Source organism: Lycium ferocissimum, chromosome 7, assembly GCF_029784015.1.
Source record: "Lycium ferocissimum isolate CSIRO_LF1 chromosome 7, AGI_CSIRO_Lferr_CH_V1, whole genome shotgun sequence".
Classification (NCBI taxonomy): Eukaryota; Viridiplantae; Streptophyta; class Magnoliopsida; order Solanales; family Solanaceae; genus Lycium; species Lycium ferocissimum.
The window spans coordinates 48452767-48523587 of NC_081348.1; the positions used below are offsets into that span (position 1 = coordinate 48452767).

Below are 70821 nucleotides of genomic sequence, written 5' to 3' on the forward strand. Positions count from 1 at the left end.
ATTTGTGGAATGCTTTTGAATTTTATTTTGGTTGTAGATTTTTACTATATTTAAATCATCGTGTTGATATTATATCAATAGTTAATTTTTTTATTTATATATGTATTATATTAATTGAAAATTTTAATATGTACTTTTAAATTTTAATTAAACAAAAGCAAAAACTTAATTAAAATCTTTCATAATAGATATTTAAAATAATTTCTCCCCGTAAAATAATATTTATAGTAAATGTTCAATATAATTTAATACTCAAAGACACTTTTCTGAGAAAATTAGTCAAGCATAATCTACTTATTAAAGTGATTAAAAGTATTTTTCAAATGAATTAGCCAACCACTAACGACTTCTCAACAAAAATGCTATTAAGAAAAATACTTCATTAAGCAATTTTGTGCCTCTAGGCCAAACAAGCTCCAACAGATAATGAACTCAATTAGAGACACATCCCAAGTTTTTCTGCTACACAACCACAAATCAGGGAACATAAATGTAATCTTCACATTCCCTTTCTCCTCCACATATTCTCCTTACCAGAATCAGAATCAGAATTTAAAATCTTCAGACCAATGAGCTGGATTTTTATCGGGGCGGCTACCGCTGCGGCAGTGGTGGCAGCACTGGCTGCCAGGCCACGGGACCCGCAATTCCATGTCATCTCCATGGAATTCACTTCCTTCAAGCTTAATTTCCCTTTGCTAGACGCTGAGCTCATACTTACTATTAAAGTCACAAATCCTAATGTAACTTCCATTAGCTACTCCTCGACGGAAATGTCGATATTCTATGACGGAGACCTCCTTGGCACTGCAACTGTAGAAGCCGGCTCACAACCCTCGCGTTCCTCCCAGGTGTTCCATAATTTGTAGTCAGTGTTCTGTGATATACTCTGTCTCAATTTATACTACATTTTTTTTTCTTTTTTGTTAGTTTAAAAGAGTAATACCTTTTTATATTTAATAAAAATACAACTTTAAAGTTATTTTTTCAACTTTAATAAAATAATTTTTAGCCCCATAAAGTTTTATATATTATTTTAGATCACAAGTATCAAAATGCTTTATTTTTTAAACTTCATAATAAGTCAAAACACCTTCATCTAAAATAGAAGAACAGAGGGAGTAGTTTTACTAGACATAAAATTTACAAAAAAAGAGTAAACTTTTGAAACTTGTGATCTATTTTCTTCATTCTATAATAAGTGATTTTTTAAGTTCATACACATTCCTTAAGAAATTTATTTTGAAAAAAATTAAAAAGTTTTACTACTTTCTAGAAAATAAAAGGTAGTTAATGAATCTTGACTATTTAAATAAGAGTAATCTTGAAAAAATCTACTCAACTTGAAATACTAAAGTACTAGTTATTTTGAAAAAATTAAAAAGCCTAAAAAATCACTATAAAGAGAAGTTTTAAGTTAAATTATTTTAAATATAAAATGCATTCTTTTTCTGGGACAGACTAAAAAAAATATATTACATAAATTGGAACAGAGCAAATAACATAAATGAAGTGAAATTGATCCACAATTGTGGGCAAAATGAGTTTGAAGTCTTAAATATTGGTAAAATCCTTTGTATTTTCAGATTTTACTTAAAATTTGAATTTAAATGGATGTCTGTTCACGAAATAAGATGACCATTCAGACTAAAGTCTTGCTTCATGAAGTGCCTACAAAAAATATAAACATGGGCTTTGAGCTTTGTTGTGTATTTTTGTATACCAGCAATATCACTTTAAGAAAAACCAATCTATTCACGCCTCAAAGCTATTATCTTCTTCAATTATATTTTCTTATTTTTCTAAAAACAGGTCCTCCGTGTTCCTGCGAGGCTAAGCGGGGTACAATTGGCTCATCACGGCAAGGAATTTGTTGCCAATATATTGAAACGAGAGATGGTTCTTGATGCTACAGTGGATATAGAAGGATTTGCTAAGGTGATGTGGTGGGACCATAAGTTCCGTGTGCACGTGGATAGTCGCGTGACTGTCGACCCAGTTTTTCTTGACGTTATTGACCAGGAAAATAAGTCAGCTTTGGATCTCTTCGTTAGTTGACAACCAGCGGTTCTTCTGGTCAGTGTATTGTATTTGTTTAATTTGTACTATTATGACTAATGTTTTTTATATCACGTGGTTAATTATATTATTTAAGCTCTATCGTTGCAATTCATTTTGATTATGAATTCTGCTTCTCTTTGTTCTCAGTGGTATAGTGGTATGGATGACTCAAGGGGGGAAAATGGTTTGCCTTTTTGAAAAATTTAACTTCTCATTTTTCGCTTAAAGTAAATGAATTATGTTTCATCAAGTCTTAGTGAACATACTGATTCAGTAATGTTGGTGGGAAATGGTCCATACTTTATAAGATTAGTCGAGGTACGGCCAAACTGATTCGAACCTCACAATTATAAAAGAAATTACATTCAATATGATTGTCCACTCCTATGTTCGAAGTTGAGAACAAAATGATGGGCCACATAGGTATATAGCACCAAAATTGTCACCAACGAATGGAAAGTTTTACGCTGTTTCATTTTAATTATACGACACATTTTTCTTTTTTTGTTGTTGTTGACACATTTTTCTTTTCTAGTTAGTTAGGAAAAGAATGACGTTTTTATTTTTAGAAATAATTTAATTTTTTTATTTTATTTTATTCTTAATAACATGATTTTGTAGTCATGAAAATATTCTAGCATGTCTAAGATCACAAGTTTCAAAAGTGTCTTACTTTTTCATTTAGGCATTTTTTATTTGAGCAAGATTTTTCCGATTTTATCCCTCATATTTTTTGTAATATCCGAAATACTCCTCCTAAAACATAACTTTTAATTATCTCTCTATCTTATTTTCGTCATTCATTCTTTTTTATGTAAAAACATTTTTACATTAGTATTTCTTTTTTGTAAATAACTTTAATGATATTTCAGTTATTTTAAAGAAAAAGTGCTTATGAGCACCTTTTTACCAAACACACTAACTACTTATTAAGTCGATGGTATCAGAAACAACCTCTGTAGCCACAAAGGCAGGGGTAAGGTCTGCATACGTCTTGAGGGACTACAGTGAGTATGTTGTTGTTGTTTACACTAACTACTTATTATTAGCTTCAGCATATCAATGCAAACACGTAACTGCTTATTTATAAAATTAGTTTCAACACCTAAAAGTATATTTTGAAAGGACCCACACGTTTGTCATTTTCCAAAGTGGGGCTTGCCTGACTGGGTTTTCCACATTAGTAATATCAATGGCTGTGTCTGTTGCAATTTGCAGTCTTGGAATTGAAATCATGCAATTACTGGGACATGGCCAACTTGGAGTACTAAGTCAAATGGGAAATGTTGAATATGAGACTCTATGGAGGACTTTCCCATTTATCAAATGTTGAATATATTTGAAACTTTTTCCATTTTGTCATCATTTTAAACAGATCTCTATTGTTATCTAAGGTAAGAGAGCTATGGCTTATGCTGCTGTGACCTATCTTATGTCTACTCTAGGATTGCTAATGCAGTCCAATTCATGTGTAAACCTTCCCCAAGAAGAGCAAACTGAATCTCTTCACAAAAAAATAAGAGAACGGATTCAATCCCTTCGCGAAAAACTTTGTTTGCTACAAAATTGTCTAGAAAACTTGGAGAAGAACATCGATGATCATAAAGCAGTCGAACGATGTGAAGGAAAGATCAAACTTGCAGCACGTGATGCAGAATATGGAACTGAATCAGTATTGGAAAATATATATAAGGCTGAAAATGAAAAGGTTCGGAGAGAAGCTTATGAGGAGCTTTACAAGAGGTTGCAACAAGCATCTAAGTTCATTAATTCCAACTGCAGAAAGTTGACTCAAAGTATGAAGAGTACCGGTTTGCAGGCAGCAAGTACTTCTCTGGTCCATAGTTTTGATCTACCAGAACATTCTCTGCAGTTTGACAACTGTATGATCGGACATGTAAATGAGTTCGAGGATATGAAGAGTAAACTCATGGAAACCTTGTCCAATGAAAGTGAAATTGTGGCAATCGTAGGTATGGGGGGCATCAGGAAAACAACATTTGCTGGAAGAGTTTATGATGATCCAACAATAAAATCACATTTTGACATTCTAGCATGGGCTACTATGTCAAAGCAATACTGTGTTAGAAGAATGTTGTTGCAGCTTCTTCATTGTATTCCATCAACCAAGGATGTAATCCGCGAGGAAATGGATGATGGTGATCTAGTTGGCAAATTGAAACAGAGGTTGTGGAAGCGCAGGTACCTAATCGTCATTGATGATATATGGAGCACCGATGCTTGGGATGATATAAGTCAATGATTTCCAGATTGCAGAGGAAGTTACATCATACTTACAACAAGGTGCGGTAATGTGGCCAATTATGCTGCTCCCGGTAAGCTTCCTCAACACATGTTGTTTCTAAGCGCAAAAGAAAGCTGGGAACTATTGCAATCAAAAGTACAACTTTCCCTAGAATTATTGGAAGTTGGAAAGAAAATTGCAGATAATTGTCACGGAGTGCCTTTGATGATTACAGTAGTTGCTGGGCTTTTATCTAAATGCACACTGCACTAGATGGATGGAAGCAAGTTGCACAAGATGTAAAATCAGCAATATTTGAAGATCCTAGTCGACAATGTGAAAAGATCCTTGCTTTAAGTTACTATTATCTACCTCAACAGCTGAAAGCATGCTTTCTATATTTTGGGATTTTTCCTGAAGATGATGAGGTTAATGTGACAAGACTAATCAACCTATGGGTTGCAGAGGGACTTTTGAAGGAAGGTGATGATACTAAAAGTTTGGAGGATGTAGCTGAAGAATGTTTACAAGAACTTATAGATAGAAATTTGGTTCTCGTAGGCCAGCAGAATTTTTGTGGGGAGGTGGAAACATGTAAGATCCATGATCTCTTACATGAGTTATGTTTGAGAAAAGCTCGAAGTGAGAACTTCCTACCTGTTATTAGTAACGAATCATGGAACCGATCAGCCCCACGTGTCTCCCGATCATTCACACAGGTCTGTCTAATGAAAGTTCGATCAATTAGTGGTTTTCATCGATTAAACTCTCATGATCGGTATAATCAAAATAAAATTCACACTATTCTCTATCGAGGTGAACATGTATACGTTGTAGATCAACGGGGAAATATTGTAGTTGATACTGAAAGAAAGAAGACCGAAATATTAGAATTCAAGAATTTCAAAATGATCAGAGTGTTGGACTTGAGAATGTTATACCCTCATGATGGTGTTCCAACCTCCTTATTTGATCTGGTGCATCTAAGGTATCTACATTTGTCCATTAATAGTCATAAATGTCTCCCTCGTTTCAAATTTCAAAATTTGCAAGTTTTGATTGTTGAAAGAGAAAACCCTGGGAGCATTATGATGCATATAGAAATTTGGAGGATGCCACAGTTAAGGTATGTTCAGTTTATGAATACAGCATGGCGATGTCCTCCGAATATTCCCAACGATGAAGGGGGGGCATAATGCAATATTGGAACACCTACACACCATACCCGGAGTTGGTCCATCATGGTGTAAAGAAGAAATATTTGCACTAATGCCTAACTTGAAGAAATTGGAGGTTGTGTTAGACCGCAATGCTGAGGAACCCCTCGATGATTTCTGGTCGTCTGATGATTGGGATTACTTGTGGCCGAAAAATCCCGCACATGATGCCTTCTTTGAAAATCTGAGTGCTTTTCCGCTAAACCTTAGAAGGCTGACATTATGCGGGTTATGTCTTAATTGGGCAGCTATGGACATTGTAGGCATGTTGCCTAACCTCGAGGCACTCGAATTGAAAGACAACGCATGCGGACGTTCTTCTCTAACCATGTGGAAACCCCGTAAAGGTATGTTTTCTCGATTAAAGTTCTTGTCAATACGTAATATGGGATTTTTCACCAAGTGGAAAGCTGTCGACGATCATTTTCCTGTCCTGGAGAAACTTTTTATATCTCATTGCAAATGGCTAAAAGAGATTCCACAAGAATTTGCAAATATTCCAACAGTGCAAGTGATCGAGTTACGTGAGTGTAGTGTTCACCTAGCAAAATCAGCAAAGCAGCTTCAACAAGAGCAAGAAGCCATCTTTGGATGCCAAGTGACTAATATCCATGAATCCAATTGTAAATACGGTTAAATCATCCATATTTCATGCTTTGTCAAATATATAAATAAAATATAGCATACTATGTTTTTTTTTATTGTGAGTCTTAACATTTCTTTCTTCTAGAGGCTTTATTGGCTCAATCTCATGACGATCTGTTAGGGTCTCGTTTTTTGCGCTTGATCCCTAACATAGCTCCAACCTGAATCCTGAACTATTGGTTAAAAGTTGAGGGTTAAATGTGGACCTTTTCCTCAAAGAACTTGGAGACATGGAGTTCACTCATGTCACGTTGGAGCTTCGTTGATGGCAAGAGTAAATACGAAATAATTTACTAATGACAAAAGTATGAATGGACCAAAAGCGTAATGGCGAAATTGATGAGGAATTTCGCATAGTACAGGGGCTTCTTTTGACATTTTCACTTTTGTTTTTATTCCTTCTTGAAAGACGTGCGACACTTCTTCTTTTTTTAAAAAAAAAAAAAATGTTTTTCACTTGGTGTCCGGTACTCTCTTTGTGGCCTACTAATTTGGATTCTCGACGCATAAGACCCGTGTATAAGGGAAACTGGGAAAGCACTTCCTACAAGGATTTTTTTTCCATTTCCAAAACAGGTGGAGGGTCTTTGTCCATCCCTCCCCGGCTCTCAGTGTAGATGTGCAACATTGTACTAGTTGATATTGGATTTGAAAGAGTTCACTACTTGATTTTATTAAGACGGAGATTTATAATTATCCTAATATATGAGTGAAGATTGTATGTGACTATAATTTGATGGTTGAGAGGCCAGTCGTACTTCTTTTTTTTTTTTTTTTTATTGACTTGCAGCCAATCTGGCAAATTTCTGAATGAAGAAGGTAGTTATATATAAATACCTCCTACCACAGGACCAACTCCAGTTATGGTGTGTCTGATCTGCTTTTGGGGATACAACTCCTACCACAGGCGATCTGATAAGAAGCTTGTTCCTATTAACAAAACAGCTCCTTCTTCGCTCTTTCTGAACTGGTAAAGAAATAGGTGCTTTTAACTGCTACCATATTTGTCAAACTTTGCTTAGAACATTCTTTTTCGCTTGAGTTGGTGTACATAGATTAAGATCCTCGAGCAATTGTTTGAGATACACCTGACGAAATTTTTAGTCCATCATTATTGCGGCTTATATCAAATGATTCCATTGAGACTTGCTCCAAAGAAAGTCCTTGCAACATGTTTAAAAAAAAAAAAAAAAAAAAAAAAAAGCAGGTGCTTAAAAATTTCTAATGCGTAGTAAAGGGTCAGGAAAAATTGGACTGCCAAGGGTTTATTGCAAGTTTGCAACATGTAAAGATCAAAATATTCTGAAAAAGAAAAAGAAGCCTTATAAAGTTGGTCTATCTGAGATTTTTCTTTTCTACGTGAAGAATGAGACTTAGAATTCTTTTTACATATTATATGCCAAATAGGCTAAAGTGGATAAAAAACTAAAACTAAATTAAAATCTGACCTACGTACATCCAGCTGTACTTGGTCATAATAATTCCTATTTATCTTTGAAAATTCTGGCTCCACTATTGCTCTCAACGGCAATAATTAGCATGCATCAAAGTTACTTAGGTAAGGTTTTAGGCCCGATGGTGACAATTTCGGTGCAATAAAACATCCATATAGAACACAAACACAATTCATTTACTCAGGTGAAAAAATAGAAGTTAATTTTTCAAAATGGTAAACTGTTGGAAATTATTTTGAAGTGATTCAAAATTTAAATATACCTCTTTTGAATAGGGCACAATATTTCATGAAAATGTGCTTCTAATACATATGTGCGACAAGGTGTCTTCCCATTTTTAAAATAGTAGTACAATCTTTTTAACGTATGTTGGTTACAGCGTTGAATCTCTATAATATCATTATATGCAAAAAATTATCATTGGAATTTCTTCATTCTTTGACTCTTCTCATTATTTTACTTCCAACTAAAATATCGTCCGGTACTTTCTTAACTCCTAAAAGATCCAATCGATAGGGTTCTCCGAGAAAAGCGCCATAAATAGTCGCGAGCTATGGGAGCGAGTGCCTAAAATGCCTCTAACTATCTGTTTTCTACCGGATTTAGTCGGCTTTTAACTATCTAAAACTTATCAAATTCCATTTCTATTTTTTTATACAAACAACGTCAAAGTCGTAAACCATCGTGAGATTAATCGTTAAACCATTTCTCGACACATATTTCTCTCTCCTCGCTTTCTTTTCCTCAAGTTCGTTATCTAACCTCAACTTTTTCTCGAAGATCTCTCTCGCGTTTCGTAGCAACGATTGATCGCGTCGGTTAAAATCGACGAAAAACCGACCCGAGAGATCGGTTTTGTTAAAAAAAAAAAAAAAATTTAAAAACCAGATGGTGTCATTTTAAAAAGCGAACGGTCTCATAAACTCATGAAGGTTTATGAGTTTGTCGTCGTTTGTATAAAAAAATAGACGGAGATCAAATTTGATAAGTTTTAAATAGTTAAGGGTAAATCCTAGGTAAGTGTATAGTTCGGGGACGCGTTTTAGGCATCTACTCCCATGGATTCGACTATTTATGGCCTTTTCTCGAGTTCTCCCGAGACTTCTATGTGCACATCGGAAGATTCCCAAGCGATTTTTTGTATTTTGTGAATAGAAAGATACTTTACTATTTATGTTAAATCAGCGCTTTCCGTAGCATGCCTTGGACCGATTTATTTTATCCAAAACTCTATTACTTATTTATTGTTGACTATTGTGTACTTGATTAGTAACTAAATATTACTTTCTTCATTTTAATTTAAATGTCCTATTTCTCTTTTTAGTCTGTTTCAAAAAAAATATTTTTGTATTTAATAAATTGATGTACAAACATATTTTCTGACAAATTTAAAATCACAAAATTTAAAGGACATTTACTAAATACAAACATCTTTAGTTTAGGACTATAAGATTAAAAAATCTCAGAGTAAAGATTAAAAAATCTCTTTTAAAAATTACCTGAACTTTGTGGCCAACTAAACTAACACACTTAAATTTAAATTGGGACGGAAGAAATATCTATCTTAAGTTACCATCTCTAATATTTTCATAACACAACTTTTTTCCCCTTGAATTATCCATAGCAGTGAAAAAAGCGAGAAGCAGAATTTATAATCAAGTGAATTGCACTGATAAACCTTAAACAATTTATTAACCACGTGATATGAAATACATTAGTAATAATATATAGTTACTACAAATTAAACAGATACAATACACTAACCGGAAAAACCACGTCAGCTCAACCGGACCGGATCGGACCGTCATCTAACAAACACCTCCAAAGCCGATTTATTTTCCTGATCAATAACATCAAGAAAAACCGGATCAACAGTCACGTGACTATCCACGTGCACACGAAACTTATGGTCCCACCACATCACTTTAGCAAATCCTTCAATATCCACAGTGGAATCCAGCACCATCTCTCTCTTCGCCACGTCAGCAACAAATTTCTTCCCGTGATGTGCCAGCTGTCCTCCACTAAGCCTCGCCGGTAGCCGTAACACTTGACATGACCTCGGCGGCTGTGATCCGGCTTTGACCCGAGCCGAGCCGAGGTGTTCGCCGGAGTAGAAAATGGACATTTCAGTTGAGGAGTAGGTAATTGAGGTTACGTTAGGGTTAGTGACGTGGACTGTTAGTATGAGCTCGGCGTCTAAGACGGGGAAATTGAGCTTGAAGGAAGTTAAGTCGATGGATATGAGGTGGAAATCTGGGTCACGTGGTTTTGAGGAGAGTGCGGCTACTGCGGCGGCGGCGGTAGCGGCGCCGACGAAGGCGGAGGTCCAGCTCCATGAAGGCCCGTTTCGTCTTCTTCTTCCTTCTTTGCTCATTGGTAGTGTAAAAGATACACTGAATTTTGATTGGGAGAATAATGGAGGAGAAAAGCAGTTGAAATTGACTGGGGGAGTGTGAAGTTACGTTTTTGTCCCTACGCGGGGTCCTAGTGGAACAGAAAAATTAGGTAGGTATGTCTGAATTTTGGTAAATTCAAAATTCCCCATACTTTCTGCGTGTTTTAAACGTAAAATGGCCAAATATACCTTCCGTTTGAGTAATATATCTCTTTCGTTATACTTTCGATCCAAATATATCTCTTTCATTATATTTTGAAACAAATTTATTCTTAATTTTGACGGAGCGATAGGTGACGAACTCAGAATCAAATAACTCATCCGATTTTAAATATTGGATTTATTCTTTGCTCATTGGTGTGAAAAGTTACTGAATTTTGATTGGGACAAAAGTGGAGAAGAAAAGCAGTTGAAATTGACTGGGGGGAATCAGAAGTTACATTTTTGTCCCTGGTTGTGGTACATTTTTGTCCCTGGTTGTGGTCCTGTCGGAGCAAAAAAGTTAGGTAAGTAATGTCTGAATTTTGGTAAATTCGAATTTTCCCATACTTTCTTTGTGTTTTAAACGTTGAGGAGTCATTTGGTGTGCGGGATAAGATGGGGATATCCTAACATTAAGTTTGAGAATAATTTTATATTCTGTTTGAAAGAAGGTATAATTTTATACGTTCTACCAAATTGAGTACAAAATTAATCTCAATGCTTGGATATTCCTTCCCATTAACTTAGGGAGCATTTTATTCCACCTCTCAGATGGAATAAATTAGTCCCATGGTTATATTCCCGGGATAATTTAGTCCACATACAAACTACCTCTAAAGGGCCAAATATACTTATGTACTATAAAAAATAGTTTTAAAATACATTTCATTTGAGTTTCAATCCAAATATATTCCTCCCGTTATATTTTCGGTCCAAATATGTGCTTCCTATTATACTTCGACACGAATTTATCCTTAATTTTGATGGCGAGAAATGTGAAAAGTTCATAATCAAATGACTCACCCCAATTTTAAATACTCGATTTTTCTAGATACCCACCCGTTTAACTCATTCCCTTCGCTTTGTGTTCTTATCTTTTTCTTTTCTGATTGGACAAAAATGGAGGAGAAAAGCAGTGGAAATTGAGTGGGGATGTGAATTACAGTTATGTCCCTGGTTGTGTTCCTAGTGGAGCAGAAAGTTAGGAATAATGTCTGAGTTTTGATAAATTCAGAATTTCCCCATACTTTCTGCGTGTTTTAAATGATTGTAGTAGTGGGTGAAAAGTTTGTTCATCTTCATTATCACTTCATAGGATGTGAACGGCTACTTATAGACCCTCGTAGTTTTCTGTAATTACCCAAAAAAAATGAAATGAACCAAAATACCCTAAGAAAAAAAAAGTGATACCAAAGTACATTTAACACTGTAAATTACTGCATTAAAGGACTTAACCGTAACGACACGGTTAAGTCCAACAGCGCAGTAATTTACTGCCTTAAGGAAGTCCGTCAAAGGTTTAATAACGCAGGAAATTCCTGCGTTAAACAACTCCATAAAACTAGGGCAGAACCTCCATTTTCCTAACACTTCTCCATTCTCCTCCATTTTCATTCTTTTGCCATACTTTGCCCCCTCATAAATCATGTCTCAAAACTCCGAATCATCATTTTATGCTATAGAACCCGGCGTATGTTATTGCGGTGTATACTGCCGGCTCAAAATTTCAAGGACTCCAGAAAATCCAGGCTGTCGTTTTTGGCGTTGTAAAGTGCTCGAAGTAAGTTTATTTTGCAACTTTTTATAGAGTTTTTCTCACATTGTCTACATTTTCTACCTTACAAAACTAATGTTATTTGTTATTTTATTAGGCAGATGGTGAGTGCACATATTTTCGGTGCGAAGATAAAGTTCACGTGGATAAAACGGTGGCGGCGAAGTATAAAAAGCCTCCGGTTGATACATATACCGTGACTTCGCGAAGCAATGTAGATACCGTGAAGTTTGATTTGCAGTGTCAATTTAGGGAAACTCTACAAAAAATTGAACTTCTGGAGTTGTTGCTAAAAGAATCGGAAGAAAAGAATAGTATTTATAAGGATAATCTTAAAGACTCTCAACGCGAGACAAATGCTTTGAAAGAGAAAGTGAAGAGGATGATTTGTGGTCTCTTGTTGTTTTTGGTAATTTTGAAGTGTTGCATTGTTGGCTAGGTTTGTGGTCATAGTAGTTTAACTTTTTATGTATTATGTATTTTCTATGGTTTTTCTAATGTATTTTGTAATCGTCACATTTTATGTAGTGGTTTATTTGTGTTTTCTATAAAAATTTGAATCATTTCACTTTGTATTTATGTATATAATGTTTGTCAATTCTAACACGCTTAAGTAAGTAAATAATAAAATATAAGAATAAATGCAAAACTAAACATACAAATATTCTTCAAATTAATGACATCATCATAAATTAAAAATATAATTAAAATCATAATATTCTTAATCATCAGAATTGAAGTTATCAATATCGTCCTCAGATAAAAATCTTGGGTTTTTTAGGACAAATCTTCTTTATGTAGATGTTAGTTCCCTACCGGTTGATAATGCTTGTTCTTCAGCCAAGTTGAGCATGTAAAATCTAATGTCGTGCTACCATTCGGCCGTTCTCTTTCATAATCCTTTGTACCACAACCTTGCAAGAATCTTGATCAGTTCGAGGCATGCTCAATGAAAATCTTGTTGGGATTGGAGAGTTGAGGTTGTCTAAGTCACGAACAAGATGTTGTGATTCGGCGTACTGATATGCCCATTCGCGACGTAAACCACAATAATATTCATGTGGATCTGAATATTTCAGCTCGTGAAAATCGTCATTACCCTCTATTAAAAGGTGGGGCTTCAAATCATCTAGCACGAATTCACTATTATCGGTTGTGGAATCACCGAAATAGTTGTTATGATTTGAGATATCATCACCACTGCTATTCGGATCCTTTGGAAAGAATACCGACCAATCTACATTTCTACTATTGAACATTGAATTTTTAGTAGTTTACTATGTTGCGAAAGGCTACTTATATAGGTAGGGGTGTTCATGGTCCGATTTGGCTCGGATTTTGGTTAAAACCAAATCAAACCAATTAAGTCGGGTTTTTTTTAATATTCAAACTAAACCAAACCATTATAGTATAAATTCTATCGATTTCGGGTTTTTCGGCTTTATCGGTTTGGTTTGATTTTTGCGGTTTTTTCGGGTTTTAAGAACGTATTTTATAATGCATTAAAAATTGATACAAGTGAGGTAACATAACCCAAAATGCAAGCAAATACTACATAAATTTGCCTCATTATCTTTATTAAAAAAAAAAAACTCTTAGCTTCATTCCCCTAAGAAAATGGGGGAAACAAAACAAAAACACCACTCAAGAGTTATTTTTTTTTATTTTTTTTTTTTTCAAGAATCCAAAAGGAAGTCAACAGAAAGGAAGTTGGTAAATCAATTCCTAAAAAATAATCAAGTCCACTCATCGCTTGAAATTTCCCAAATTCTTCTTCCTTTCTCCACCTAATAAGATAGCATCAGTAGATTAATCAAGAAGCGTGCCAATATGTAAAGAAATTGGGTCATTAACAAAAAATTCAGTTTCAATCACATAATCAAATTCACCTATATAAAGCTCATCTTTCTGGGAATTTTGAGCAAGATCTTTTCTAACACAAACATTGTATAATAAACAAATTAAAAGAGAGGGGGTATTCATTGACCAAAAGGGTTCGCGATAGAGTCCATTTCTGAACTAGACTTTTCTTGCTAGTTAGTATTTAAATTAGTATTGGACTTGGAAGGACCAAAATTATGAAGAAGATACATAAATTTTAATTAGTGTGATATATATATATATATATATATATATATATATATATATATATATATATATATATAGATATATATATATAGGTTTGGTTCGATTTTTTTTTCGTTCAACACCAAACCAAACCAATTGTTATCGGCTTCTTAAAATTTTAAACTAAATCAAATCGAACCGAGCTAGTTTTTGATTTATTAAATCGGTTTGACTCGATTTACCGGTTCAGATCGATTTTTCGGTCTCATTTGAACACCCTACATATAGGTATCAAACTCAATAGGTTGTGGGATCATGTCTATGACACCGCCTACTTTATTTAAAACAAAAATTAATAAGATCATGGGAATCATCGTCATCAGACATCTTACAGTCCGAGTCCCACTTGGATGTGACGTAACCATTTCGACTATATCCCGCTCTAATGCAAGGTGTTTGCATTTGGTTGTTCTCTTCGCGAAAATGATTAAGGGCAAAATTCAACTCTTGTGGAGTGCCACGAGGCATTGACGTAGTATGACCTTTTGGGCGTTTAAGTCCAATTGCCCTCAAGTTTTATTCCAGTGTTACAGCCTCCCTAACACGTCAATTCCACTCATCTGTCATTGTATTGTTGTAACGTTGATTGTATCTCTCATAGGTTATTCGAGTATTCAAAATCTTCACCCAATTCCCATGTCCTACTCATTGCTTCGAATATGTCTCCTGGAGAGAACGATGTAAGATGACTAATATTTTCAAATTGGTTAAACAATGACATAATACCCTATTTTGTGTGGTTACTAGTTATTCGTCAATTACGTTATATAACACTCGCTAGCAATCATATTGATGTATAGTGCTAATTGTAGATGCGTTATGCATGGTGAATTTATGACATTTCTGAATGACAACGTTGAATGACAACATAATGCACGTGTTTGGCCACTTTATATACCTTTAGCGCATGGTTGATTTCTGACATTTTTGAATGACAACACATATTGATGTATAACGCTAATTTTAAATGCGTTATGCATGGTGGATTTACGACGTTTCTGAATGACAACACTGATTGACAAAACAATGCATGTGTTTGACCACTTTATACACCTTTAGCACATGGTTGATTTCTGACGTTTCTGAATGACAACAATGATTGACAACACAGTGCATGCGTTTGACCACTTTATACACCTTTAGCGTAGTAAATTACTGTGTTATGTATAACGCAACAATTTCCTGCGTCATAAAAGCCAATAATTCAACTGGTTTTTCAGTAAAGCCACTGACACCTTTAAACTCATTATATAAAGCGATTTGGATGAAAGGAAAACACAAAATTTTATCTAACTTCGAAATTTCATCCAACTTCTTCATTTTGTACTTCTAAATTAGTAAAAAATGGAGGATGTTCCAACTGTTAGGGTTTCTTTATTTTGGGACGGAGAAATTATTTATGAGTCTAATAGTTTGCGTTATGACTCTCCCCCAAAATACCATGTTAAGTTTCCACTTAACTTAAAATACTCAAAACTACTCCAAGCTTTGTATAGTAGACTAAATGTTAGTAGGAGAGAATTTTATTTAACTATAATTGGGAGATATCCATTTTCTTTTAAACCACAAGGTTTAGTTAGTTATGGACAGTGGCATATCGTAGACGATGACTCTTTGACTGATTATTTGAAGGCGCCTTATGATTATAGGGAATGTATTATCTTGAACGTCCTTGAGATGTATGTAGAGAAGGTCCCCATAAATCGTCTTGAATTCCCGGCTAGAGCTCCTCGGGAAGCCCGAAATAGACCTCATCGGGAAGCCGCATCTAAAATTCGCCGGGAAATTCAGTCTAAAGTCACTGATGCGGAGGCTATGCATGAAAACATTTATCCTGAGATGACTACTTATGAAGGCATTTTGAGGAGTCAAATGTCTCTGGAAAGTTTAAGCCAACAATTTGATAGACAGTGGTAAATATTTATTATTATTATTATGATTATTATTATCATTATCATCATTATTATTATTATTATTATTATTATTATTATTATTATTATTATTATCATTATCATGATTATTATTATTATTATTATTATTATTATTATTATTATTATTATTATTATTATTATTATTATTATTATTATCATTATCATCATTATGATTATTATTATCATTATCATCATTATGATTATTATTATCATTATCATCATTATGATCATGATCATGATCATCATCATCATCATTATTATGCATTATCATAAATATATATTATCATTATTATTATTATTATTATTATTATTATTATTATTATTATGATTATAATTTTATTATTATGGGTTATACACTGATATGAAGAATATCTGATATGAATAATAAAATTCAACTATTCAAAACGATGCTCCTTCTTTAAGTTTCGTTTGCAGTTGATTACTATCGGTATGTCTACTTTTAGCCATGTCAATAGTATTATATTTGATGTTTAGTAGTTAAAATACTCTAGTTTCTTGTGTAGGGAAAATTTTACACAAAATGAGTTGCACTAAATGTGGATCATTCCTCAAACTCATGCAATGTTAATTCTTATTGGTAGGTCCATCATTTTTATATTTAATAATAGATATATTTTGATGTTTGGTAGTTAATATATTTTACTTATTTTCTATAGGAAAAGACCTGCTCTGGATGGTGTTGATTATCCGAATCATACAAATACCATCAAGTGATAGTGACGACCTACTTAATGCAGAGGAAAGTGAGGATGAGGACGGGGATGAAAGTGAGGAAGAGAATATTATCATCAAAATCATGTACACATGTTAGAAGAGATAATGAATAGTTTGTCACACCATGAAGAACTGAATTCGCAGCACCCATTTCACCAGCAAGAGTTGATGCCGCAAAGCCAATTTTAGTAGCAAGAATCAATACCGAAAGCGACCTCGGTCCAGTGGAATTCCAATGAGATTCCCTATCTTGATTATCTTCAAGATCGCCCTGATGCCTTTATCTTTATTAGGGATGTTGATCATATTCGTCAAAAATTGTGGAAAGAGCCAAACGATCTTGTAAAAGAGGATGCTCATATTGAAAAAGGCATGATTTTCAACTCGAAAAAGTCATTGCAAAGGGCGGTTAAGATTTATGGCATCCAGGGGATGAGGGAGTTCAAAGTTGCTGATTCCATTCGAACATATTGGCAATTGGATTGCAGGCGAAAAAATCAAGGTTGTCAATGGATACTCCATGGTAAGGAGACTGTTGATAGATATGGAATATTTCAAAGTTCTACACAAAGCACACTTGTGATATGGGTGACCTCCCAGATGTTCATTTAAATCTAGATACCAATATGATTACTGTTGTGTTAGTTGACGACATTGCAAAAAGCCCAAGGTACCCTTCTCCTAAGTTTATTTTAATTTTGATGCTAATATGAGGTTCCTCGTTGCTATATGCTGATATTTCAACTTCTTTAGGTTCAAAGTTAAAGAATGCATTACAGCTGTTCTGAAAGTATATCGCAAAATCATAAGTAGGCGAAAGGCATATCTTGGGCATAGGTGTGCACATGAGATTGTTTATGGCAATTGGGATAGCTTTTTCAAGACATTGCTAAGATACACGGCAGCTCTACAATAGTTCAATGCTGGTACTGTTGTTGAATGGAAGCTCAAGTCGAAACCTGGTGTGGCCGGTAATATTTTTCAGTTTGTGTTTTGGGCATTCAAACCATGCATTGATGGTTTTGCTCATTGTCGGCCAGTAATATCAATAGATGGCACATATGTGTAAGGAAAATATGACATCAAGCTACTAATTATAGTTGGAATGGATCCAAATAGATCTATATTCCCTCTGGCTTTTGCAATTGCAGCTAATGAGAGCAAAAAGACATGGGGTATGTTTTTGACCTACTTGAGGCAAGATGTTATCAAGGATAGAATGAGTATATGTGTTCTATCAAACAATCATGCTGGCATATTGAGCAATATGTGGGATTTGCATGGGTTACAGCCGCCCTTTGCCTACCATCGTTATTGTTTAAGGCATTTGAATGCAAATTTTCAGCAGAAATATCGAAGCCCAGAACTAAACAATTGGATGCGGGCAGCTGCAACATAGCATTAGGAGAAGAAGTTTCATAAACGGATGGAGTTGATTAGGTAGGCAGATGAGGAGGCCTACCACTGGTTGAATAAATTAGAAAAAGACAAATGGACAGGATGAAGGTAGGAGATGGGGATGCTAATAACAAACAGCGCTGAGTAATTCAATGGCTTATTGAAATCTGCACGGGGACTACCCGTTACCGCAATAGTTAGAATGACTTTTATGCAGGTTGTGGAGCGGTTCGTGATTCAATCAAAGGCAGTCAAAGGAATTGATGCAGACGGTCTAAAATGGATGCCAAAACCAACACAATTGTTCGAGTATCACAAATTTAAGTGTCAGCAACACGACAGGATAGTGCCATGCAAAGCGTATATTTGAACTCACAACAAGTTTGTGCACCAAGGTGGTGGAGGTAACGTTCACACAATTTGTGAGATACCAAGAACATGCACATCTGGCAAGTGGCAATCATACCACATGCCATGTTCTCATGCCTTCAATTGTTTTATCACAATGAGAAAGAACGCCTCGCAATACGTGGCTAAGAAATTTACAGTGGAAAATTATGCAAAAACGTATGCCGAAAGGTTCTACCCACTTGGTAATGAGAGTTATTGGCCACCGAAGCCATTTTCGATGGTTCCTAATAAAGCATTTATTCGTAAATTGAAACAGCGAGCATACTCCCGTATTATAATGAAATGGATGTTCCACCAGGAGATACACTCGAAAATGCTCATTTTGCAATAATGTTGGTCATGATAAGCGTAAGTGTCCCTTACGACATGGTGGTCAAAGTACATCTCGTGGTGGAAGTACCTCTCGTGGCGGAAGAAACTTTCGTGGTGGCGGCAGATCTCACGTGGTGGCACATCTCGCGGTGGCGAAACATCTAGTCAAGGGCATGAATTGATGAATCTATTTTAATTTTTTTATTGATGAATCTATTTTAATTTTTTTATTGATGAATCTATTTTAATTTTTTTCTTTCTTTGATGAATCTATTTTAACTAGTTTCGGTTTGTTATTAATGAACTAGTTTAAGTATTTTCATATTATTATGAATGATGCAATTTAATTATTTTGAGATTGGTATGAATGATGCAATTTTGACTAAAAAATAACATGCTTAAATCTAAACTCTAAAAAATAAATAACTTAAAGCTAATGACAACAAGTTTTCAAACAAAAACTTACTTCGAGCACTTTTCAACCACTAAACGGCAATCCGAAGTTTTGTGTATCCTTAATGTATTGAGCCTACCTTATTAATTGCACAAAAATAAGTCAGATTCTATATAAATTATTGAAGTTACGGAGTCTCGAAGCATGATTAATCTAAGGCTAAAGTACGTAAAAAGTGTGAAAAATGTAGAAGAAATAGAGTAATTAACCAAAAAAAAAAAGCAAAAAAAAAAAGAAAAAAAAAGAGGAAGCAGAATAGCGTAGTAAATTACTGCGCTATTGGACTTAACCGTGCCATTACAGTTAAGTCCTTTAACACAGTAATTTACTTCATTAAAGATACTTTGGTACCAGTTTTTGTGGTTGGGGTATTTTGATTTATTTGCTCTCTTTTTTTGGGTCATTTTGGTTCCAAACTCGTTAGAATTGTTTGTATTGGAAAAATACTCCAGGCCAAAGTATTTGATGTTTTAGGTTTGGAAACATGAATTAAAAGATTTACTTATTTCTAAAAATTAAAAGGGATTTTAATAAAAATACTCTTAATTATGAATTTCTTTTCTTTTTTAGGTTGACATAATTATCATAGAGATTAGGAATGTATTAAAGGAAAAATTGAAAAAAAAAAGTTAAATACTTTCTTGGCCTTATGAGATACTCCCTCCGGTCTAAAATAAATGAATTTTTGGAGCTTTTTCTATGGATCAAAATAAATAAATTGTTTAAAGTTGAAGGAGGTAGTAATCTTTTTTTTCCAGAATTACTCTTCTCTCAAATGATTTTTTCAATTATTTTTAAATTTTCTAGGAATATAGTACTCCCTCCGGATAAAAAAGAATATCCACTTAGGCATTTACACACCCCTTAAGAAAATATTAAGTTCTAGATAAAAATAGATAATTTGACTAAACTACTCTTAATTAATTAGGTATTAGGATTTGATCACTTAATACTTAAAAGGGGCAATTTTGGAAGAATAAGGTTAATTGTTTCTTGATTTGGTAAGTGAACACTATTTTTGAACAAAATAAAAAATGGTAAATGGACACTCTTTTTGATCCAGAGGGAGTACTAAATAGAGAGTATTTTTCAATTGCATGAATTGCACTAATTGTCAAAGAGTAAGATTGTAAAATGACCCTTTGATTACTGTATTGAATTAATTTTCTTAAAGGGTGTGTCAAATTCCAAAAAATTATTTATTTCGAAATGAGAGTATCCATTATTTTGAATCAACTTTTAGAGGCTAAAACATCCTATTTTCTTTTGAAATGGAGGGATTACTTGTTAATTTGTTATAAAGACTAGTAAGAAGAAAATAGAGGAGAGAAAAAATGGCTCCTCTGCTTGTTGCTTGAGATGAATCTAGCTTAATTTGGTGGTTTAATGAAAAACTACTGTTATTAGGAAAGTGAACTAATATAGTTACTAAATTAAAATACTACTCCCTCCATCTCAATTAAGTGTCATAATTTTCTTTTTGATCTGTTTAAAAATGAGTGTCTCTTTCTGTATTTAGTAAGTTAACAAACCAAACATCCTACCTGACAAGTTTATAACTATAAGATTCAAAGAACATTTTAGTACATTATATACATTTTTAATTTAGGATCATAAGATTCAAAAGTCTCTTTTTATTTCTTAAACTTTTTGCCTAATGTAACTAAGACACTTAAATTTAAATTTAAATTTAAATGGAGGGAGTATTATCATTATGAAAATTTAACTTGTGATAACAACAAAATTTACAAAGAATAGCTTGGAATGTGAATGGAGAAGAATGAATGATTAATGTGGCAAAGAGGATAGAGTAGAATGAACGACAAAGTAAAAAAATACTACTCATTTAATAGGACCCGGCACTTTTGTAAGTCAAAAAAAAAAAAAAAAAAAAATTGGAACCAAACTAACCCATTAAAAAAAAAAAAGGAACCAAACTAGGCTTCATCACAAAATCTGTGCGTGAAACCCCTTCCCCCCCGACCCCAACCTTTATTCTTTGGAAATCAAACTCAAAATTAAGATTTTTTTCGTACTTTGACCGAAGATTAGTCACGTTTCAAAACACCGGAATATAAATATTTTATATAGAACTTCATTTTTTTTTTTAGTGTACAATAATATCGGCTCATTACATCAAGTATACATATACATTTGGATCATCGTTTTAGGGATTGTAAAGTGCTCCAAAGTAAGTTTGAAAACTTGTTATATTTAGGTTTAAGTGTCATATTTTATAGGGTTTTGATTAATCTCTTTTGTTTTACTCCCAAAGATATGAAAGTACTTTTTTGGTTCAAGAAAGATAGAAAAGAAAAAATTACTTTGCTTTGTATTAGGTTATTTTTTTCTTTTGTCTTTTTTATTTTGTTATTGTATTGTGTAATCCGCACCTTTTGAATGTGCAAAAATAAATATAATATTTTAAAAAAATTCATCCAATACGAGAGGTTCATAATAATTAAAAAATATTTCATTCTATTAGCAACGAAATATATCACTAAATTATAATAGACTTAAAAAAAAAAATCAAGTTCTAGACACTCTTCTACTTGCAGATGTGCTGCCACCACGGGAGTTTTGCCCACATAAGCGCTTATCATGCCCAAATTGCTTACATATCGAGCACTTGTGAGAGTAAGTCTTTTCGCTAACATCCATTTGATTGTGATAACGGGTTAGCTTGTTTTTTCCCAATTTACGGGTATGGTTCTTGTTCGCAATCATAGAAAACGGCACGGGTGGCCAATAAGCTTGATCACCAAGGGACGGAAGTGGCGGAATATGCTTTAAGGTATTTTACGACCTTATATTCCTCCACCACATAATCAGTTACATTTCTGGCCATTCTCTCAAACACTTGACTGCATGAGAACATGGCATGTGGTACGTTTGCCACTTACCACAAGTGCATGATTTTGTACGCTCAGTAACCATATGTTTATTTCCTCCTTTGCCGTCGCAATAACCCGTTCTAACTTCATACACTCGTTGAGCGACGTCATGCTCGGTCATTTGGTGACCCTCTGCCTTTCTTCTATGGTGCTCCATCTTTTTATAAGGCTTTGGCATCCATGTTCCGTCCTCGGCTAATATAGCTCTGGCCTGCCTTGTCTATCCGCAAATCGCTCCACGACCTGCCTGAAAGTTAGTCTTACCATTGCGGTGATAGGTAGTCCTCGAGTAGATTTGAGAAGTCCATTGAAAGACTCCGAGCTGTTCGTTGTGAGCATGCCCCATCTCCTTCCTCCATCAGCATAAAGCGTCCATTTTTCAACTTCTAATTTCATCAACCAAACATATGCCTCTTCTCACTTCCTTTTGTGACTCCATTTTTTGCGGCCCATTTTCTTTGTTGATCTTTGCGTCGCGACCCCACATCAATTTGTTTACAGTGCCATTTCCAAAATTTATTTGCAAATTAGACTTTAAGTGCCTTAAACAATATCGATGGTAAGCATGTAGAGGCTGCCACCCTTCCAGAGTACGCATATTGTGTAATATGCCTTTATGACGATCCGATTGGACACATATGCCCTGATGACCCTTAACAACATGAGTTTGTAGATGAGTCAAGAACATCCCCCATGTCTCGTTGCTCTCGTTGGCGGCAATTGCGAAAGCAAGAGGGAATATTGACCGATTGGCATCCATACCTACTTTGCGATTAGGAGCTTAATGTCATATCGGCCATATACATGCATCCCATCTATCGATATCACATTCGAGCGGTGAGCAAAACCATCAATACTTAGTTTGAATGCCCAAAAGATGAAGTCGAAAATTTCGCCCTCTAAAAGCCCCTTTGTACAACGGTGCCGGATTAACATGTTTTAGAGCGCCATATACCCCGCAACGCCCGAAAGAGGATTCCCAAGTTCCAAAGATCATCTCAAAAGCATGTCTACGCCTGGAAATCCCTTTCTCTTGCTTATGATTTTACCATATTTTGAGTGGACCATCCTAATACAAGTTTTGATAGGCATCCTGCATAAGTTTAAACAAACAACATTTAGCAATGATATTTTAATTGCTATAAGATATATATTGTAAATGGTCAGATAAGTTACTTTGGAGTTTCCTCAATGTATTTAAGTAATAGCTGAGCAATCATGTTTATATCTAAATTAAAATGATCTGCTCTACTTTGTCCCATATCACAAGTGTGCTTTGGGTGGAATTTTGTGATTTCCCACGACCGTAGGGCTTAGCAATTCCCGAAGCAACCACCGACGACTTTGAGTATGTCGCTTACAAATCAGCCTCCATACCGATTTGTTTGAGTCATCAACCTTAAACTCCCTTTAAACTCCCTCATATCCTTTATACAATACATTCCGACAGCCTGTTGTAATATTTTTTTTGATGTGGACTGCATTCTCTTTACAAGGACACATTCATCAGTCATAGGATTTTTTGGTTCAATCCACGTTTTTTGGCGACTTTGATCATCATCTCTTGTGAAGACAAATGCATCCTCACGACCTTGAGACTGTCAAGATATGGAATATAGTCGGAATGCCTTTGCATTGGGTACATCGAGAATTGGGTTTTCCACCATCGGAGGTGGTACATGGTGGTGAGTTAGTTCTGGTTGCTTCTGAGGACTAAAATATGTATCTTCTTCATCCCCTTCACTATCTTCATCATCGTTACCTACCGCATTATTCGTGGTTCATCGCCATCACTCGATGTATCCACATAACTTGGACAATCGAGGCGCCATCTAAGAAAGACCTCCTCCTACACGATAAAAAGCATATGATAAATTCCAAATTCAAATATATATATATATATATATATATATATATATATATATATATATATATATATATATATATATTAATTATTTAACATCAAGGTGATGAACCTACACATATTGATAATGAGCATGGTGTGGAGAATGATCAACTCCACCAACCGAGAGGGCGCCTTTCATGCACAGTTGGTACCATTGGCGAGTTTTGATAATAATCACTGCACGAACTGAGAATTATTATAATAATCAGCTCCACTGAATTGAGAATTATTATAATAATCAGCTCCACTGAACTGAGAGTTTTGATAATAATGAGTTGCTCCACTAAATTGAGATGATTGCCCAATATTACTCGTATCAGGTCTATAACCCCTACAAAGATTTAAAAATGATTATTTACTAATACATACAATAAACACATGCTCTTTGGACAAAATAATAATATAAGAATGCATATTTACCAAGTTTGATTTAATTGTTGGGTAAGATTTTCTAGCGGCATCTGGCCACTAAAAATACCCCCGTAAGAACTAAAATCTCCATACGTGTTAGCTTGATTGGGCTGTTCTTGCAGGACCTCTCGAAGTATCTTTTCAACATACATCTCAAGAACATTAAGGGCGACTAAATGTTTTAATTCTTCTGGCGTATTCAAATAATCCCTCAAAGAATCATCATCATTGATATAATGCCTACCATAAAGGACTATACCATTGGAAACTGATTGTAGATATCTGCCTGTTATAGAGATTTCATACTCATCTGTACTAACCTTCATTTTTTTCATATATGTAAGTGACTAGTGATTCATAAGACATTTCAAGTGGACATTTAACATGAACGTTTGGTCTTTTATTTAACATGAACGGTCAAAAAATGTAGCATTGTATTGTCAAATCGATCCTTTACGTGTCATAAAAAAGCTGAAATTGGCATGCATGATGTGTTGTCAAATCATATTCTATTGCGCATTGAAACATTGCGTAATATGAATTAAATTCAAATAAACGGTCAAAAAATGCATCATTGTATTGTCAAATCAGTTCTTTACGTGTCACAAAAAAGCTGAAATTGGCATGCATGATGTGTTGTCAAATCATGTTCTATTGCGCATTGAAACATTGCGTAATATGAATTAAATTCAAATAAACGGTCAAAAATGCAGCATTGTATTGTCAAATCGGTCCTTTACGTGTCATAAAAAAGCTGAAATTGACATGCATGATGTGTTGTCAAATCATGTTCTATTGCGCATTGAAACATTGCGTAATATGAATTAAATTCAAATAAACGGTCAAAAAATGCAGTACTATATATAACGTGATTGACAAACAACTAGTGTTCACTTTAAAACGAGTTATCATGACATTCTACACCCAATTTGGTAATCTTGATTCTATTACATGTTTTACCCCAACAAACATATTTGAAGCAATGGGTAGGACATGAGAACTAGATGATGATGATTTTCATTACTCAAATAACCCTAACAAAAGATTCAGTCGAGAATACAATAAAACAATGAGAGAGGAGTGGAATTGGCGTGTTAGGGAGGCTGAAGCACTGGAGCAAAAGTTAGCTTCAGTACGGCTTAAACGCCCAAAAAAACGTGTTATGTCAATGCCACACGGAACTCCACAAGAGTTTAATTTTGCTCTTAATCGTTTTCGTGAAGACAACAATCGGATGCAAATACGTTACCATAGGGTAGAATATGGTATACATGATAGCGCAAGATTTAGATCCAAGTGGGATTTGGATTGTGAAATGTCCGATGAAGATTAATATTTTTCTTATAATAAGGTAAGTAGGTAGGGTCATAAAGACCCCCCCCCCCCGAGGGTACTTGGGGGTTTGCAACTATATAAGTAGCCCTTTTTTTGTTATTAGACTACAACGTATTCAATGTCGAGTAGTAGAAACTCAGCTTGGTCTTTACTCCTTCCAAAAGAACCAAATAGCAGTGATGATGAGAGTTCAAGTCATAGTAGTTTTTCGAGTGATACCAGTGATTTCAAACTAGACGAGCTAAATTTCCACCTTCTTATAGAGCGTAATGATGATTTCTACAGTGTGAAATATTCAGATCTGTGAGAATATTATTGCGGTTTACGCCGAGAATGGTCACATCAGATTGTCGAATCAGAACGTCTTGTTCGTGACTTGAAAAATCTCAACGCTCTAATCCCAACAAGGTACTCAATAACCATGCCTCGAGTAGGTCCGGCAACTTGCGAGCTTTCCATACAAAGGATTAGAAAAGAAAACAATAGAATGCTGGCAAGAAGTTGTAGATTTTACATGCTAAAGTTGGCCGAAGAATAAGCATCATCAACCGGTAGAGAACTAACATCTCCTGAAAAAAGATGTGTGTTAAGAGACCGCCAATATCGTTCTGAGGACGATATTGAGGACTTCTATTCTAATGACGATTAGGGTCTATTTAGGCTTACTGTCTTAGATTATGGGTTATTTAAGTTTCGGACTAAGGCCGTTAATTTGTATTTATATTTTATGATGAAGTCATAAATTTGAATTAGTTTGGCATGTTAATTCTTCAAAGTTTATTGTTAAAGTCTATTATTAATTGACAATTTAACAAAGAAACACAAATAAATTAGTATATAAAGGGTGCGGATTACATTATAGGGGAAAATGTACAACTAGTAAAAAACATAATCCATAGAAATATTAAACTTAATAAACAAAATACATACAAATAATGAACAACAATAAGATAGCATAAATAATCTTCCATAATTTAAGTTTTTCTTTCAAAGCTATTTTCTCGTGTTGAGCCTCTCTAAGTTTAGCCTTCAGCAAAATTCGTTTTTTTTCAGAACCGGTGAACAAGACCTCCAAAAGTTCAATTTTTTTCTTCAGCTTCCACAAGCTTAAATTGCGAGTCCAACTTAACGGTATCTCTAGAGATACGTGAAGTCGTGGTATCTCTATCAAAAAGTGAATTTTTAAACTTCGCCGCCACCATTTTATCCACGTGAATGCTATCTTCCCACCGAAAGTGTTTGCAACCGCCCATATCCTATAAACATTACAACAAAATCAGTTTTTTAAAGTAAAATATATGTATAACGTGAAAAAAAAAACTAAAAAATGTAAAAACACTTACTTCGGGCACTTTACAATGCTAAAAATGGTGACCCAGATTATCTTGGGTATTTGATGTTTTTAGTTTACAGTAATAACTGCATTCACAAATGTAGGGTTGTATAGCAAACTTTGAAGTTTCAAAATTTTGAGACATGTTTTTGGTAGTGCAAAAGTGTGTTGAAAGGGTGAAAATGGAGGAAATGAAAGAGAAGAGTATGTTGGAAATGGGAGGGTTTTTGTTAGGGGTTTCACGCACAGATTCTGTGCGTGAAGCCTAGTTTAGTTCCTTTTTTTTTAATGGGTTAGTTTTGTTTCAAATGATTTTTTTTTTGGGTTACAAAAGTGTCGGGTTCCATTTAATATGGCCAAAAAGTAAGTATGAAATATAGTGGGGATACAGTAGGGTAACTCAGGGTGGGATAGTGTAATCATGAAGCATGAGGCATATTGGGGCTAGCCTTTTTTTCTTTTTCTTTTTCTTTTTCCGCTTTGGTTTCCATTCGTATTTGATGCTCGTTTTGAGATCTGATTAATTTAATTTTGCGTTGAAACTTTTTAATATGACGGTATGGGATATTAATAACGACTCCGTTTCAGAGCTCAAATTCGAAATCTCTAATTAGAATAAAAAGTTAGTTATCACCTGATCAATAATCTTTGGTGTTCAATTGGCTAGCTAGTTACAGTGCTGGTAGCATTTTAGAGCTCAAATTTGAAAATTTAATTTAAAATAAAATGGTATTTATCACCCTATCAATAATCTTTGGTGGTATATTGGGGCTAGGTAGTCATAGTGATGGTAGCATTTTCATGACTTATCCTCACCTATCCACTTCTTCCCATTAATGATATCATCTTTCTACATCAAACTATAATGGTCAAACATGATATAAAACCCCTCATTTTGAATAACTTTAATTTTCTTTAAATATATCACAAAAGGTATCACACTGTTATTGCACTTGCAAAATGAAAGTTTAGTTTTTTGATTGTTATATGGCTAACTTAATTTTAAAAGTTACATCGTGAAGTGAGTATTTTTTTAGAATTATAAGAAAATACAACAATTCAATTTCTCATCTCAAATAATATGAGATATCTAACACCCAATGGCCGAACTAAGTAGAAGGAAGGGTTCGTTGAAAAATTATACCGAGCAAAATAGAGAGGATCAGAAATAACTTCTCTACCAACGTAGGGGTAAGGTTGGCGACACCCTACCCTCCCTAGACCCCACTTGTGAGATTACACTATGTATATTGTTGTAAATAGCGTGAAAATGTTTTTTCTTTTTTAGTTATATGTAGACTGTTGAGTTGCCTTGACGTGAAGAAAAAAAATCTATTGTAGCAATCAAGGAGTTTCTAAAGTTATTGTAAGTCATAGGTTCATATAATTCTAGAATTTTGTCCGAACAGTCTTGTATAAATTCCCAACACCACCACTGCTAACATCCTCTTCTTGCACATTCAAAGTTGGACATCTGGATCACGAATAAAACATAACATAGGAGTACTCCAATATTGGGGTAAATAAAAAATAAGGATAAATTTGATTTTGATAACACATTAAAAAGTTAGACCTAAGGCCTAACTCGACCATTGAAACAAGCTTATGAAGTGAGAAACTAAGAATTACTCAAGACCATATAACGAGAAAATCCTTAAATTTCTCAATCGGCGTGAGAGACTTAACAGTTAAAAGACACTTCAAAGTTCCTTCAACAAAATATTCCTCTTGAAAGAGCAAATTATCAAACCAACTAATGCAACCCCATTGCACAATAACAGTATTAACATTAATTACATTCCCTTTTTCGCCTTGGACTCTCATATTAACATGATTTAATTACAAACGCTACTTTCAAAGGGGTACCATATAATTACAACATCATAACAAGTATACTGCAGATGATAAAAAACAAGGAAGAAAAACAAATGCAGTTGAGGGTAGTCCCAACATTACGATTGTGTCTGTTGTAATTGTGATGGTTCATAGCTGCTGCTGCTCCTGCTGCACCTGCATACACTGGAATATTATTACCTGCATTGCCAGTCTCAGGTGACTTTCTAGAACCCCTGCCGCCGCGTCCCCCCGATGCTCGTCCTCCTGAGGAGCCGCCGTGGGCACTACCGTGTCCACTGGCTGCGGCGCCTCCACGTTTATCGATCGTCACAACTTCATTGTCTACAGGGGTTTGATAGATGTTATGAAATGTTTAGGACTAAAAGTTTCAAAAGTCATATAATCACACAAGTATAATGGCATGTTCATGATTACAAAATTTAGAACTCCTTTTTTCTTTTTAAACTCCACATTTATTCAAATTACCACATAAATTGAAACATAAGAAATTAAATTTAGAATTTAAAACCTTAATGTCTGAAACATTTTTCATCTTAAATTAAGTGTCTTGTTATTGAAACTGGTAGGGTATGAAAACTAGTACTCCCTGCCTCCTATATTAGTGGATATTGTTTGACTGGAGATGAATTTTAAAAAAAACTTTTAAAATTTGTGATAAAAAATAAACAATAGATATTTGTGTAGCTATAAATTATCTTATTAATTGAAATGAAACGTAAAAATGGCACTATATGATTAAGATGCAGGGAGTATTTGTTTCAGTGGTTGGTAATTTTTTTTACTTTATTAGAACTCATGACAATGTGATTCTTTAAACTTGAAAGTTATAACTAGCAAGAAAATTAATAAATCACATTCAAATTAAGTAGTAGTAGCTTTTTTTCGTTTGGGGTGTGTGTATGGAGGTGGGACCCGGGGGGGGGGGGGGGGGGGGAGGTTAAGCCAGACTAATCTGAAACATAAGCTCATTTAAGGAGGAAACACTAATTTCTCTATTTCTAGGACTCAAATCCGAGACCTTTGATTTAGGGAAGTGATCTCGGTTCTAATCCAGCCCACCATATCTTTTAATTTGGTGGTAATTAGTATGTTCTCTAATTCACCCTCATGACGACATGTTTAAGGAAGAGAAATTACACAAATACAGTTTACTCGGATCAAGAAAAAAAATCATAACAATATAGACAAGAAATAGCTAACAAAATAATAAAATTTACCTGAATGAAGGAGAAATCGAGAGGACAAGGAGAAAACTTGAAGAAGATGGCTAAGGAGGAGAATAACTATCAGTAATGGCAACTTCATCCTTTAATTGTTTCGAATTTTTCTTCGACCTTAATACTAAAATAAATAGTAAAATATATTATTCGCAGCTTTTTTCTTTTTCAGCTTTTATAATGGGGGTATACTTCAGAGTAAAGAAAATCAAATGCTTACTTTAACGTGAGTTGTTTCCTTTTTATACGATTTTTGTTGGTCTCTTTATGTGTTTTGAAGGTAACAAATAACGAACTTTTTGTGGGTCACATGATATTGCGCAGTGAATTTAGGATTTCAATTTGATTAGTTCAAATCTTTATGATTTTATCATTTATTACACTTTTAGAATTACGACTTCAAAATTATATTTTGCGAAATTTTGATAGTTTTTATATGTATATCTAAGCTCCGTATGAGAAGTACTTGATACAATTAAACATGTAATGGGGAGAAATTGACAAATAATCATTTTTTTGGGTCGTAATTAAGTTTTAGCTAGTGTTTCAAAATTATATAGTGTCTAGCCATATTAATATGAAAATAAAATTTTAAGGAAAATACCTTAGTTAAAGCACAAAAAACTCTAGAAAACTTATAGTGGAATTTGAACATTTACTATCAGTTTCACTTGCAAAGCTCTGAACTTCAGCAACATGTATCGAAGTTGTTCCATTTTTTAGGAATCCGTGACTTTTGTAGGACAAAAAAAAAAAAAAGTTGAACCAAACTAACACAAAAAAAAAAAAAACATAAGTAGGTTTCACGCACTAATTTAGTGCATGAAAGCAAATCAAGAAAGTTTGGCCTTTCACGCACGAAATTTGTGCGCGAATGAGCCCAACAACATATTCTTCTCATTGGTCTACCAAATTAATGGGACCTATAAGTGGCAACTGATTTGGCTTGATATTCTTATGAGAATATATGAAATAGACTTCATGGAAACATAGCTTTAATCCTATTTCCAGCCTTTTTTCGTGTACTCATCATCATTGGTCCACCACTCAAAAACATATACTAACGACGTGGCTTCATATTCTTTTACATGAAATCGACTTTTGGGTACTGACCGCTAAGGTTTGTAATTGAATGGCAAGATATGCGTCCATTTTAATTAGTATATTTTGAGCTTAAATAATGGATATGAAAAAAACACGGATGAAACACATCTTTTTTAATAAGCCTTATGCATATAGCTCCGAAATCCCAATATGTATACGAATTGCCAGGTAAAAAACCAAAAAAAAAAAAAAAAAAGACTTTTTGGATATTGTTAGTTTAATTAGGTGTAGAGGTGGAATTAGATAATTAATCCCATAAAATATTTTGAGAAGGAACAATTCAATGAAATTCATGAATCTACCTAGGTCAAAATTTTGTGGATTAACTCAACAACAATAACATACCCAAACAGTAATTCTACAAGTGAGGTCCGAAAAGAGTAGGATGTATGCAAACCTTACCCTTACCTTTGAATTATTGTGAATTAATAAATAAAATAAATTATTTTTGAATTTTCGAATTTTCGAATTATATTCAGGGCGTTTGAAAATTCACGGATTTGGTGATTTTTTCGTGGTTACGTATTTCATTTTCCCATTGTTGGTGATATTACAATGAAATTACAATTACAATTGAAAAAATAAAATGAAGAAATAAAAATATCTTCGACTGAAAAGCGCGATATCTCGCTCTCTTTAAGGAGATTCAAGCCCGGCTCCACAAATCTACGTATCTTTTTGACTTGTTCCCATTATCACCCAGTACAATGCTAACAAAACTCGGACAAGATGTCGAGTCCAAAGCTCCACCAAAAAAAGAACACCTTCCTTCAACTAATAAACTCTTTATTTTCCCACTATTAACTCTCCAAAGTATATATTTTTCTCTCTACCCCACAAGTTAAGGATGACTGAAACCCGAATTAATTTGATATGAATAGGGTAGTAAAGGCGTAGATAAATGGAAGAATTATTATTTGGTATGCACTCCATGAATATTGAGTTAATGGAGAAAAGAGTTACAAGAATATTATTACCACATTCTTCCACAAAATAAATGAGTAATTAGTGGTCCCGTAGGAAGTGGAGTAACATTCCACCTTTTAACCAGGCACTTTATGACACCACTAAACCACCCACTACCCCTCATCCACTACCCACCCCCACCCTAACTCACCCCCACCCCACCCTACCACCCACTACCCCCACTCCACCCTTATCCCACAACCACCCACTATCACTCACCACCCACCCCCACAACCACTCACCCCACCCACCACCTACTACCCCTCATCCCACAACCACCCACTACCCCCAACCTATACCCCACAACCACCCACTACCCCAACCTCATCCCACAACCACCCACCCCTCCACCACCCCCCGCCATTAGCTACTTATTTTTTAAAGTTCCTATTTTATTCTTTACCTGAATTTTATTAATATATATTGTCTAATTTCTAATTAAGAGCTAAGGGTATTTTTGTAAACTTACAAGTTATTATACAGTACCATACAGTTAAACCAAACAATACAAATGTTATTAAACCACAACAAACGATACAGTCTATCCAAACATTGTATTTATTAATACAGTACGATACAATACAACACTATATTGTACCATACCATACTGTACATTAATGAACCATGGGAAACAACCATCCAAACAGAGGGTAAGTATATAATCTTCAGGCTAGACCAGCCTTGATTTTCTGAACGGTCATGATATCAGTCTTGAAAGACTTGGCCAAAATGTTATCAGGAATGCTGGTATTGAACACAGAGTTAGGAATAGAAACAGTGCCTGCATTTGCACTTCCAAAGGCAGATATAGCCCAAGCACAATTGTTAACATCAGCATTGTACTGGTAGTGAACTAGCCCTTTAGGGAACACGAAAACATCTCCTGTTTGCAATGTCTGATTAAAAATCTTGTTCGTGCTGTCGATGAATCCCACTTGCAGCGTGCCTGACATGAGGAAAAGTAGCTCGGATGCACGTGGATGAGTGTGGACAGGGTTGACAGAGCCTGCAGGGTACTGAAGGATTGCGTATGAAACGCTTTGTCCGTTTAGGGCTGGAAACTCGGCCATGCTTGCCTTTGTCGCCTTGAATTTATCCGGTGGTGGGGCCCGGACGAGGCCCCTCAGGCCCGAGAAAGTGAAGTAAGAAGCGTCAACTGATGGAACCTCAAGTGGCATCACAAAGTCTGTTAGGATATCAGGGTCACCAGCTGATGCCATTTGGAATATGACTAGTAATGTTGCTAGAGCTAAAATAACTATGCAGCTTGAAGTTTTTGATTCCATGTTTCTGTGTTTTGGTTTTAAGTGTTTGAATGATTTCTTCTCACTTAGAATGTGTCAAGGACTAGAGATTTTATAGCTATACAAGGGACATATCAAACAAGAACTGAGATTGAAGTATCCGATGAGTTGCAGAAACAAAAAAAAAAAAATTGCCAATATAGGAAACTACTCCAGAAATTTATTGTGTCAATTCAAGAAACAACACAATTGCTCACCGTTTTCTAGTTCTGGCTTTCAATATGGACAGGAGAATAAACAGGAGAATAAAGCTAACTTTTTTCCTTAAAAAATGGTTATGTTTTCAAGATAAAGGAGTCCATATAATAATATCTTGAAGCATATAACTGATGAAACCTAAGGAATATTGAGACCACTTTTCGAATTATACAACCGTTAGATGTTGTTTCCAGGTAGTTTCTGCTATCAAAAACAAAAAAAGTAAAAACTTATCAAGCCTAGTTAATATCAATTTGCTTATCCTTCAGCAAATTTGGTTCGGGCTTTGGACTTCTATAAATTTGTGGTCAAACAGAACTAATTATCATCATCTTACAACTTATTTATTTCCATTTACCTGTATCTTAGAGCCTTCTGGAAAGAGCGAAAAATGGCCTTGTTCCTCCTGAAAAGTGTCCTTGTTGTAACTGTATTTTCCATTTCTTTTTATGGAAGATGAAAGGAACAAAACATAAAAGACTAAAATAACTACAAGTAATAATTTTTATACACCTGATAACCTGCAATAACTATGAGAAGATAGACTGTATAGTATGATGAACCTGATATTTTGGTAAATTAACTGTAGAGTATGATGATGATGATATGATAGATATGCTGTAGATGGTTATTCTTGAATCCTATTATGGCTACTATTAAACAAAAGATGCAGAATATCACAAGCAGAGAAAGCTTAAAGAGAAACCAGTACCAGTAATGTAACCAATGAAATTTTGAAGATAACAAGAAGGCAACCACAAAAAAGAGCAATTAAACTAGGATATTAATGTGAAAAATGAAGAGTATACTTGTTCCGAACATGCACCATAAGGAAATCTAAAACAAAATTCCTTAACCTCTATCCTAACTACTACCACTCTCTCATTACTAAGTTTAAAAGAATGGTGGATGAATATATCAGTTTGGTGGTGGGAAGAAAATCTCTTCGGCAGTTCTCTTGGAGCTGAATTGCTTCTGTACATCTGGTGAAACGTTGAAAGCCGCCTGGAGCACTTGTGGGGATAGAGCCTTCCATGTTGAAGTCCTTCCAGCCAAGTGAGTGAACATTGGATTTGGGGTAGTGATGATAGAGAACCACTCCATGCCATCAGGATCGCCGATTTTGGAGACAACAAAGAACCTCGGAACGATGAACAGACAACCAGCTTTGATGTGCGTTTCAAGAACACGCTTCCCATCAACGCCAACAACCTGAACTCGGCCACTGCCTCTGAGAATGTAAGTGACCTGAAGAGCTGAATCACACGAGAAACCGGGAGAGCACATAGCACTTCCGCTCAACCTGACAAGATCAGCACCAAGTCCAACTTCGCCGACTAAAGGCAAGTTCTTGGTATTCAAACCAACCACCTTTCCACCACCCTTGATATCGACATCCAAGGGTGCTTCCTCACAGTTGAGAACCATGCCATCCCTGTCACCTTGCTTAGGCTCGGGCATTTGGAAGGTAGTGTCGAGCTTCACGATGCCCTTAGCAGTCTGGGAGCTAACTAGAGTCTTAGCCACACTCTCTTCTACATTCCATGCCCTGCTAACAAATTCAGTTGAAAAACCAGTGAAAATTCCATTGGAGCCAGTCAAGTACATGTCTGTGAATGAACCAGCCTTGTGCGCAGTTTTGGTATCACCAAGGAAGAGAACCACAAGTTCAGTGTCGTCTTTGTTGTACCACCATGTGACAACACCAAAAGGAAGGGCAATAGCATCTCCCTTCTTAATGGCTATCACCTTCTCTTCTTTCTCTGGAAGAACTATTCCAGCAACTCCACAACCTGATGCATATTCATATAAATGTTCAGAATGCTACTAAATGAACTGATCTATACCCAATGTATATAGCAAAAAAGCAAGATGTCCAATTATGAAGACCACTGAATCAACGTTTCAACAAAGTAGCCTTGTATATAGAAACTTCCAGTTTTGTTGTACAGGTAGTAAAATAGGATTATAGGTGCAATACTAATGGTCACAGTTTTGTGTGTATAATTAAGTCCATAAACTAATCAAAGTAGTATGATCTTAACAATCTCAACATAGAAATACACAAATTTCACGCCACAATCAAAAACCAAAAACCAAAACAACCATTTTCAGTAAAAAGGATCAAACCCTTAGATGGAGAAATGGATCAATACCTAGACCATAAACTACAGCACAACAAAACCTACAAATCAAAATAAGAAACCCCAAAATATTTGATTCATAAACAAGAAGCACCATTAAAACCCAAGTAGGAGACAGAGACTTCTAAAACAACAAAAATAGAAGAAATTCCATTACAACAATAAACAACAACATACCCAGTGTAATCCCACAAGTCGGGTTTGGGGAGGGTAGAGTGTACGTAAACCTTACCATACCTCGTCAAGGTAGAGAGGCTGTTTTTGAAAGACCCCGGCTCAAGTGCAGCAAATCAAAGTAGTTATGAAAAAGGAAATACAACAGTCAAGAAAACATGACAAGTCAAGAAAACATGACAACTAATAAGGAAAGCAGTACAGAACATACAAAATAAGGAACAAACAACAACAAAATAGTTCGATAACCGAAACACAATAAACAACATATGTTAACAGATTTCAAAAGAAAGAAACTACATGAATAAGGCTAATACTACACGGTGCTCCAGACTCCCACCAAGCCTAATCCCCCTGAAAAGTGAGACAACGCTCAACTGCCTACCCTAAGAAATTCCATTAATCAGAAGAAAACCACCCCAGTACGATCATAAGAAGAAAAAATACCTTGAAGAACATAGGCAACCTTGGCTGAATCAGAGTATTTCGGCAAAGCAAAACCATTCTTGGAAAGAGAAAGCTTAGCAGCTCCTACATTGCCTTCCTTCAACATGGGAAGCTCATTAGGACACCATGCATGATAAGAACCACCATCTCCTCCATAAACTTGCTTTGCCAACCTTGGGGTAAGATCAAGATCCATCTCTTTTTGTATTATAGAAAAATCTCGCAATAGTAAAAGCAGAAACAAAGAAGAAAATCAGAGTGCTTGTAAACCCAATGAGAAGTTTGGTATTTATAGAGGGGAAATTTCACACCAAAATTACGTAGGATAAGGATTCTTAATAAAAAGAAGTTCGTGATGCAATAGGATTATATATAGATGAATTTGAGTTTTACTTGTACTGCATGATAACGTTTTACTATAGACCAATTGTACGATAGCTTCATCTTTAAAAGTTAAAACTCAATCTTGCACAATTTATATTTTGTCCTTGCCATTTTTAATTCCTCCTCTATAAAAACGTATTAGATTAATATATTTTACCTAGGTGTTTTACCCATAATTTATGTAAATTATACTTTATTATAAATTATAATTTAAATTGATTAAACTTATAACTAAATAGTCCTTTTATGAATTTAATTTGTTTACCCAAAAATTCATTTATTAGGAAAACCAGTTGAATTTATATGAAAGGGGTCTATAGCAACAAAATTAATCCAGTTATTCGTAATCACAGATATTAAGTTTGAAGCAACAAAAAATAATAAGTGGACTAGGTGAAGCAATTGAGAATAATCGAAATAAATGAATAATAAAATGGAAAGAAATTCTTATTCGATCTCCTGAAACGGTAAAATACGTTGCTTGAATGATTGAATGAATGCTCGAAAATAGTCTTGTATAAGTGGTAGGTAATACTCCGTAAGCAGTATTGTATTCAAGTGAGAGATTCAATGGCTACAAATCAGGGAGTATGGGATAAATATAAAAGACTATTACGAGCATTCATTTCATCAAATTGAGTTGATCTGATCCAACATTTATACTGGTTTAATTGTACCAGAATTCTTGATAAACAAAGAGTACAAAAACATAGACAAACTCACAAGCACAAAATAAATAAAATAAATTAAAATGATAGTACTGAGTAGTGAAAATTAATACAGAAAATTGCCTAAGGGGAAAGACCAGCCTTGATCTTCTGTATAGTAGCAATATCAGACTTGAAGGACTTGGCAAGAATCTGATCGTCGATCCCTGTATCAAACAATGTTGTAGGAAGTGAAACAGTTCCAGCATTCGCGCTACCAAAAGCAGAAACGGCTGTAGCTGATTTATTCCAATCAGAATTATACTGATAGTGCACTAGTCCTTTAGGGAACACAAACAAGTCACCAACTTGTAGAGTCTGAGTATAAAGCTTGTTAGTCGTGTCTACAACTCCAACCTCGAGACCACCTTGAACGACGAATAACAGTTCAGCTGCACGAGGGTGGGTGTGGGGAGGGTTGACACCTCCTCCCGGGTATTGAAGTACTGCTAATGAAACACTCTGGCCATCCAAAACAGGAAACTCTGCCTTGCTAGCTTTTGTCACTTTGAACTTTTCAATGACGCTGCCAAAAATTCCACGCGTACCATTGAAGGTAAATAAGTTCCCATCTATGGCGCTTCCTACAGGAACAATGAAGTCAGACAAGATATCTGGGTCACTAGCTTGAGCCATTAAACAAATGTAAAAGACGGCTACAAAAAAGAGGACACTCTTCAGGACGAATGAGGCCATTTTGCGCTCTTTCCAGGAGGCTATGAAATGCAGGTAAATGGGTACAGATAAATTGCAAGATGATGATGATTTGTTCTATTCGACCACAAATTTATAAGAGTCCAAAGCCGGAACCAAATTTGCTGAAGGATAAGCCAGTTGGTAATTGATGTTAACTAAGCTTGACATGTTTTTATATTTTGTTTTTTATTGCAGAAACTACCTGGAAACCACATCCGAAGATTATATAATTCAAAAAACGCCTCAATATTCCTTAAGTTTCATCAGCTATATGCTTCAAGTTATTATTTTATGGATTTCTTTTATCTTGTAATATAAACAAGGTGGCCAAAGTCGAAAACATAACCATTTTCTAAAGGAAAAAGTTAGCTCTTTTCTCTTGTCCATAGTGAAAGCCAGAGCTGGAAAAGGGTGAGCACTTGTGTTGTTTCCTGAATTGACACAATAAATTTCTATAGTAGTTTCCTATATTGGGAATTCCTTTTCTTTCTGCAATTCATCGGAGATTTCAATCTCAATGCTTTGTTTGATATGTCCCTTAGATAGCTATGAAATCTTTAGTCCTAGCACATTTAAACCAAGAAGAAATCATTTAAACATTTAAACCATAACAGAGGAAAAATGGAATCAAAAACTTCAAGCTGCATACTCCTGTTAGCACATGCAATATCACTAGTCATTTTCCAAATGGCATCAGCTGGTGACCCTGATATCCTAACAGATTTTGTGATGCCACTGGAGGTTCCATCAGTTGATGCTTCTTACTTCACTTACTCAGGCCTGAGGGGCCTCGTCGGGGCCCCACCACCGGATAAATTCAAGGTGACAAAGGCAAGCATGGCCGAGTTTCCAGCCCTGAATGGACAAAGCATTTCCTACGCGATCCTTCAGTATCCTGCAGGCTCTGTTAACCCTGTCCACACTCATCCGCGTGCAGCCGAGCTACTTTTCCTCATGTCAGGCACGCTGCAAGTGGGATTCATCGATAGCACGAACAAGATGTTCAATCAAACATTGCAAACAGGAGATGTTTTTGTGTTCCCTAAAGGGCTAGTTCACTACCAGTACAATGGTGATGTTAACAATTGTGCTTGGGCTATATCTGCCTTTGGAAGTGCAAATGCAGGCACTGTTTCTGTTCCTAACTCTGTGTACAATACCAGCATTCCTGAAAACATTTTGGCTAAGTCTTTCAAGACTGATATCATGACTATTCAGAAACTCAAGGCAGGTCTAGCCTGAAGATTATATACCTTGGGGCTATGTTGTTTAGACTCTTCAAAAATGCCACCGGGTGCGTTCAGATCCTTCAAAAGTAGTGTAATTTGGACGATAATACTTTTGGACAGCCCGAGCAACATAGTTTAGGGGTAGTTTTTGATTTCATTATTTCACATTCTTGTTTTTCAATTTTTAATGAAAAAGTAATTAACCTTTCAAAGAATCTGAATAAGAAGGTATAAGTATGGCATGGCATTAAGATGCAAAGTATAAACATAATTGAGCTTCTTAATAAGAAGGTTAATGGTATTGGAATGCAGTGATTAAACATAATTTGAGTAGACTTTTGTCAAAAAAGTTTGTTTTTTCTTCTCTAACCCCATGTACAAAGTTCTTGTTTACACCGTCATTAGCCTAAGGTTTTGAATTGGATGTGTAATACTTTAACGTGGTATCAAGCAGAGGTCGTAGGTTCAAGTCTCATCGCTACAATTTATGGGGAAAAAAATCACATGTTTAGCCGATGGAAAAGATTTTTTCACACATGTGACGTGTTGAAGAAATAGTTTAGTAATTAAAAATGTGTTTTCTTTCTGACGACTTAACAAGAATAAATTCAAAATAGGATTAAAAAAAATTCAAGCTTTGATGGATAGAGTTACCCAGTACCCCGTGAAGTTATCGAGGTACGCACAGTATCCGGACTACCGTCATTTAAAAGAAAGTACCGTTTAGAGGTAAGGATATTGTGTATACTAATGCACAAATACATGCATACACGCATGAATGATGAGCTGATTCGGTTTTAATACCTGGGAATAATTTGATTGAGGCACATTTTATTTTATTAACTAGTTTTATGAGGCCCGTGCTTATTCAAGATATAAAAGTAGACATTGTAATTAAAGATATATAATTAAGTTACACTTTTTTACTGCATAATAATTAAACTTTCAAATAAGTAAATTTGTAAAATATGAAAGCAAAACTTTCATTTCACTCCGTTAATATTTTAACTTTCATTGTTGAAATTATTTACTTCAAATCAGATGAGGAGTCAGGATTTAAAGTTTATGAATTTTGAATTCTAATTTTTTAAGTTTTTTGGTTCTAAAGTAACAATCATACATAATCAATGAATTTTTAAAACAAATGCAGAGTTTAAACCAAAATTTTCGGATCCGACCAAACTCATAGCCAACACTCTAACTAGGGCCTGCTTCAAACCCATTTTGTGCTTATCTTAAACTCATTTAAGATTTTAATAATGTATTTTATTTTCACCTGTATTAACAAAAGGACTTATGTTTTCATCTTCTAGAATAATCTAACACAATAAAAAAAATTTTAACCAAAACGTATAGGACAAATAATACTGTCTCAAATATTTGTCACGTTTCGTTGCCAAGAGGTAATTTGACTAATTTTTAAAGCTAAATTGAATTAGATTAATTCAATATGCTAGACCCGTGCTAAGCCCGGGCCCAAATTCAAGCTATAAAAGTAGACATTGTAATTAAAGAAATATAATTAAGTTACATTTTTTTACTGCATAATAATTAAACTTTCAAATAAGTAAATTTGTAATATATGGAAGCAAAACTTTCATTTCACTCCTTTAACATTTTAACTTTCATTGTTGAAATTATTCACTTCAAATCAGATGAGGAGTCGGGATTTAAAGTTTATGAATTCTCAATTCTAATCTTTTAAGTTATTTGTTTCTAAATTAACAATCAATACATAATCAATGAATTTTTAAAACAAATGCAGAGTTTAAACCAAAATTTCAAGATCCGACCAAACTCATAGCCAATACTCTAACTCCGGCCTGCTTTAAACCCATTTTGTGCTTATCTTAAATTCATTTAAGATTTTAATAATGTATTTTATTTTCACCTGTATTAACAAAAGTACTTATGTTTTCATCTTCTAGAATCATCTAACACAATAAAAAAAATTTAACCACAACGTATAGGACAAATAATACCGTCTCAAAATATTTGTCACGTTTCGTTTCCAATACGTAATTTGACTAATTTTAGAGTTAAATTGAATTAGATTAATTCAACATTCGAAATTACACAAAAAATATATCAATATAGTGATTTTTAAAAAAATCTATTAGTTAAAATTTATGTAATTTGATCCTCGAGAAGTGAAACATGGAAGATATTTCGAGATAGAGTAAAAATAATTAAGGAACAAAAAAAGTCACAAAAAGTTACTACTCCAATATTGACCAATAACAAAGGCCCATGTGGCCTGTGGGTCTTAAGAAAGGAACAATGACAAAAGTAAACATTTAGGGGATAAAGCAAGCAACAGCCCACGTGGCAGCTTTATCACCAATGGATTGTGGTATGTGAGGACGATAAAAGCTCTATATCCTTGCTTATATATAAGGCCAAACCCATCGGGAGACATCTGTGGTCGGCAAGATTTTTCACTTAAACACCTCAAATAAGCCTTGTACCTATTGAGCACCCAGACTACATTAAATTTGTTCCGATTATCCACTTTTTTAACAATCAGCTAAAATTACTAAGTGTGTGTAATGCACTCGCGGATGACGTGGCATGATGACTAATTAAAAGAGGACATGTGGCATTTGGATGCATAAATAATAATTTAAAATAAATTACAAGTAAAAAAATATTTTTCAGCAAATAAATAAATAAAAATATTTATTTCCTAAACCCCACCCCACGTTTCCTAAACCCCACCCGACCTATCGCACCCCTCCTTCCCCTTTTCTTCCCGGACCTGCACCCTCTGGAACAGAAGAATGCGCAACCGCAGCGATGAAGATTTTTTCCGTCCACTAAAAACTTCATCCTAGTCCTGTCTCGGAACCACGGTCAGGTATCGCTTCTATATATAATCTGTAGTAATTATCTTCTCCAAGTACTCAATAGCACAATTGAAGACCTACAGGTAATTACTTTTTGAAAATATCTCAAATGTTTTTTGAAAAGTCGGGGAATCGAAGGTGGGACCAACAAGAACACACCAAACGCAAGAAGGGAGTGAAGAATTGGAGAGACATTTCTCAGGGTGCGAGAATGGTGGTTCTCCTAACCGGAGGAAATGGTGGTCGGAAATGGCGGGGAGAAAAAGGGGAAGAAGAAGAGAAAAGTAATATGAAAATTGGCTAAATAGAGCCTCTCTCACGGTACACTTACCATGCCATGTCAGCGAAAAGTGCCTAATCGGAACAAATTTAATGTAGTCTGGGTGCTCAATAGGTACAAGGCTTATTTGAGGTGTTTAAGTGAAAAATCTTGCCGACCACAGGTGTCTCCCGATGGGTTTGGCCTATATATAATAGTAATGTGTACATTTTTTGTCTTGTTTTTTTGTCTTGTTTTCCTCTTGTCTTCCTCTCTTCTCTTGAGTGGGTCTTTGGAATAGTGCGGCCCTACCTTTCAAGGTGGGGGTTGTCCGTACATCTGCTACTCTCTGGACCGCCATGGTGGGACTATTGTTGTTGTTGTTGTGTACATTTTTTGTAATATGTTGTGCGTTTCGCATTTTGAATTTATATAATTTTCCAAAAACATAATTTACATATTACTTCTCATTTCCAATTCATATTATACTTCCTCCATTAAACCACTATCTTGATTTTTTTCCCATTACTAATACGATATATCAATAAAATTAATTAAATTTCGTGTTCAATCAAATATCATAGTACAAAAATCATGTGAATATATATATTTGTTGGCTTGAAAATTCAATCTAAAAAAGTAAATAGTTTAGAACCATGTCGAGCAGGTACATGTTTTAGATGATAAAATCGCACCACATTACTTTTTTTTGAGAGTGTTTATTAAGATAATAGTAATTACACAATTCAATAATGTAAAATGAAGACAACTAGGCTAAAATTTTCATTGGTTAATGTTATGGACATTTTAAAAAGTATATATTTCTTTGCAACTGTTTTTGTACTCTTATACAATATTTAAACAATTATATAAATAATATATTTACCTTATATAAAAATGTATAATAGCGAATAAAAATATACCTACCTTGCTTGTATAAAAATGATAACACACTATCTACGGACATAAATTTCTTCTGTGATTTTTAGTTGCGATTTATATTTAAATCAATTCAAATCTCTACCAAATGATATTAAATTTTACACACAACCTCTTTAGGCTATTTTCAACAAGTCTAACAACTCTCACTTCAAATTTCTTACAAGAAATCAGATTCAAAATTCAAACTAACTTCTTCAAGCTTGTACAGTAATGGTGGATTACCTTTCTAATTTGACTTTCACAATACAAATTTTACAAAACCAGTTTTCTAGCTACGATTGGGCTCCAAACACAATCAAATCGAGTTTATCAACGAATAAGAAATAGACGATCGGGTTAAATAAGATAAATAGGAGAAGTAACTTATCTTTAAATTATACTCCCTCTGTCCCAATTTAATCGAGTTTATCAACTAATAAGAAATAGGCGGCCGGGTTAAAGAAGATAAATAGGAGAAGTAACCTATCTTTTAAATTGTACTCCCTCTGTCCCAATTTATGTGCTGTTTTTTATTTTTTGAGAGTCAATTTGACTAAATTTTGAAACTAAGTTGAATTAAATTAACACAATATTTTAAGATGAAAATTTGTATATTTATATTTGAAAACAGCATAAGAACCACTATAAGTTGCAACTTTTTCTTATATCAATTTGGTAAAAAAATACATCTTAAAATGTTGGTCAAAGTTCATCCAATTTGAATCTCGAGAAGCGAAAACTATCACATAAATTGAGACAGAAGGAGTATATAATATATGTCAATCTGGGTAAGAGCTGAAAAACATGATTCACTTTGGTAATAAGCTCAGGTGACGGAAAGCTTAAAATTCTGTTTTGTTTGTCATGTAGTGTTTCTTTGAGACACAACTATCAATTTTTCGTAACGCAACCACCATATCTCATGGCTCAAATCTGAAATCTTTAGTTGAGGATGAAATAAAAATAACTTCATTCTTAGAGCTCAAATCCAATGATATGCAATAATGTATTCAAGAAACTAAAATTCATTGATCTTGAAAATGAATGGTTTTGAACTTTTGACACCCGTGTTATATCCCGCCTTATTATAGGCAAATCTTCAAGATTCGAAGTTAGAATTGCCGATGGAGCAAAAAAAATTAAACTGGCAAAATTAATACTTCCTCCGTCCTAATTTAATTGTTCTACTTTCCTTTTTATGCGTTTAAGAAGATACTTTATATTTAATAATATTTAATAATTAATAATTAGTATTAGTTTAAAAAGCTACAACATTCAAATGATATATTTTTTAAACTGCGTGTCTAGTAAAAAAGTAAGGCTTAGAAACTTGGATTGGGATGGAGGGAGTACTAATAAGTTAAGTTGAGTCAAGTCAAGTGGGTTCAAAAGTTCACCATCTAATTTCAAGATTATTTTGTGGAAAGTACTCTTAATTTTATTCATCATTGTCATGCTCAAACGCTAGACTTTAGTTAAAGATGAAATGAAAATGACTCCCATTTCTCCAAAGCTCAAATCTAACCACATGCAGTAATTTAATTCAATTATTCTTACTTCACTTTTCCAAGACTGTATCTTCACAATACAAAATTGAAAAAGTTAAACAAGACTTGATCAACGATCCATTCAAGATTCTTCTAAATATTTGGTCTCTCTTTATCCCTTTTTAATCTCTTTCTAATTTGTCTCATTTTTCAAGAACCCCAAAACTATACACACTTTTTTTTTTGAATTTGTTGTTGAGAAAAAGATCGATGATATTACTGCAATCTCCCTCTAGATATCTTCTTCAGATCTTGTCCAATCGTGTCCAAAAGTAAGCTTCAATCCCATTTCACATTTTCAATTTTACCCTTTTTTTTTTACATTTATCCTGGGTCAAATTGTCAATTAGGGAAGTGTGGATTACATTCAAGATTCTTTTTTTTAATTTGATTGGAATTACAGCTAGTATGGTTGATGTTTCTGAGCAGTTGTAGCTCATTTCTGTGCTTGATTATGATGATGAAGTAATTAACATTTGTTCTTACTCTTATCATAAGTATAAAGCTGCAATCTTTCAGTTATTAACATCTATGTTACATGGATTTTGTATATGAGTGAATATTTCATAAGGGCATGAGTAAATATTTCTGCTTTTGCGGGTCAAATTGTTAATTAGGGAAGTGTGGATTACATTTTTGCTGTTTTTTCTTTGAATTGATTGAATTACAGTTAGTTTGATTGATGATTCTGTATTGTTCTAGCTCATTTCTGTGCTTGATTATGAAATTAGCAATTAGCATTTGTTGTTGCTCTTATTATAAGCACAAACCTGCAATCTTTCAGTTATTAACATCTATGTTACGTGGATTTTGTATATCGGTGAATATTCCGTAAGGACATGTAAATATTTCCCTGTTTTTTGCTTTATTTCTTTATTTACTATACTTTTGCGGGTCAAATTGTCAATTAGGGAAGTGTGGATTACATTTTTTTCTTTTTTTTTTTTCTTTCTTTCCATTGAATTACAGCTAGTTTGGTTGATGTTTCACATAGTTCGAGCTCGTTGTCATTTATGTGCTTGATTAGGAAGGTGAAGTACTTAAATGCATTTGTTGTTACAAGCATAAATTTGCAATTTTTCAGTTATTAATATATATATGTTACATGGATTTTGTATATCGGTGAATTTGTTACATTTTCAGTTCCCCCCCCCCCCCCCCTTTTTTTTTTTTTTTTTTTTTTTTTGTTCTCTACACTTTTGCGGGTCAAATTGTCAATTAGGGAAGTGTGGATTACATTCATGTTTTTTTTTTTTTTTGAGAATGGTAATGTTAACATTCATGCTGTTTTCTTACCTTTTTCATTGAATTACAGCTAGTATGGTTGATGTTTCTGTGTAGTTCTAGTTAATTTATGTGCTTGATTACGAAGGTGAAGTACTAATATGCATCTGTTGGAATTAGCATTTGTTGTTGCTCCTATCTTAAGCATAAAGTTGCAATCTTTCAGTTGTTAACCCCTATGCTACATGGATATTTAGCAAGGTCTAGTTTTTTTGAAGGATATATATGAAGTATCCATATATTCATGGCATACCCATTTGACTAGGCTTCAAGGCAAATACAAAGTCCATGTGACCTATTTTTATAAAGTTGCCACCAAAACTTAATGACAAGTTTTACATGGTGGTGGTTAGACCGACTATATTGTATGGGGCGGAGTGTTGACCAGTGAAGAACTCTCACGTTCAGAAGATGAAGGTAGCAGAGATCAGGATGTTGCGACATTCGGGACAAGGTGGGGTGGGCCTCGGTGGAGGACAAGATGAGGGAAGCAAGGCCGAGATGATTCGGGCATGTGAAGAGGAGATGCACGGATGCCCTAGTGCGGAGATCTGAGAGGTTGGCTATGGATAATTTTAGGCCAGGTAGAGGTAGGCCGAAGAAGTATTAGGGGAGAGGTGATTAGACAGGACATGGTGCAGTTCTAGCTCACCGAGGACATGACCATAGATAGAGGGTTATGGAGGACACGGGTTAGGCTAGAAGGCTAGTAGGTAGTTGGGCATTGTCACGCTTATCTTTCCATACTTGTAGTTGTAGTATTACTCTTGCCTTTGATTTCTATTATTATCTGGTGTTTCTTGTACTTCGATTATCGTATGATTTTGTGGTAGTTATGTTATTGTTCCTTTTTTCAGCCGGATTTATGTTATTTTCTGTTGTTTCTTTACTTCTTTTTTTTTTTTTTCCGGATTGCATTTGTTTGCTTTTCTTTGGGCCGAGGGTCTATCGGAAACAACCTCTCTACCTCCCAAGGTAGGGGTAAGGTTTGCGTACACTCCGTCCTCCCCAGACCCCACTTGTGTACACTGGGTACGTTGTTCTTTTAGTTGCGTTATCTCGTATCTGTCACATTGTCTAAGGGAAACTTTATGTGCTGAAACTATGCAAAAACACAAAAAGACATGCAATATACAAGTGATAGTAGCGTACAAAATCACATTACTAACATATCAGTAGATGAACGGTTTGCAGAAAATTATTACCTAGTTGTCGAGGAATACCAACCCATTTTCTGTTTTAACCTCATTTATTAATTTGATGAGAAGGTGGATCTGATCCAGTTAACAACATTCTATGGAGATGTTAGTTCTCTTATTATGAACTCGTGGAGAAAAAGCAATATAAAGAAGAAACAGCTAGAACTAACAATATCTCAATGCCTATTGCTAGTTATTTCTCTCCCTTGCTTACTTAGGCTAGTAAGAAATCCTATGCCATACTATTAACAAGATGGACCTTGGGCCTAACTCAATCCTAAAAGTTAGCTGTGAGGAACACCTAATATCATAACAATCTATTCTTTTTGAGAAAGGTAACATGGTATTAATCATCATCAGAAAGGTTGTGCTGATAGCAATTTTTCATAGTCGAGAAAACAAAAACATATCCTTGTTCATCTTACAAGGATTCTGTGATGTCTAGTAAAGAGTGAGCATCAGTGTACATAACAATTTTTACACCAAAAATGAAATAACAGTAAGCAATTCATCTCGATCTTCTGAATTGAGCTGCATCTTCCTTCAAAACGCTTGGCATTCCTTTCCTTGCACAAGGTCCATCATAAATTGTGTGAACCACCTCATTTAAATGTTTAAACAGTTTGAGTGGGAACAATTTTATTTCTCATTTTAGGCCAGCAACATGGTCCCTCATGTGCGAACCTATTTTTTTTTTTTTTTTTTGGGTGAAGCACGTGAAATTATCTGGTTGATTGATGACAGTGAGACTTAACCTTAGGATACTATGGTGAATCGTGAGAATAGTCTCATCCAAGACACTTAGCTATTAGAGAGGGAACATATTTATTTTATTTAATACTTTGCAACAATAGGATCTATTCACACTGAAAGACGTGACCTAGTGGTCAATTGAGTGGGACAAAAACCATGTGAGACCAGGTTTTAAATACAGGTAGAGGCAACTGATGTAAGGCTTGCCTAAATCTTGGCAGGTAGAATTACTTGGTACCTGTGTCGGTGCAAGTACTTGAAATAGTGAGTACCCGATGGAATAATCGAGATGCGCGCAAACTGTTTCACACCAGGTTAAAAGGAGGTACCCTAAAGGAGAACATAAACCATGTATCTTAACACTTCTTAGAAGTTCATGTAATGATCTTGGATCATAGGTGTTGTCCAAGAAATGCTAATCTTCTTCATTTGGTTTTCTAATTCATCAATATTTGCTAGTTTATATTTGTCCAAACTCCAAGCACAAAAAAACTCATCATTCTGCTAATTGTAGAGGATAGGTAACTCTTCACATATTAAATGGCATCAACAAACATATCAGAAATTATACCTTCTGAAATAGTTACTTTCCCGTTCATGGAAAATTGCCTGCAGAAAATGTGCATAGATGATCATTAAGAGGTATTGTATTAAATGTCCAGCAACCAGAAGGTACTGTGAGGAATTTACAAGGGGTAGCCCCATTACAAATTGTGTAATGAGCTCAAAAAACCTATCATGGCCTCTATATCATTTGCAATTGCCATGTTACACCTAAAAACAGTTGGGATAAACATCTGTACTTAATAATAACTACAGATTCTGATTTGCTTTAAAAAATCCTTGTATCCCCTTCCTTCCAAATAGATGATCATTAGACAGTGAACACAGAAATACTATCTAAATAAAGAACCATAAGGGTGTAATGTGCAGAAGTGTTTCAACTTTATCTAGGTTTTGCATAGCAGTCTGGAGAGTTGCATTACTCCCTTTGAATCCAGGGAGCTGGAGGCGCATCAACATGAACTGTCTACACTTATTAGTTACAGTGGAATCAGCTAATCAAGCCAAAAATGCTGCCAGCAGAGCCACAAATATTCAATTTGATTAATTCTTAAAGCATTAACTGTTGTGAATTGTGATATAAAAATTGATTAGTTTAATTTTATTTTCTTCTGTTTTAGTTATTTGTCATGGAAGCCCCTCCTGGTTGACAATATATCATAAATTGCTAGTTACTTGATTTGTCCAATTGCTCTGAGCTTATTCTTTCGGTAATTGGTGTATCCAATATCCAATATGCTAAAAGTTTTAAAATATGACATACCTAGTTTACTGATTCATGAATCTTCCAAACAAATTGACAGTCCATGTACTGCAAATAGAGCCGATGCATTGCATTATCATGTGAATAATCTATAGTAGATGCTGACAGCACATCCTTATTTTGCAGTTTTGAGAAAGGAGTTGAACTGGACTGCCAATGGGTTGAATTTGATGATATCCGTTACCATATTCAGGTGAGTTATTATCAGAACAGTCCATTGATGATTTCTCTTGTTATTTTATTCCACTCTTTGCCCTCAAAAGAAAAATAAAAGAACCATCTAACACATATATCATTATTTTGAAAATTTTAGTTGAGAGGGTCATATTTTATTCTGTCATCTCCCTAGGAAATGGAACAGATTGATACATCTGGCTGACTAGTACGTAACATATTCTGCAGGGTTCAGTGAAAAATCCAAATGTCCTGCTTCTTTCAGTATCATTGCCCATACCACCTCCAGAAACTGTCCTCTTTGGTGGACTTCCACTTGGAGCGCTAGAAGCCATAAAAGCAGCATATGGTGTAGTTGCACAAATTCTTGATCCTCCAAGAGATGGCTTTAATCTCACACTTAAACTGAACTTGGCAAAACTTCCCTCAGATGAAGGTTCTGCAAGTTTCTTCTTTAAGGTCATTATGAGCTTGCTATAATTGTGCTGGATGATATAGGATATTAGTCCAAACTGCATTGGTGGCTTTAGAATATTTGTTTCCTGCAAATAAAATTTTGTACTCAAAGGAGAGACTTAAGTGCAAAACAAGCAGAGGTACTCACCGAACTCAAAAAACAAAAACAACTGTCAGTGTGCTAAAAAAGCACAACTGTCAGTGTGCTATTGTTCAATTGAAAAAATCTGTGTTAGATGTCATTGGATTTATACTTATAAAGTATTAAACATACCTAAAAAAGCTCTTGGTGTATATACTTCTTCCATGTGCTTTCCGTTCAGTCCATTGCGATTCCTAAAAATTCAAATATCTAAAAATAGAGTTATAAAACTATATATCTTTACTATTTAAAACAGAAGGAGATAAAAGGAAACAGACTGACATAGAATTTTTTATATACAAGGTATTCCATTTTCTTCAATTTCAAGTTTCATTGATTAAAGAGCTACTTTTATACGGATCCACACCCACACCCACACCCATGTCTTATAAAGTATTAAACATACCTAACAGTACCCATATCTCTACTGCTGGTGGCATTGCATATCCAGGAGGATATTCTCCTCCTGGCTGTTGCTGGTATGAGCTTGCTATAATTGTGCTGGATGATATAGGATATTAGTCCAAACTGCAATTAATAATTTTCTTAACATAATCTTCGATTGGTGGCTTTAGAATATTTGTTTCCTGAAAACAATATTTTTTATTCGAAGGAGAGACTTAAGTGCAAAACAAGCAGAGGTACTCACTGAACTCAAAAAACAAAAAGCACAACTGTCAGTGTGCTATTGTTCAATTGAATCTGTGTTAGATGTTTGGATGCACCTTAGGTTAAAGCTCTTGGTGATATACTTCCTCCATGTGCTTTCCTTTCAGTCCATTGCGTCCACTTTCTATAATGAAAAACTATATATCTTTACTATTTAAAACTTTTTGAATACTACAGCATTAAAAGTCTCATTGGAGCTACTTTTATTCTTATAAAGTATTAAACATACCTAAAAGAACCTATATCTCTACTGCTGGTGGCATTACATATCCAGGAGGATATTCTCCTCCTGGCTATTGCTATTATGTCAAAAAAAAAACAACCATATCTCTACTTTCGGCACACGCCTTCTCGCTATCCAATGTAAATTCAAGTTTGCTGTTAATCTCTGTGCTGATCAAACTCGGGCTACAAACTTGGGATGGTAGTACAAGTCAATATTAGCGTTACAGTTTTTCATATGAGTTGGTATATTTATTATTTCAATTCACTTTGAATTTCTCATCAATTCTATGTATTGCACTTATGTATCAATTGTCAGGAAGAAGTCTTTGGTACTTCTAGACTAGGTGATTGTCTATTTCTTGCTGAAAGTTTCAGTTACAATACTGTAATATACATTGCTTATGATATTTCTTTCTGATTGTAGAACACAAACATGCACTCCTGACAAAGATTGCATCGGTGAGGGAAGTAGTAATGGGAGCGCCACTGAGAGCAGTTTTAAAACAACTTGTTACAAGGACAGTTTCCGATCTAGGCAAGCCCGTTGCCCTGGTTCATCGTCCTAATGAGTCTTTTTTCCTCGTACCTCAGGTGAGTAATTTTATCCACTTTATAACATGCACAAGATGGGGAAAACTATAACTTCTGTATATACGCTAAAGTTTAATAAACATGAATCCGTTTCAAATGCTGCAGTGAAAACTTTTTTTTTTTTTTTACCTTGTTGCGCTTGGCTACCATAGTTAAACACACACACACACACAGAGATGTTTCTTAGTAGGCATGAACTTTCTTTGGAATGCATAATTACTCTTTTATGTCTGCATGAATTTGAGTTCCTCAAGGAGTCAAGATCGATTCTCTGTATATTGCTATTTCCTCTAATCTAGCTGTATTACAATAATCTTCATTTCACAACCTTTTTGCTTGACAATTAAATACTGGGTTAATTCATGCTGTTGGTCTTTCATCCTCATAAAAAATTTCTCTCCTTGCCATAATGAAAGGAGCATTGTAGTTATTTTAGTAGCTATCTGTGTGGACATATAATGTATTCAGATTAGATGATGCAATATACTGGCTGTTGCAGGCAGACAAGGTGACTGTCATTTTTCCTATGAGATTTAATGATTCCATAGATACTGTTCTAGCGACTTCCTTCCTACAGGTAATCTTATACATGTTTAATGTGTTCTTGTGTTTGTAGTTATATCATCCCGATCCAAGAAATGAAAAGGTGTGAGGACTATATAGCTTCCAATAAAGTAGTACTCCCTCTGTCCCAATTTACATGACACACTTTCCTTTTTAGTCAGTCCCAAAAAGAATGACACATATCCCTATTTGGCAACATATAACTTTAAACTTTATCTTTTACGCTTAACGAGATGATTTATAACCACACAAATATGTTTGGCTTATTTTAGACCACAATATTAAAAAATCTCCTTTATTTCTTAAACTCCGTGCTCAATCAAACTACATCATATAAATTGGGACAGAGGGAGTATTATAGAGAGTTCCTTTTTGTTTTTTTTATACTAAGGGTCGATGGATTACAGTGGTAAACATCTGATATTTGAACATCCAAATTGAGCGTTCATCCTGTTAAGACATGGAACTTGGACCTAATTCAATCCCAAAAGCTAACTCTTGAGGAGGTTTTTTTTTGTGTGTGTGGGGGGGGGGGGGGGTGGGGGGGGGATTGATTGCCTAAAACCATATAAGGAGACTGCAATCCTTTCCTCAGCCAATGTGAGACCCCCCCACCTGCCCAAGACTGGACAACTGGAGCGTGGATAATTTAACACGGGGCCCAACATTGAGAAACACAAGAACAAGGATTGATGAGTTTGGCTCTGATACTATGTTAAGAAATGGAACTTGGACCTAACTCAACCCAAAAGCTAGCTCACGGGGGAGGATTGCCCAAGATCACATAAGGAGACCACAACCTATTCCCTCAACCAATTAACACATCCTATTAGTTTGAAGGTTGTTTTGAAATAGGATACAATATGATTTGTTTCTTTGTAATCAATTTGCTTATCCTCTTATCATTTCCAATTAAGAGTGAGGTTTATTATATCATTTGTGATACCAAAGAAACTGTATCTGTCTTCCGGGAAGTCTTGAAGGTGGTGCACTGAGTTGTATATGGTTCATTGTCTTTGTGAAAAAAATCCAGCTCTTTCTTTCGATTTTCTTGCAAGATTTTTAGTGCTTCCCTTTTCCATTGGGACATTAATCTTCATGTCCCTACAGGAGTAGACTGACTCACTCTTTGGAATTTGATTTTCGTCAGGAATTTGTTGAGGCAAGACGAACTGCTGGACTTAACAATGCCCCTCCTTGTTTGTGGTCTCCATCTCCTCCTCAAGAACTGAAGGAAGCTTTTACAGAAACATTATCTGCAAATGCTGGATTTGTTAGTTTTGGTAAGATAGATATTTTAACTAGCTATTCCATTGATATTTTGCCATTTCCATGACCAAATTATTTTCTGAAAAATACAGTAATTTTTTCTCGCCACGTGGAAGGCAGAAAGCTGGACAGAACTGTCTGGAACCTATCAACCTTTCATGCTTATGTGAATTATCATGTTAAGGTCAGACTTCTAGACCAATTTTTTTTTTGGTTTATTGACTTAATTATGTCAGATTAATGCACTCCCATACTTGACGCTACGCAATTCGCGACGTTTTATGTTCAGAAGGTCTCTAGTGAATCTTGAATTTATGCTTTAAAAGAGTTCCATAAAGGGTGAAGACCTTCAGCCTGATAGAAGGCTTTGCTGACTAAAGATAGAAAGCTTCATTTATAATTGTGTTCCTGTATTTCACTAACAACTTCCGTTATATTTTCTGTGACTATAACATTTCAGACAAGGATTCTTCATTCTATGGGAATGTTTGAAAGCTTTTCATTCTTTGCATCCATGAAATTAAAATGTCCCACACATTGGATGCTTGGCATTACATATGGTACCATCTTACATATTTTAGGAGAATATGAAGACTAAATGCCACACGTATATAGCTGAAGCTGTTTGTAATTATTTCTAATTCAGGCATTTGTAATCTAACCTGTATAGTGTTCCTGGAGAATTGGTACTGGAATCTGTAGATCCTTGAAGCAATTAATCTATGGAGGCCTTGAGCCTATTGATGTCTTGCAACTGCCCCCACTATTTTCCTTATGTATTTACAAACTTGGATCATTTCAAAGAAAAGATCTTTCCCAAATGAAGTGTGATATTAATGGAAAATAATGAGATGTTCATAGTTTATCGTAACACTCGCGGCCTGCCTCATAAGCTTTTAATATGATATTATTATTTGTGTCAAACTTTATATCCTAACTCAATCACTTCGATTTTTTTTTTTCTGTAAACAGTGTTCTGAATGTTTCATGCATACTCGGATGAGGCGTCAGGTGGAGTCATTGATACAGGTAATTATCAATCTTACATGATAAATTTAAAGAAAGTAGAATAGCATGTTTAAGTCATTCTGTAATACAATTATAGATTTGGCAAAGTCTACCCACAAAGAATGCTAATTGGGAATTTTACTGTTAGCAATATGTTCACGCTTGTTCCCATGAGGCTGAATGTAGAGGTTTTCTAATGGTTCTTCATGCAATCCTATCAAAATGTATGAGTTTGTTTCTCTTGGGCATCGGGTGATTTCCAATTTGTATTTTTCCATGAAACATGTTCATCAAAGGTTTCTGCAAAAAAGCTAAATGGTTTTGTCTAATTGGAGCAGAGGCTAAATCCGACTTGCTAAAATATACACCAATTACTTTCTGTTAGATCACTAATCCTTTTTCTTTTCTCTTTTTATATGTTATTAGCTGATGCAGTTGTCACACTATAGTGTGCTCTCTTTCACTCCCGTTCCCTTTTTTGTCCTTCCATTTTGGGTTCTTGGGGCAGGGGGCTAGGGTGTTGTTAGGGCACTGTTTGCTGATACATGTTATATTCCTTCACTGTAAATGCATAGAATCCCTTAGCCATTTGGAGTGAATATACACCTCTTCGTTAGTATGTCCCCCATGTATCCAGTTCAAAGATCACCTTATAATTAAGAAATATAGTAGCTCTATGTTTTGTAGGCTTTATCATATTTAATTAGAAGAGTTTAGGTAGTTCTTTTATGCTGCATCTCAAGGGGCAGAGGAGAAAAAGGATAAGCGATTGATGATCCTTATAGTACATAAGTCCCTCAATCAATAAGGATAATAAATTTAATGGACAAGAGATGAACGAGAATAGTTGATGCATGCTAACTTCTGATTGCCATCTATGTACCTGAAGGGTACCACGGGCCTTGTACTCTAGCTTTTGTATATTATCGTAGACTTTTGAACAAGGTTTACAAATAATTTACAAATAAATAGTTAACTCTTCAGTAAACAGTAATGTGGTTGCTTTGATTAGTTATTGTGAAACATACTTCAGGAGGAGAGTTTAAGATGAGAATATTGGTTCTGGTAATTGGAAGTTGCTTTGTAACCAATGTTGATGTAGTATTAGAAGGATAACTTTAGGCAATGTTGATCATATTCAGTACTGTTTTTTAATGGAAGAAGTTCAATTAAACGAAGGGTAGTATAGTTCAAGAGAAGCATAGATTGCTTTGTGTATGATTGTGAACTTTTTGTCCTAGTTATGCTATGTTACTCTGTTGTGTTTGATGATTTCTTGTTGTATCGCTACTCCATAAGCAACTCCTCCATCAGGTTTGATGCCCTTGTTGGGCTCATTGACCTTAAAATGATCCTTCAAAAGTCGTTTAACTTTTGATATCTTGGTAGTTCCACCTACCAAAAAAATTTCATCAATCCGGTGCCTCTAGCCAAGAATTCTCATAGCTATATTAGTGAATCTTGTTCATGTTCATTTCAATCTGAAGATTCATTCTTTCAGGTCTTCAAAATTTTCGATTCTCCACAGGGCTCTCAAGACAATTGGCTCTCATACCACTTGTTGAAAAATTTGAAGAGGATTCAATCAAATCATTTTCTCTTTGAAGACTAGTGGAAAACTATTATTTCTTTACTTCTTGACTTACATAAATGGTTATAGGACTTCTTATAACATGTACCTAGTCTAGTGCATATATTTCCCTTTACCAAATATATGTACAAAGCCATAAACTAATTCACATCTTACAAACAAAAAGATAATCTTCTAGTTCATGAACTAAGTAACATTGATGATCTTGTGATGAATCTTGACTTACTAATCTAATAAGTTAGACATCTATGGACCAGTGCATCTGGCAGTCGATGCAGGACATATGATAAAACCATCTCAAGCACGATCCCTGATGATCCAAGTGCCTTTAAGGGCTAAAGTCCCACATGTATCACAACTTTAATTTCAATTTTCTGTTTTGACGTTAGATTCTACCTACTATCTGTATTCTTCTGTCATACTGGCAGTTCCTTGTAACTAAAATGCCTCGGGACTGAATCTTGAATTATTTTTCTTGTTTACTTGCTGATTCTAAATCTTGTAAATGTAAATTTGCGGAATTTATAATATTCATGACCCTTCCGCAGGCACTTGACCGTGCCAAACCAGATTCCGAGAAGGCCAAAAGAAATTCACCAAGCAGATCGTTTAAACGAATGGTGTGTCATTTGTTTTGTTTGATCTCAATAGCAAATCGTTTCTTATCATCTAATCTGTTCTTCTGTTCTTTTTTTGACATTTATAGAGCCTCAAGGATGGAAATAACAGTTTCGGTTCGCGAAGTTGGAAGTAGAAAATCGGAGCATTGAAGGTTACTCCTCGTGAAATTATTGTAGACACAGCCTCTTCTCTAATAAACTTGCATTTAGCTTGTTGTATTCATGTCTATAGTTGTCCCGTGTAAATTTTATGGAATTGTCTTCGGCGTTAGATTTAAACTTTGCCATCTTGCTGAAGCTTCAAGTTTTGTTTAGCAGAGTCCATTTGTTTAGGTCATGTCAATGAGTGTAGGATTACTTTGTAAAAACTTGCAATATTCCCATTTTACAAATTTGCTTACTTATGCTCTAAAATTTGTTTGGAGAGAGACCCTTGAGAAATTGAGCCAATTCTATCAAGCTTCTTATATTTGTTTGTTTAAGAATTTGCATCTGGTAGTTTTTGCTTAATGGGATTAGATTTTCTCAAGTAAAAAGATTATAGATATCACGGTTATTGTTAAGTCTATTAGCCTTCGAAATTACTCCCTCCATTTCTTTTTAAGTGATTTTTAAGAGTGTGGCACATTCATTAAGAAAGTCACGTAGTAGCATTACTTAAGTTCTAAAAAACTTCTTTCAGATTTGTTCAACACTTACTCTTAGTCAAGGATAATGAAAAAAAGAAATTTATATCTTTGGTTTCTGAAAGAATCACTTATTTTGGAATAAATTGAAAAGACTAAAAAAAAATTTACTTAAATAGAGGTCGTAATTTTCACTGTCAACTTGAATCGAACCATTGATGAGCTAGAAGTTTGAAGTTTTGGATTTAGCAACTCAAGGGTATGATCAGACGGTCAATGAAGTGGGATGCAGATCATGAAAGAATAGAGTTAAATCCCAACCGAATCAAGTCTCTTCATAAATATTCATTTGCACTTAGTATTACACGAAGTTAATAAATACATGACATGTAAATAATGAGTGGTGATAAATATTTATCAAGAGATCGCATGTACATGTTGAGCTTTTATTGTAAATATTGAGTGCGGATAATTTTTGCACGTGGGAGACAAACTCCAATTGGAAAAAAGAAAAAAAGTACTCTGGAGGAAAAAAAAAATTACCATGTGCCTTACACAACTAATATAACAAGTTGTGTGAGGATTTTTTTTGTGATACAAAAATTAGACTGTATAAGTGTTACGTACAAAGATATTCCTATAAGTAGTTGTTTAAGGCCATCTATTTTTCCCAACAAATGAAACTGTGGGACCCACAAATAGTCAAGTGTTCCCTTCCCTCTTATCTCATCTGCCGTGACTCTCCCGTCACTGTCCCTGAAACCCTCTAACCCACGGCACCACTTAGCAGGGACGGAGCTAGGGCCCACAAAGCGTTCATTTGAATTTCAATTGTCGAAAAATTATATTATATATAAGGTTAAAATTAATTTTTTTTATGTATAAATAGTAATAGTAAGGGGAGCTTTGGCATAACTGATAAAGTTGTTGTCATGTGACCAGGAGGTCACGGGTTCGAGCCGTGGAAACAATCTCTTTCCAACCTCTTGCCGAAATGCAAGGTAAGGTTATATAGACCCTTCTCGGACCCCGCACATAATAGTAGTTTAGTATACCCGGCTGCCCTTTTTTTATGTATAAATAGTAATAGGTTGTTTCGTTTGTTACTTGTTTTATCGTATTGGTATTGTATTGTATTATTAATTAAATTCGTCCTTACGTAATGATGAAAACACTCATCCAAACAAGCAGTAAATGTTGAATTTTCTTGATTTTACCGTATGTTTATTTCTTTATATTTCAAATTTCCTTTACCAGAATTCTAACTCTACTATTATGTATCATGTTCAAGCCAAAATTACCGAATTTAAATGCATCAGTAAATCCTTAACTATATGAGCAATTGAGCACTAGATAGTGTGTAATAGTTAGTAAGTGAAAATTATAAAAACGATATGCGGACTAACAATGTAATAAATGGACATAAAGATCTCATGCAAGGTATATAAGATTATAGAATATGTGACTTACATGCAAAATCAGAGCAACTGGGGAGCTAGAATGGAAAGTACGGATTCGGTAGAATTCAATAATTTTAGTTCAAATTCTGTATATTTGTTGAAAGATTCACTAAAAATATACATACAATGGGTAAATTTTTAATTCATAAACTTCAAATTCTCTGCCTCTCAATCTGAAATCATCCACAGATTTTAGCCAAAAGACTAAAGAAATGGGACTTCTTGAGACGACTTTGAGCCAAAAGACTAAAGGAGTAGGATTTGAAGACGACTTTAATGCAAGCCAAAAAGTCTATAGAAAAGAACAAATTTCTCAAACTTAAATGTCATATCAATATCGACATCAACAAAAAAGTAGTTTTCAATTACAATGAAACATCGATATTTCAGAAATCCAGTGCTACATCTAATTAAAAAATGAATTTAATTTGCTTAAAGACCAAGTCTTGACAATAACAAATTCTTTCATGTGTTTCTCTTGTAGGCAGGACCACATACACAATGCCCAAAACTTCCAATAAGTTTGTGGAAAATAATCAGAAGGTTAAAAAAAAAAAAAAAAAAAAACACGCGCTCACATGAAACTCCGTCACAAATTAGTTTTCATGTTTCTCTTCTCTAGAGTTAATTTGTCTAATCTTTAAAATTAAATTAGATTATATCAGTTCAATATTTTATAATTAAAATTTAGATATTAAAAATTATACGAAAAATACTACAATTATAAATATATTTTAAAATATTGAGGGTCATGTTCATATAATTTGACTCTCGATAAGGAAAACATGACAACTAATTTGAGACGGAGGGAGTCTGAGTGTGTGTGGGTGCGTGGGTGGGGCGGGGTGGGGGTATCTCAAAAGGAAGTGTTCGTCTCACTTTATAAAAATGAGCTCTGGCATGTAAGAAATTGACCTCAAGGCAAAAGTGGTATATAAGTGAGGCTTAATCTATAAAATATCATTCTTCTTTCTTTCTAATCAGATTCTTTCTTATTTCTGCTTATATACAAGATAGCTTGTTGAATTTTGTGAATACATTTACGGTTGAAGTATTGTCATTGAATAGCCTCAAGCTTTTAAAATGATTTATGTGATTATATATACACCATTGGTGTTACGAATTAATTTTTACACTTTCAAATCACATTTATCTGTTGTAAAAGGTAACATATCTTATTTTTCAAGATTATAAATCTCACATTTTAAGAAGGTTTAATCGTAAATATCATTTAGCTGACCTGACATTATAACTTTTTTTATACTAATACTTATAAAACTCATATGATTAAGTCCAGGGGCGATTTTAGGTGCTAAAATTGGGGCACGTGAACACATGGTTTCTCCGTAAAACTAGGTTTTTTATGTATATATTTTCTAAAATTAGTAGAATACTACCTGCTGGAACCCATGCTACAAAAATTTAAATTAATGGCCCACTTTGGTTGAAAGGTGAATTATATTTACCTGCAGATTTAGTGAACCCATATTTCAAAAATTAGATTCTTTCTGATTAAGTCCACGTGTGAATGGGAAATGATAGACAGGAAGTACAAAATAAATGCTGATTGAAGCTAAGATTAGACAGAGACTTTTAGACTACAAATTCGATAGAAACATCTATTTACGAACACTCAAAAATAGTAAATAACCGGCTAATGCTGCGCACATTTAGGATTGGAATATAACGAGTTTCTCTAGTCATTAGAAATTCCAAATTAATAGATTATTATCTTTATAATTCCAGTAGAAGAATTTTCTATATATGTTGAAAGTTTTTAACATAGGGTTATCATTTAATACATACTTCACTATAATATAATATAATATAATATAATATATGGTGAAGTTCATCTAGAAAATGTCAACTAATAATAAGACAATTTTTTTTTTTTCAACTTAGATATTCGTCGATGCATGGACGGGCAAACGTCTATTGAATGTTTATGTCGTATGTACTTTTGCAAATTATATTATATAGTGACGTGTTAACTAAGTAATAATATAATTCTTTCCTATTTTCACATAGTGAAAATAAATTATGAGCTTCATACAAAGGTTTATAGAATATTTTTTTCCTGAGAATGATCTTTTCTTCTCTATTTAGGGTAAATTAAGTGACAGCGGTAAATAATTAATGGATAAGTATGAAATGGTACCACTTATAACAAAAGAATCAACAGTTCGATCCTTGCTAGTTTTTTCAGTCTACGTCATAAAAAGTTTGAGCATGAATCTTTTCTTCTTTGTATTATATTTTTTGTCTTTTTGACGACATTGAGTGTCTTTGTCAAAGAAGTTGTATGCTTAAAAACATTTTATAATGGTATAATTGAAGCAGCTTTAAAACCCAAAATTTGAAAAACTTCTCAAATATTGATATAGTTTAGGAAAAATTATGTGTACATTACTGGAGATCCCTCCACTCTTAATTAGATGACTTGGGTTTGATCTGATCCTAAGAATGAAAAATTTCTTGCAAGAACAGTTTTCTCTTTAAATAAATCCTATACAACGTGAATCTGAATTAACCGAGCTAGTGAATTTTGAATGTTAAATGGTTTAACCAAAAGAAAGAAAGGAACACAATCTTAAACAAATCTTTGGAATAACAAGAAAAAACGAGAACCATCTTTATATATATTTCCTCCAAACTAATGATAATAACTTATAAATTTGGAGATGATTTGATAGAAAAAGCGTCGTCACTGACACTGACTAAACAGTTAAGACTTGGTAAAATCACCATATTTTATTAATGTTGATAACAGTGCTAGCAAGTTGGAAGAAAGACCAAGTCTTGAAATTGACTTGAAAAGACTTAGGTAATTTTTCCAGTGATTTAGTGGACATGTACTCATACGGTACCAAAATCTTCCAAAGTCTGTGTGGAAATATTTCTCATCATAGTACTAACTAAATATATTAAATAATTAAACGGCAACCAAAAAAACTGAAAAATATGCCTTACCTTAATTTCCTCCCTTTACATCTGTTCAGATGGAAATTTCCCGACAACAATTTCTCCACTTTCAATGATGATAGGTAACATAGTTAGCTAAGGCCTAAGGGTAATTATTCCTTAAAAAAAAAAAAAAAAATTTTTGCAGACTCTTCCCACGAAAGTTGCAATCAGATTCAATAATAGTAAATTAGTGGATGCAGTCGAAAAAAACATATACAGTATTTTCATAAGGACGTCGTTTGTCTCGATATTTTTTTAATTGCTATAGTAAAATATTGTTAGAGAGAATATATAATGTAACATAATATAAGGTAGCAAAAAGGGGAAGCTTCTAGGGTAGGGTAAAAACAAAAACAACAACAATAATAATAATGATAATAATAATACATAACATGAAAGATCAGTTCCATAGAAAACATAACTGTTATAATAAAAATGTTGTTATAGAGGGTGGATGTTATAGAGGTCTGACTATATACCTAAAGAAAAAGACGAAAACTCCCTGCAAGTTTCACCCTAGAGAATGAGAAAACTTTTTGTGATGGACATTTTCTCTTTAATGAATCATATGCGAAGTAAATTCAAATTTCAAAATAATTGAATTTTCATTTTTAGCTTTCCAAAGCTCATCTTTATATCCCTTTGTAAAGAAATAGATCATGGGCCGAACTCAACCACAAAAGCTAGCTTACCCCACCTCACGCCCAAGACTGACCATCAGGTGCGTGGGCCAACATCGAATGAGATTGATCCTGCAATGATACCATGTAAAGGAATAGATCATGGCTAACTCAACCCAAAAAAGTAATTTCATACGATGAAAGGATTATCCCAGTGTTCATATAAGACTCACCCATCTCATTAACCACCAATGTGGAGTTTTTTTCATTCTTGAACGCCCTTGGTCGTCATATTGTAATTGCCTAAGCTTGTATTCTCTTAGAACAGTCGTACTACTTGTATTCATCCATTAATATTATGAATACACTCTCTTTTCTCTTTACTTCATTTTCGCTATCCATTTCAATGCCGTACTTTACGTTTTGTGCATCACCGTATAGATGATTTTCCCCTTTACATGGCATAGGACGAATATTTAGAGAGCAACCATGTCATAACTTCAAACTACTAAATAAAATAGGAATTAGCGATAAATTATTAAAAAGTTCTAATAGCTTCAGCAATAAAACGCGAATTAGCGATGAAGTTCATAGTTAATTTCAATTTTTTTTATAGTGATGAACTCGTTATCTCCTGCTTTAAATAAGTTAAAATATGATATATTCTTTTTATTCCCAGAAACTAATAAGAAAATAAAAGAAAAGTATCTTCTATTTTATATGACAAATTTTAAAATATATTTAAAAAAGAATGATAACTTTCAATACTTACAAATTATTTAACATTCAAGCTATTAAATATTACAGTCACATGTTTGATTTCACAAGGAAACCATCCTAACTTTAAAATAAAATAAAAAATCTATCCTAACCCTTCTTAGATGAAGATGAAGTACAAATTAATTTTACCATCAATAACTATGTTGGGAAGGACATAATTCCTCTACTCAGAAGTCTCGGGTTCAATCTTGGAAATGAAGTTTTTTTCTCATAAAGGGTGATTCTCCTTTTAATGAATTTCACACGGCGCGTATCTAGATTAGTCAGGACCCAAAAATGGATATCAAAATTTTTACATCCAATTAAATTGTTCCCAACCACTAAGAGGCTCATAAGGATCAGTTTTAACCCTCTTGTTGTGGGAATTGATGCAAATTGCTTCATTAATAATGGGGACTTGATCATCATGAAGATTAAGATACTCTTGTTCTTCCATAGCCAGGCTTTCATCAGGGGAACTTACTGCCTCCATTTTGCTGGCATTTTTCACAGAAATTGCAGCTGATTCTTGATTTATAACTGTTTTTGCTGGTTCCCTTGTTGTCACTGGTGCCACTGGTCGTCGATCGAATGCTCGACAGCTTCCGGATATGACGTAAACTCGGCATAAACTCATTTCATGCCTTAACTGCAAAAATATTGGATTGAGATGAGTTTAAATAGAACGATAATAATGATTCATATAATATAACAAACATCAATTTACTTGAGATTGAAGCATTGATGTTTTATTGTTGTTCTCTACAAAGATCGAGATCATTGAAGGACTGCAGAAGCAGAGGTTTCATTAAAGGAATTCAACTTTTATTTAAAAAAAAAAAAAGGCTTATATCAAACTTTTGTTTCAAGTCAAGGGAATTCATCCCTTGTTTTTTTTATGCGTTTTATTATTTTTAATTAGTAATATACATTATATAATAAGTAAAAAATTTAAAAAGGGGTATCAGATAAACCCATTTGCTATATGGCTCCGCCACCAGGACCACTATGTGTTAACTAAAAGGAGCGGAGCTAGGCGGAAGGAAGGGGTTCAATTGAATTTAAAACTTTATAGTGTGCAAATAGAATAAAAATTACTCTTTCCATTCTAATTTATGTGATAATTTTTGTTTTTTTAGTCAGCCCTAAAAAGAATGTCATTTTTCTGCATTTAGTCAATTCAATTTTAAACTTTTCATTTTACCTTTAATGAGATGGTTATATTTAGCCACAAAAATTTCAGTTTTTTGCGCGGATTGCCCTTCTTTTGGGGTGGTCTTTAATTTTTGTCCCTCAAATTGGTGGTCTTTAATTTTTGCCCTTCACTTAATACCCTGAGGTTTAGGGTTCAAACCCCAGCTCAGTAAAAAAAAGAAGGAATTTTGCAAGGCAGAGATTTGAATTCGCAATGCAGAATTTTGCCTTAAGCGAATCCAAACTCTGCCTTGCGATTTTTTTTTTAATTTTTGACTGAGCGGGGTTCGAACCCAAAATCAAGGAATTTTTAGCGAAGGGCAAAAATTAAAGACCGCCAATTTGAGGGGGAAAAATATTAAAGACCACTCCAGCGAAGGAAAATCCTGCAAATTGCCCCCAAATTTTCTAGTGCTCATTTTAGACCACGAGTTTCAAACTAATTTTTTTTTTTTATCTTAAGCTCTTTAACCCAGGCAAACACCTTCACATATTTTTTTGGTTATATATAAGTTGTTTAATCCCTTCTGGTTAGATATAAGTTGTTTAATTCCTTTGACAAAGGAGAGGTTATATATTAAAACGGGAAAGGAGGTTCAACATTTTTTAAAGTCCTAGGTTCAAATCCCATGCAATAGAAAAATATTAATACTTCAATCCATGGAAAAATCTGAACAGAAAAAAGGAAAAGAGAGTGAATAAATATGTTAATTATGAAAAATAATTGATTACCTTAGGAATAGAAAAACTTGAAGAGGTGGAGGTTTCTTCTTCAATAGCTCTGTATTCATTCATCTTCCACTTAGTTTTTTTCCCAGTAGGTGCTTTTCCTTTATAAAATACCATACTTTTCTTCACTCCAATAACTTTACTCTCTGATGAATAAACATACATTGGAGAACCAGTTGCTTTCCAATAACCAGAAGTAGTAGTCCTACAAGGCCTCCCTCCTCTTGCTTCTCTTTCTTGCCTTGGCACAAGGAAAAACCATTGCTCTGTATCTCCCATGCATAATTCCCCAGGAAAGTCTGCATATAAAATTATTGTTTAAGTTCTATGCACCAACAATATAAAAATTAACAATTTACATAATCAGATCACTTATAAGGTATTTTATTAGTCTTAATAAATGTGATACAGTTTAATTTTTCTATAAGGAGGTCGTTTGTTCGGAGATTTTTGGTTGCTACAGCGAAATGTTATTATACAAAGAGAACATGGTACCTTTATGTATATTTAGAAACAATTTAACTTTGAAATTCTCATCGATGATTTACAATCATACGAATAATGTTTGTCTCGTTTAATTTAGATCACAAATTTTGAATATCTTTCCTTTTTTTTAAACTCTATATTCTCAGTCAAACACTGTTTTATAAATTATGACGGAGGGAGTACTACACTATAAAAAAAGCAAATTCCCGACGAAAATTTCCTAGGGACGTCATGTCGGATTTTTGTAGGAAATCAGCCAATTTCCGACGTCACGTCCGTTGGAAATTCGAGTTTTTGTGGTAATGCTAATTATAAAGTAAATCTCTATAATATACATTAAATAATAACCTGATACTACATATTAAACTACATTGATACTATTGTATATAACTTAAATTCAAAATAGTAACCGTGAAAAAAGGCTTCTTAAAATGGTGATAAGAATGAAGATAAACAAATGAACAAGAAGAAGAAGAAGAAGAAGATAGTTTGTGTACTTGAAAGATGCCATGTAAATTGGGACAAAAGTACTAACCAGATGTAACTTTCTATAATGGCACTAATCGATAACTTGGTATAAACGATAATTAAGCAGATATAACAGGTCACCGATATAGATTCAAAATCATAACCATGAAAAATGGTTTCTTAAAATGGTGATAAAAAATGAAAGATAAAGAAATGAAGTCGAAGAAGAGTTTGTATATATACTTGGAAGATGCCAAGGATCAAGATCATAAATATTAACAACTGGGATTACTCTATCAAGCTCTGGCCTTTTCCCTTCAAGCTTGTTATGCAAATAAAAAGATATTAACTCTTCTTCTGTTGGATAAAATCTAAATCCTGGTGAAATAATTTCCACCATTGTTGTGTTCTCTTTTTCTCTTAATTCTAATTCAAATATACTACTTTTCTTGTTATGCTTTTGTTTTAGTATTTGCTATATTTATAGAGGTAGCAGAAAATGCGACGAAGGGAGTTGCCGTGTTAATGGAGAAAAAATGTTTTGGAGGTATAATGAGGATTGTGATTTGATTGAAGTTTCCACACGGTTTTAATTAGTTGTCGACAATAGTACTGTATTTATGTTTATGTGTACCTTTTGTATCCTTTAAATAATCATATCTTTATTTTGAACAAGTCAGCCTTTTTTTATTTTCAGTTTTGCAAGTGATGTCGCAGTCAGGCCATTTTTTTTTTTTGTACCGTCAAGTAATCCGATCTAAAATATAAGTGTATTTTGGCTGAATACATCAACCATCCATTAAATGTATTCGTAAATTTTATTTAGACACTCAAACTATGATCTGTTCCAATTGAGCACATAAACGCATGATAAAGTTTTCCTATTAAATACTTCCGACTCAAATTAAATGTTTGCGCGTTTTCTCAAGCGCCTATTACGTATATAAGTTAAACACATAAGATATATCACCTACTTTGATTATACACATAAGTGTCAATTGAAAGACGCTCAGATTTATTCAATTCTATCTGTTAAATTTAATAGGAACTATGAAAAAAATAATTTAAACATAAACACCAAACAAGTACCATCAAATCTCAAATACACAACAGAAAAAACTGAACTAAACACCAAAAAATAACATAAATTACACATCAAAATTAAATTTAATAGGAACTATGAAAAAAATAATTTAAACATAAACACGAAACAAGTACCATCAAATCTCAAATACGCAACAGAAAAAATTGAACTAAACACCAAAAAATAACATAAATTACACATCAAAATTAAATTTAATAGGAACTATGAAAAAAATAATTTGAACATAAACACCAAACAAGTACCATCAAATCTCAAGTACGCAATAAAAAAAAAAACAGAAATTACACATCAAAATACTTCACCAGACTCTATATATATACATAAATTAACAATAACAGAAACTAAAAAAAATTATACCTCTATATGTGAGTTACAAATTTTGCCTAAAACTACAAATGTTAAGTTTTGGCAAACTTAAAAGATAAAAACAGTTCACTCCATAGTTAAAGGACTATTTTGGATGTACCTTCAAACATAATGGACCATTTTATATCATTAAAAGTAAAAAATAGCTCTGTAGAATTTGCTGACATGGCGATAATATATGTGGTGGTGGGGGTGTGGAACGACGGTGCTATCAGAGGTTAGTCCGGTGATACTTTTGGAAGTGAGTAAAAGAGTTTCTCCCTTTGAGAAAAGGACATAAATGGTCCCTTAACTATGAGAGTAGGTTCAAAATAGTCCCTTATCTATGCACTTGACGGTTTTGGTCCTTCAAGTTTGCTACAAGTTAACAAAAATGGTCCCTTAACTATGAGGGTTGGTTAAAAATAGTCCCTTAAGTATGCACGTAACAATTTTGGTCCTTTAAGTTTGCCAAAAGTTAACACTTTTAGCATGCGACAAAATATTCATCGAACTCTGTTTGTTAGATTTGACGAGAATTATGAAAAAAAGGAAAAAATTAGCAAGAACGCACATTTAGAGGTACACATTACTAAAGAAAAGACCAAATATCTCGGGACAAAATCGAGGAATGTCAGTCGGTTATAGGGAAAACCGAGGAAAAACCTACAAACTTGATAATGTCAGAAAATAGTGTCTCGAAACACAAAGACCAACGGACTCTGTCGATTAAAACCGAGGGAGTCCATCGGCTAAGTAAAATACACTAGACTCATTTTTACTGAAAATCCGGTATAAAAATAAATACTTCCATCATTGTGATTCTTTTTTAAAAAAAAAAAAAAATAGTTTTCGCGCATTTTTCCTCGAAAATAACCTACGGGTCCATCCGTTGGTTTTTGTAAAAAACAATAAAAATTTAAAAAATAGTGTCCCTCGATTTTATCCATCGGTTTTCGTCCATCGTTTTTTCGCTTATTTTTAGTAGTGGCAATTTTTATAGTTTCTGCTATTTCTAATTTACTTACGTCGGTTTTGTCCTGAGGTATTTGGCCTCTTCTTTAGTAATGTGTACCTCTAAATGTGCGTTCTTGCTTATTTTTTCCTTGTTTTTCATAGTTCTCCTCAAATCTAACAAATAGAGTTCGATGAATATTTTGTGGGAGACTAAAAGTGTTAACTTTTGGTGAACTTAAAGGACCAAAACCGTTTTAAGACTATTTTTGTTAACTTGTGGCAAACTTAAAGGACCAAAACTGTTAAGTGTATCGTTAAGGGATTATTTTGAACCTACTCTCATAGTTAAGGGACCATCTATGTCATTTTCTCTTCTTCCTTTTGTGATTTGAAGTCTCTGGTCTATTGCTTTTTTTTTTTTTTTTTTTTTTTTGTTACCTTGCAAATTTTGAAGGAAAATTTACCAAAATGTAATATTCGGCCATCTAGTTTACCCAATATGATCGAAGTATACACTACTTAAGTTGGTCAAAAGTTAAAATTTTTAGTCTCCATAAAATATTTAGGGATAAGGTACCATTACCCCCCAACTGCTTTACGACTTACGCTCCCGGGGTCCTATTACCCTCTAAACTTATTTAAAACGGAATAATTACCCCTAATGACGTGCTCACTCTCATATGGGAGAAGTGACATACACTCTCCTTGCCATGTGTATGTATTTGTTTTCTTTTTTTTTTTTTAAACTTACGTGTCAATTTTTTTAAAATAAAAAAATTTTCATTAAAAAAAATGAGTTTTAAAACCGTCTTTTTTTTTTTAATTTGAAAATTTGATTTTTTTTAAACCCATTTAAAAAAAAAAACAAAACTAAAAACATGGATTAAAAAGCTGAATTTTCTTTTAAAAAAATGATTTTTAAAACCCTTTTTTTTAAAAAATTGAAAAAATTTTTTTTAAAACCCGTTTTTGAAGAAAAAAAAAAACTGAAAAATGATTTTTTTTTTAAATATGGAAAAATGGATTTGTTAAAAATATGGAAAACTTGATTATTTTTTTAAAATGTCTTAAAAAATCTTGATTTTCATGATTTCATTTTCTTAGGACACTTTTATTTTTCAAATAAAAAATCCGGAAAAGTTTTCTTGCCAAAATGTGAAAAAAACTGAATTTTTATAAAATTTTGAAAAAATTAATTATTTTCTTAACATGTGGAAAACCCGTTTTTTAAAACTAAATGTGGAAGACTAGATTTATTTTCAAATTTTAAGAAAATGCAGATTTTTAAGGAAAAAAAATTAAGTTTTCCCCTTTTTTATGTTTCTCACTCTCTCAAAGAGAGTGAAACACACTCTTTTTGCCACATCAGCGTTTAGGGGGGTAATTATTCCATTTTAAATAAGTTTAGGGGGGTAATAGGGCCCAGGGAAAGGTAAGGTGTGTCATAGCAACTTCGGGTATAGTTCAGGGGGGTAATGGTGCCTTATCCCAAATATTTACCAAACTTTGCTGGTTAGATTTGACGGAAATAGTGAAAAAGAAAAAAAATCTAACCATAAACATCAAGAAAGTCCCATTAAATCCCAAGTATGCAACACAAAAAATTACACAAGACTCTAGAAATAAATTAAAAATTGCAAACTACAGAAATTGTACCTCTAGATGCAAGTTCATGCTAATTTTTTTTTTCTATTGTTTCCGTCATACATAACAGGCAGAGTTCATTAAAATTTGACGGAGACTAAAAGTGTTATCTTTTGACAAACTTAAAGAACCAAATCTGTTGAATGCATACCTAAGGGACTACTTCCAACCTACCCTCAAACATAAGGGCCATTTTTGTCATTTTCTCTCAACAAAACCGCCGCGGACTTCCACCGCCATTTTTCCCAAAATTCCGACGAATTCCAAAATCTAACCCTAAATTCTCCCCAAAAAAAAAAACCCTAAATTCTCTAATTTTCACAAATTTTGCCTAAAACTAAAAGGGATAAGGCATCATTACCCCCCTCACCTAGTAGCGTTTTTGCTGACACATTTACGATGTTTGGTCCTATCACCCCCTAAATTATTTAAAACCGTAATATTTTACCCCTAAATCTTTGATGTGGCAAGGAGAGTGTGTTTCACTCTCTTTGAGAGAGTGAGAAACATAAAAACGGAAAAACTTAATTTTTTTCTTAAAAATTTGTATTTTCTTAAAATATGAATAT

The 70821-nt window shown here is 34.1% G+C and overlaps 10 protein-coding genes across 11 annotated transcripts; 4 read left to right on the plus strand and 6 right to left on the minus strand.

Moving 5' to 3' along the window:
- Window positions 1-543: 543 nt before the first annotated feature.
- Window positions 544-2173, plus strand: LOC132065484 (uncharacterized). The gene is made up of 2 exons (XM_059458898.1): window positions 544-851; window positions 1813-2173. The coding sequence occupies exons 1-2, from the start codon at window positions 570-572 to the stop codon at window positions 2056-2058; spliced, it is 528 nt and encodes a 175-aa protein (XP_059314881.1). The 5' UTR covers window positions 544-569; the 3' UTR covers window positions 2059-2173.
- Window positions 2174-4563: 2390 nt separating this feature from the next.
- LOC132062279 (putative late blight resistance protein homolog R1B-16) lies at window positions 4564-6160 on the plus strand. The gene is made up of 2 exons (XM_059454880.1): window positions 4564-5025; window positions 5456-6160. Exons 1-2 carry the CDS (start codon window positions 4564-4566, stop codon window positions 6158-6160), a joined length of 1167 nt encoding a protein of 388 aa, XP_059310863.1.
- Window positions 6161-9286: 3126 nt separating this feature from the next.
- LOC132065486 (uncharacterized) lies at window positions 9287-10048 on the minus strand. Its single transcript, XM_059458900.1, has one exon. It carries the CDS (start codon window positions 9997-9999, stop codon window positions 9427-9429), a length of 573 nt encoding a protein of 190 aa, XP_059314883.1. The 5' UTR covers window positions 10000-10048; the 3' UTR covers window positions 9287-9426.
- An 18613-nt stretch (window positions 10049-28661) lies between these two features.
- On the minus strand, window positions 28662-30314 carry LOC132062929 (uncharacterized). The gene is made up of 2 exons (XM_059455391.1): window positions 30098-30314; window positions 28662-29201 (listed from the first exon to the last, which is right to left on the minus strand). The coding sequence occupies exons 1-2, from the start codon at window positions 30183-30185 to the stop codon at window positions 28897-28899; spliced, it is 393 nt and encodes a 130-aa protein (XP_059311374.1). The 5' UTR covers window positions 30186-30314; the 3' UTR covers window positions 28662-28896.
- A 2518-nt stretch (window positions 30315-32832) lies between these two features.
- Window positions 32833-33495, minus strand: LOC132062930 (germin-like protein 9-3). The gene has a single exon (XM_059455392.1). The coding sequence runs from the start codon at window positions 33451-33453 to the stop codon at window positions 32833-32835; it is 621 nt and encodes a 206-aa protein (XP_059311375.1). The 5' UTR covers window positions 33454-33495.
- Window positions 33496-34060: 565 nt separating this feature from the next.
- On the plus strand, window positions 34061-39463 carry LOC132062933 (germin-like protein 9-3). The gene is made up of 2 exons (XM_059455396.1): window positions 34061-34113; window positions 38905-39463. The coding sequence occupies exons 1-2, from the start codon at window positions 34061-34063 to the stop codon at window positions 39461-39463; spliced, it is 612 nt and encodes a 203-aa protein (XP_059311379.1).
- Window positions 34414-36725, minus strand: LOC132062931 (11S globulin seed storage protein Ana o 2.0101-like). The gene is made up of 2 exons (XM_059455394.1): window positions 36435-36725; window positions 34414-35462 (listed from the first exon to the last, which is right to left on the minus strand). The coding sequence occupies exons 1-2, from the start codon at window positions 36628-36630 to the stop codon at window positions 34588-34590; spliced, it is 1071 nt and encodes a 356-aa protein (XP_059311377.1). The 5' UTR covers window positions 36631-36725; the 3' UTR covers window positions 34414-34587.
- LOC132062932 (germin-like protein 9-3) lies at window positions 37589-38253 on the minus strand. The gene has a single exon (XM_059455395.1). It carries the CDS (start codon window positions 38219-38221, stop codon window positions 37610-37612), a length of 612 nt encoding a protein of 203 aa, XP_059311378.1. The 5' UTR covers window positions 38222-38253; the 3' UTR covers window positions 37589-37609.
- A 5503-nt stretch (window positions 39464-44966) lies between the features above and the next one.
- LOC132065487 (actin-related protein 2/3 complex subunit 2A) lies at window positions 44967-57380 on the plus strand. Of its 2 annotated transcripts, XM_059458901.1 has the most exons (10): window positions 44969-45295; window positions 49713-49779; window positions 49989-50196; window positions 51677-51843; window positions 52343-52420; window positions 53558-53690; window positions 53769-53860; window positions 54649-54705; window positions 56824-56895; window positions 56982-57380. In XM_059458901.1, exons 1-10 carry the CDS (start codon window positions 45234-45236, stop codon window positions 57027-57029), a joined length of 984 nt encoding a protein of 327 aa, XP_059314884.1. In that variant the 5' UTR covers window positions 44969-45233; the 3' UTR covers window positions 57030-57380. The 2 variants fall into 2 exon arrangements, with proteins under 2 accessions (XP_059314885.1, XP_059314884.1); XM_059458902.1 differs by lacking the exon at window positions 52343-52420 and having other exon boundaries at window positions 44967-45295.
- Window positions 57381-63305: 5925 nt separating this feature from the next.
- On the minus strand, window positions 63306-66729 carry LOC132065489 (NAC domain-containing protein 90). The gene is made up of 3 exons (XM_059458903.1): window positions 66445-66729; window positions 65251-65546; window positions 63306-63973 (listed from the first exon to the last, which is right to left on the minus strand). The coding sequence occupies exons 1-3, from the start codon at window positions 66599-66601 to the stop codon at window positions 63638-63640; spliced, it is 789 nt and encodes a 262-aa protein (XP_059314886.1). The 5' UTR covers window positions 66602-66729; the 3' UTR covers window positions 63306-63637.
- Window positions 66730-70821: the final 4092 nt, after the last annotated feature.

What these genes read in the sequence shown, in the direction of transcription:
- LOC132062929 (XM_059455391.1), bottom strand. Translation starts at nt 30,185, where the DNA reads ATGAAGTTGCCATTACTGATAGTTATTCTCCTCCTTAGCCATCTTCTT. An exon ending in TCGATTTCTCCTTCATTCAG is followed by an intron (nt 29,202 to 30,097) that starts GTAAATTTTATT and finishes AAACCCCTGTAG; the next exon opens with ACAATGAAGTTGTGACGATC.
- LOC132062932 (XM_059455395.1), bottom strand. Translation starts at nt 38,221, where the DNA reads ATGGCCTCATTCGTCCTGAAGAGTGTCCTCTTTTTTGTAGCCGTCTTT.
- LOC132062931 (XM_059455394.1), bottom strand. Translation starts at nt 36,630, where the DNA reads ATGGATCTTGATCTTACCCCAAGGTTGGCAAAGCAAGTTTATGGAGGA. An exon ending in GGTTGCCTATGTTCTTCAAG is followed by an intron (nt 35,463 to 36,434) that starts GTATTTTTTCTT and finishes AATATGCATCAG; the next exon opens with GTTGTGGAGTTGCTGGAATA.
- LOC132065484 (XM_059458898.1), top strand. Translation starts at nt 570, where the DNA reads ATGAGCTGGATTTTTATCGGGGCGGCTACCGCTGCGGCAGTGGTGGCA. An exon ending in AACCCTCGCGTTCCTCCCAG is followed by an intron (nt 852 to 1,812) that starts GTGTTCCATAAT and finishes TTCTAAAAACAG; the next exon opens with GTCCTCCGTGTTCCTGCGAG.
- LOC132062279 (XM_059454880.1), top strand. Translation starts at nt 4,564, where the DNA reads ATGCACACTGCACTAGATGGATGGAAGCAAGTTGCACAAGATGTAAAA. An exon ending in TCTCCCGATCATTCACACAG is followed by an intron (nt 5,026 to 5,455) that starts GTCTGTCTAATG and finishes TTATGAATACAG; the next exon opens with CATGGCGATGTCCTCCGAAT.
- LOC132062933 (XM_059455396.1), top strand. Translation starts at nt 34,061, where the DNA reads ATGGCCTTGTTCCTCCTGAAAAGTGTCCTTGTTGTAACTGTATTTTCC. An exon ending in GTAACTGTATTTTCCATTTC is followed by an intron (nt 34,114 to 38,904) that starts TTTTTATGGAAG and finishes ACTAGTCATTTT; the next exon opens with CCAAATGGCATCAGCTGGTG.
- LOC132062930 (XM_059455392.1), bottom strand. Translation starts at nt 33,453, where the DNA reads ATGGAATCAAAAACTTCAAGCTGCATAGTTATTTTAGCTCTAGCAACA.
- LOC132065489 (XM_059458903.1), bottom strand. Translation starts at nt 66,601, where the DNA reads ATGGTGGAAATTATTTCACCAGGATTTAGATTTTATCCAACAGAAGAA. An exon ending in TGATCCTTGGCATCTTCCAA is followed by an intron (nt 65,547 to 66,444) that starts GTATATATACAA and finishes TTTTATATGCAG; the next exon opens with ACTTTCCTGGGGAATTATGC. An exon ending in CAAGTTTTTCTATTCCTAAG is followed by an intron (nt 63,974 to 65,250) that starts GTAATCAATTAT and finishes ATATTTTTGCAG; the next exon opens with TTAAGGCATGAAATGAGTTT.
- LOC132065486 (XM_059458900.1), bottom strand. Translation starts at nt 9,999, where the DNA reads ATGAGCAAAGAAGGAAGAAGAAGACGAAACGGGCCTTCATGGAGCTGG.
- LOC132065487 (XM_059458901.1), top strand. Translation starts at nt 45,234, where the DNA reads ATGATATTACTGCAATCTCCCTCTAGATATCTTCTTCAGATCTTGTCC. An exon ending in ATATCCGTTACCATATTCAG is followed by an intron (nt 49,780 to 49,988) that starts GTGAGTTATTAT and finishes CATATTCTGCAG; the next exon opens with GGTTCAGTGAAAAATCCAAA. An exon ending in TGCTGGATTTGTTAGTTTTG is followed by an intron (nt 53,691 to 53,768) that starts GTAAGATAGATA and finishes TGAAAAATACAG; the next exon opens with TAATTTTTTCTCGCCACGTG.